The sequence below is a fragment of the Marmota flaviventris genome, chromosome 11 (genome assembly GCF_047511675.1).
Source record: "Marmota flaviventris isolate mMarFla1 chromosome 11, mMarFla1.hap1, whole genome shotgun sequence".
Lineage (NCBI taxonomy): Eukaryota > Metazoa > Chordata > Mammalia > Rodentia > Sciuridae > Marmota > Marmota flaviventris.
In genome coordinates, this window is record NC_092508.1 from 73597237 (window position 1) to 73669325 (window position 72089).

At 36.7% G+C, this 72089-nt stretch overlaps 2 protein-coding genes across 3 annotated transcripts in view; one reads left to right on the plus strand and one right to left on the minus strand.

Annotated features, from left to right (window-relative positions):
* Ermn (ermin) overlaps window positions 1-1898 on the plus strand; it is a 4327-nt gene extending 2429 nt beyond the window's left edge. For both annotated transcript variants that reach the window (XM_027937917.3, XM_027937918.3), the window contains exon 3: window positions 1378-1898. In XM_027937917.3, coding sequence (XP_027793718.3) covers window positions 1378-1898 — 521 coding nt within the window. The remainder of the gene's footprint in view (window positions 1-1377) is intronic.
* Window positions 1899-10060: 8162 nt separating this feature from the next.
* Galnt5 (polypeptide N-acetylgalactosaminyltransferase 5) lies at window positions 10061-52577 on the minus strand. The gene is made up of 10 exons (XM_027938025.3): window positions 51133-52577; window positions 36296-36462; window positions 34716-34835; window positions 25046-25181; window positions 23850-23969; window positions 22346-22463; window positions 21005-21328; window positions 16310-16390; window positions 13309-13470; window positions 10061-10201 (listed from the first exon to the last, which is right to left on the minus strand). Exons 1-10 carry the CDS (start codon window positions 52575-52577, stop codon window positions 10061-10063), a joined length of 2814 nt encoding a protein of 937 aa, XP_027793826.3.
* Window positions 52578-72089: the final 19512 nt, after the last annotated feature.

Here is a 72089-nt window from a genome sequence, read left to right on the forward strand (position 1 = left end):
TCCATGCCTGAGTCCTGAATATGAATAAAAATGTCAGTTTCTTTGGTTCTTCTGGAAAAAACAAAACAAAGCTTGATATTAGAGCAAACATTCTAATGTATACTTATATGCAATGAAAAGAATATTGACTGGATGCCAATGAACTGATTGCAGCTGTATATTTAATGTGGAGTGACAATCCCCCCCTTTTTTTGTAAGATTATAGTCTTAATTCCTACAGTAAAAAAAATAAAATAAAAATAAAAAAAATGAAAGGAAAGGAAACTAAAAACTTTGGATGAAATGGACTTATGAACAACTTTCAGGGAGAATTGTAAAGGGAAAGAACAAAGAGAACAAAATTGCCTCTCACCTTACTTAGATATAGGATCTAATGGTGTTAGAAGGTGATGGTGGGCCCAGGCCCAGCAAGGGACCCAACTCAGACCTTTCTGATTCTTGTACATTACAGACTGAAGCTTCCCACAGAAGCTGTTCAGGGACAAAAGCTAAGAAAAGAACCTCTGCTTTCTTATAATTAATTCTTATCATGTTCCATAAATATCATTGAAGGTATACTGACATGATCTAGGTGTTTGAAAAATGACAATTTCAGTGCATTTAAGCCTTTTAAATGTTACTACACAATAACAAATAACTTGTGTCAATTGCTTGTCGTTTGGGACATGCCTAAAATACAGGCTAATGTGGCATTATGTAACAATGACCTCTGCATGATTTCAAAATCTGGGCAGGTCTCAGACTGTTTTTTGTGGCTTTGGTGGGCTTGGTGCCTAAATTGCCAGCCTTGTGTGCTGACCACATGAGGGTCTTTGCTCTTCCTTCCATACCTGACTACCTTAGGGCAACTCTGAGAAAGAAAGCATCAAATGCCAAGTTTGCTACTGTGAGCGTGACCATAAGCAGTCATTATTTTTTTAAATTTTCCTTTAGGGCTGTGTTTGTGTATGTGTGAAATAGGTCCAAACATTCTATTGTATATATTATATTTCCAGTTTGACAAGTTAGAGTATAGTTAAGTGTTTCTCAGGGGATATCAGTCTCACTAAATATAGTGGTACACAAAATAGAATTCCATAGTCAAACGAGGTTGAGTTGCAGCCTTTCCTGGAGATTTACAATGTTCATTAACATTTTAAAGGCTCGTATAAATTCCAAAGAAGCTTATTTAACTGTATTTAATGCAGTTATTTTCCAAACTAATTTGACCATGAAGCATGTTTGATTGTGTAGAACATATAAGTAGCCCAGAGTCATATCCCATAAATCACACATTGGAAATTGATTGTCCAGAAAAATAATTTAGAGAATAACAAAGTAACACCTCAGTATGTTGGAACCTCTGAACATCTCAACTACCCATTGATTTTGCTACAGGGCATCAGTGGGAGAAGATTCCTCTGAGCCGCAGTAACCAGGAAATAAATAGTCCAAAAGAAAGAATTGCCAAACAACCTCTAGAAGAGAGAGAAAACGAGGATAGGAAGAACAAAGCTCACCAGGCAGCACAAATTGAATGGTTGGGATTTCGCAAACCTAGCGAAGTTGACATGCTGCATTCTCAACATGGTGAGCAGGAAGAGGTTTGGAATGAAGAAGCTCCTGAGGATAATGATGATGATTACAATGATGATGAAGATGAAGTTCGAGTGATAGAATTCAAGAAAAAATATGAAGAAGGTTCTCAATTTAAAGAAGAAACCGATGCAAGTGAGGACTCCCCACTGAGCAGCCCCAGCTCCCAACCTGTGACACCCGATGAGCAGCCAACATTAGGAAAGAAGGGAGATATCTCCAGAAATGCTTATTCAAGATACAATACAATATCCTATCGGAAAATAAGGAAGGGAAACACCAAGCAAAGAATTGATGAATTCGAGTCTATGATGCATTTATGAACTAACTGGAACTGAGAATTTCTCACACCCACTAAAGAAAAAGCTAATTCCATTTGTCCTGAGTGGAATGTTTCTATGCCTTGAGTTACTGCCCCCCCCCTTGAAACACAGGCAAGCTTATTGTCTTTTTTTGCTGTAGAATGATATGGAAATAACCTTAGACAAAACTCAGTCTGGTAACCTCAAATCAAAAAGCTTTAGATTCATTCTTGAGCACTTGCTATTTAAAACTTTACTAATATAGCATTATGTGACAAGCATTAAAAGCCAGACCCACTGGGGACTCTTGCATGATTTGGCTTTAAAAGTAGCAAAGCTGGAAAAAGTAGCCATCAAATCAAAGAGATAACTATTTGAAATGACTCCTGTATTTCTTCTGGTGTCTTTCTTTCTCTGAGTCCTCCTCCTTTTAAGCATGTTTTTTATAGACTCTGGTAATAAACTTTCAAAAATTATTTGCCTTATTACCATAAAAGAAAACATCTTGAGTGGTTTTCCTTGGCATCTAGTGAGTGAAAATTCTATGGACCACCTTCCTAGTGTCACCATTCACTGAATTTTCTCACTAAGAGGCAGAGCTATTGCAGAATTCTGTTTGCTAAATGTTGGCTTTATGCTTTCAAACTGAATTAAACCCATTGTGAGGTTGATAAAGGGAGGGGCTAGAAGATTGTGGGCAATAGACTAAGGAGTTATATTGGATAGTTGTATTTTTGTGACTGAAAACAAAATCTTGTCTAGCACAATTAAAGTCATAAAAAAGAAAAATGATGATTTTAGCACAGTTTTCGGAGAATGTCCCTCTCTATTATCATGCTTTCTCTTATTAACAGGATCTCAGAATAATTTTATTTCCTTAGAAACCTGAGACAATGCTAGTCACAACTGTACTAGTTACTATGAAAATGGAAATAATTATCTTAGAATATTTTTAAAGTAGGGTGTGAGCATATATTTTTAGTGAGAAAGTTCTGATAGTTGTTGGGAATATGTAATTCACTGAACCTCAGCCCAAATAAAAAAAAACTTAAAATTATACTTGTGGAGCTTCACTCAAATCAATGCATCAAATAATGTATTGAATATTTATGAAAAGAGAGTCTATATTTATATTCTTACTTAGTTTGTTCCACAATGTTTCTTTTCATGTTTCCATATATATTACCCTGAACTTTCTGTTGCCACAGTTAAAAATATCTTTTGGCTCCACAAATAAAAAGACAATTCCTTATTGTCTGAGTGTAATACAGTCTTCATTGTACTATTCAGCCCTTTGTTTATTTCTTTTTCATTTTGTGAAAAAGCCTGAGTTATTCCTTCTAGATTATTCCTTATTTATGTGTAACAAATCCCACATGTCTTAATGGCAGCTTCTTTAATTCTTCCTGGTTATATAATATTTTTCCACTAAATACTGCCATTTAGTGTTTGCAAGACTCAATGTTATTCAGGATCAAGGTGCTCCTTTTATTCTATTTCACAGTTACTACAGAACCTGCAGATTTCATTTGAGACAACATGAGGGAAGTCAGATCTTTATTGATAATGTTAGGTAGGAGATGGGTGCACTAGGACAATTTTCTATTTAATTTAGAGCCTTTAAATTGTTCCACCTAGAAACTATTTTCTTTCCCCTATGATTTTCTACTTAACTTCAAAGTACAGTATTGTGTTTTCCATCATGGAACAGGACCATATTGTTAGTCCACTTTACCCTGCATTTTGAGTTATTCTAAACGAGGTGATGAATTCCTGTGAAACTTGAAGGAGATGGGTGGTCTATGGGTAGGTGACAAGGCAAAGCAACTGGCTCTTATGGGCTGCAGTATATAGTGTTTTGGTCTTTTTAGCTGTGTATTCTTACCAGACAATTAACCAATTGTGAAATATTTTGTCAACAGAGACTATGTTAGGGTATGTTCAATTGGTAAATGCTTCAAGTTCATGGATGGGGAAAAGTGGTTACAAGAGAGCACTGACACTCGTCTTCAGCATTGGCACGTGTTGCCCTTACTGCTGTCACAGAGTTAAGCTACCTGGAGAAATAGGGCAGGGATTTAAGTCTTTGTAGCTTGGCAAAGACAAGGTCCTGTTTCAGATTATGTGAGGGATACTCAACATATCTGAAAGGCACATGGGACGTGATTAAGGACACACATTGGTAACTACACATGAGGTTTACCTGAGTCATTGTGATTCCAGGTTCAGTTAGAACTCTGGTATCTGAGAGAAAAGAAAATTGGTTTATTGTGCAAATGCTGATATTTCTTGCATGACCTTTTATTTTCTTTTGTTGTCATCTGATTAAAAATTAATAATAGCTTTATTTGTCTGTAAATATAATGTTATGATGAAGACACAGAATTTGTAGAACTTATCTCTGTATATTAACATTTAAATAAAGAACTGCTGTGTCTGGCTTGCTGTGAATAAAAGTTTGTGTCTTTGCTTCTGGTTTCTAGACTTTGTTTTGCCACCTTTTAAATTTTAGTAAGAAACTTCCATATTAGCAGCTACTAAGAATATCAATAATTGCCTTTTCAAAAATCAAGAGAACACCTCATTTCAATTCGTTTGCATTGTTTATTTCAAAAAGGATTTTTAAATGATTACATATGAAATTATAAAAACTTTCTGGGAGATATATAATATACAGGAAAAAAATTTCTATTACTTTGAAAGAAACTGAGATATTGTTTTAGTTGCATATTAACACCAACAATTTGAAAAAATACATATTTATCTTTGTAATTGTCAAGGTAATACATTTAAACTATGCTGGAACTTTTATAGTAATTGTTTCCACATATTTACATGGGGTAGTACTTTTGGCACATTTTCAAATGGAGAACAGACATTTAAGTTTTTCGAAGTGATAGGGAAAACATTTAAAATAAGTAATAATAGAGAATTATGGAAAAGGATGAAACACCGGGGTATCATAAAGAAGAAATATGTTTGACCATATGAGAAAGGCAACCACTTCTCTTAAAGTCTGAACTTTCATTGCTCTATAAAAACAAGAGGGCTATAAAAGGTAATGTCAAAGTTATATTTGCCAATATTAAAATATCAAACTGTAGCATAACACCATAAATATGAGGACCAAAATCTTTACAGAGCTCATGAAGAACACGAGATGACTGGGCCATACTGTCTACACAGACATAATGACACGGGGCGGGGGGTGGGGGGTGGGGGGGCTGGTAGTGGGCAACAGAAATCATCTAGAGACATGGCAAAGTACAAAAGACACTGGTGACATCTAGGAACTACCTGCCAGGTCAGGGAAATTTTAGACATAAATTTAGAAAGCTACTTGTACTTTTTCCTAGAAATTAAAAATTATCTATCCAACTCCTTCTTTATAATGACTTTGGTTGATCATAGGCAAAAATGTGGTACATAAAGATGTCCAAATTGACTCCAAACTCCTTTATGCTCTATAACTTCAATCTTGTTCTCTCACTAAGGAATGTTTTCAGGGAATCAATAACAAAATTATTCAATACTCTTCTTTGTCTTGTTTTAAGCTCACTTCCTATGGACTAATATGTATAAAACTAGTGAAATTTGAGCAGTGTTTGAAGGAGAAGAATGAGATCATTGTGCACAATCATGAACAGAAGAACAAGCACGCCGATAATTTTGATTACTCCTTCAAGTCTGCAAAACAGTATCTAGAGTGAAAGTTCACTTGTTATTGAAACTGTTATATAGAAAGTTAGATTAGACAAAGCCATGTAACTAAGAGAATTAAAATTATTCAGTGACATTTAATTTCCTTCATGTTGCAGGTGGAAATTCTGGGTTTTACTTTCTCCCAATCTATAGCATCAAATACACACATACACATGCACATGCCTTTACAAAAATTGATGTTTTTGAATGGTCAGGAAAAAATTAAAATCTTAATTCATGTTATCAAAGCTTTTAATTTCAATATGTAATTTAAAGGCTTTTATTTATGTAGAGATCTGTGACTAACAACTTTAAACTCACAATTATCAATTAACAATAAAATAGAAAACCTTTATTTAAAAAATATTTATTACTTATTTGATGGCAGTTGTCATTACTAGGATCTCAGCATATTCTAAATTATTCTAAATTGCCCTATATGATTTAAAATGAGAATTTTCACTAGTGTTTTGTTTGTGTGTTTTATAAAGCAAAGGCTTACATAAATTGGCAAAGGGATCTGAATTAAAATGCTGACTATAAGTTGACTTACTGCTTTGAAAATGGAAGCATTAAGTTCATTGTATCTGATGGTATTCCCTCTGCTCTTTCTCTTAGATACAGGCACCAGCAACTCTAATATCATCCATTAAGCTTCATGGCAGAATATAATACTTTATATGGCTTATTCAAACCTGAATGGAACAGGTATTTATAAAAAAGATAAATATTTTTACAACAGCCTTGGTGAGGATTTCTTTTTTCATTTCAAAGCATTTGGACTTGTAGCAATCATTGAACAACCTATGTTAACACTGGTTGCAAAAGCACTTTAGTGACAATCTACACAATGAATGGAAGTTAAGAATCATGATTTCTATTTTAAATTGAAAGTCTTCAATTTTTTATTTTCTACTTCTATTCAAATTGAGCAACTTGTTAGCTTTGCTTAAAGATTTGGGGAAGAAAGATTTAGGGTTTACAGGGAAGCAAACCTGTACATATCTATCACTCGTATTTGATACAGAAAGTAGAAAAGAACAGGTCTTGCATGAAATCATGTATATAGATCATTGCAAGACATAAGGGAGTTGACACACTTATACTTAATGCACAGAGAGATACACAGCTTCTATTTCCTCTCTATCCAAACATAATAGAGATCACAGAGGTTTGACTCCATCTTATTTCACTATCTGTGATACCAATAACTGCAACCCAACTGCAGTGCCTAGTGTGTAGGAAGTGCTCAACAATAATAGCTCCTCACTTTTCCTGTCCCCTCTTATAACATCTTCATTTTTTATCCAAGATATTTGGATCTTTGTCTGAGCTATCAATTATTTCCTGCATTCTGAATGCAGAAGTTAAATTAGAAATGTTTGAACCAAAAACAATGGTACTATCTAATATGTCTCAACTTCATTCTCTTGCATAAGTGCTCCTCGAAAATCATTCTAAGGCATTCATGACATGAGAGTTGGCTGGAAATACTGAATTCCTGTGACTGGTATCCTTCTTCCTCTATAGTCCCTAAGACAATGACAGAAGCAAGGTGTTTGAGTACCTAAAAGAGTGTTTCCAAATTAGTGTGGTGAGGCTACAGATACATTGTGATCATGGCCCATTGGAGTCTGCAGCCCTGTGGATGACAGCCAATTAAATGTCAGCAAGCAGAACTGAGCAAATTTGGTACTGGTCATAAAACATTGTTATGACAACTGACAGGAACAAAAGCACTTTGAGGGTTTGGTAAATTAGCTTTTTGGTCACATAAATTCTGCCAAATATTATCAAGGCTATCCTGTGTTCAAGTTAACAAGATAACAAGATACATAGACTTTTTTTCTGTTGAAAAGGCAATAACCTAAGCCAATCCAAGTAAAACTGAAGCCCCCAATAACACAACTTCATGTTGAAGAATTCAGGGCTGATTTGGACCCCAAAGTGCCCCTTCCCAGGGTTTAGCACGAGAAGTACCAGAAGACGTGGTAGCATTCATACACTTATTCCACTGTTTTTGTTTTTAAATTTAGAAGGCAATACTTAAAAATTGTTAGAATAGATTTGACAATTAGTCAATTGTCTCACTATTAGGCCTACACAGATTCTTAAATAGTGATTAGTTCTTTGCCTATTAGAGTAATTGAGGAAATATACAGTGAAACAGTTTTTTTTTAAAGAACAAACATGTGAAGTTTGAAAATAATTTTGTTCTATTGAAAATATGGATTCAAATATAGCTTTCTATAAGAAGTGTGTCAGGTAAGGTCAGGAAGAGGCTGCACTGAGCAGAAAGGAGAAGGGACTTTTGAGAAAGACACAGACCTTTCTTCAGCAAAGGTGGGTGGCGCCATATGATGACTTACCCTTTTTCTGAAAAGACTTGACTTTTCTTTGTAAAAACCGGATAGAATGGAGACTCTAGAGACTGGGGACCTTTCAGCATTTTTCAGTTACACAAAGAATCACAGGAGGTACCTAAGTATAATTGGCTTGGTCAGCAATTCAATTAATCCTTTGCCTAATTGAACTGACTTGTGTTTCTCATTCATATGGCTGTTTTTGAAAAGACTATCTCATTTTCTATTTATTCTCTTATCTGCAATCATCAGTTATTTGAATAAAACATCTTACATTGTTATAAATGTGCAAAAAATATTTCCCCTTCCCATCCTTATAATTCTGCTTTTGCATACTCAGTTGGATGTTGAAGTTGTATTACATAGAAAGTCAGAACTAAAATTGTCCAGTTTTACCATTAACTCAACTGAAAAAAAATATTTCAAATATTTTTAAAGTCTTTTTTTAAAAAAAAATATTAACAAGAATAAGCATGGCTATCCTGGGACCCAACAAAGAGGTTGCATATCACTTTCTAAGGTCTGTCATAGGAGAAATGTGTTCAGGTCTGTGGCCTGAAATGAAAGAATGGTCCCTGAATCTGAAGAGCTGAATTCTCATCTTGATTCTCCAATTAATTGGCCTGTGATTTTTATTTTTATTTGTTTTACTTTGTTGGTACTGAGGATGGCCTCAGTAACCAGGGGGCCTCTACAATTAAGCTACATTCCCAGACCTTTTTATTTATTTATTTTTTTATTTTGAGATAGAGTCTTGTTAAATTGCCCAGGCTAGCCTTGAACTTGTAATCTTCCTGTCTCAGCTTCCCATGTAGTTGAGATTATAGACATGCAACACTATGCCCCGCTTGGCCTGTGAGTTTTAGACAAGTGAATTATCTTCAGGTATTAATTTTCTTACCAAAATTGTTGAAAATAATGTGATTTTTAAGATTTGTTTTAGTATGCGTAAGTACTGGTATATTTATGATGAGAATTTTATTTTGATCAAAAAATAGTTAATTTCCCCCCAAATTTGCAATTGTTATCATTGGGTCCACATTGAGAGCTTTGCTGTTTTGCTCAGGGAGGAAAACTCCAGGGCATTTTTTTTCTTAATTCTCTTCCTAAGAGTTGTTTACCTCATTTCCTTCCTTTTCCATTATGTTTTCTTAACTTTATTTCTACTTTGAAGTCTTTTAGAGTATATTTTTTTAAACATACTTCATCCCACTAATGCTGTTAAATCTAAAATAGCATTTTATTATTTTCATATAAAATTAATATTTTTTTCAGTACACTGTTTCTGCTTTGTTTCAGCTCTCTCACTTTGCCCTAAATTAGAGTATCTTCAGCAACCAAATATATTTTTGGTTACTACTGTTTTTCCTTGCTTTTAAAAAATTAATATCCACACAAATCCAGGAAGTTACTGGTATGACCAGTTATTTAAAAGTGCAGTTTTAAAAGCACAAAATGAGCTGAAACAATTTCTACATTTAGAATTAAATGTGTTTATAAAGACCCCTTCTTTCTTACTTAAAAGTTTTTCTATGACTCAGACTGAGAATAAAACACTATGCAATATTCTAGATCAAAAATCAGCTATTAGGTGGGGTCACCAATAGTTGATCAGTACTGTTTTAAATTGCTAGGTAAAAATGCATGTATAGAAATTTCAACAGAATTGTAACCCTATGTGCATCTGATATTTTTCTAGCCATAAGAACTCATGCAGTTTATGTTTGATGAAAAAAATGACAAATAAAGGACCAGGTTCTCTGTGGGTTTAAAGACAGTCATTGTGAATATCATTGTGCTCCCCTGTGTCTGTTATCATTTCTGGTTACCTGTGAGATTACACCAGGGAAACCTGCAGAATGAGTTCCCGCACAGGGCAGGAAGTAGGCGATACCAAAGGCCACCCTGGGCTGAAGGACTCCAGTCCACCAGGACTCCAGTCCACCCAAATGGTGGACCGTTTCCCTGAGTTATCTTTTGGTATTCTAAATATCGTGATTTTAAAAAATCTTCCATTCCATTGAAAATTTAAACTACCACTGAAAAATAGAGTCACTGAGTTCACTGTTACTTTCACAGTTATCTAATGTGTTGACTAGGCAAAACCTCAGTTCCTCTTCATTCTTCATAGTACTTTTCAAATTTCCACTTTTGATGTGGTTTGGTTGGGTCACAAGCAGCTACTTTAAGCATCTTCTGTGGAAAATTTCCTTCCAAGCACAACAACTGATGATAGTTTTCAAAAACAATGTGATTTACCTGGAAAGAAAGAAGATCTGGGAATGAGCCACAGACTTAACTTGACAATAAAGATTTATTTATATATGTATATATGATCCTAACATGTCTCCAAAAAGATGAGCAACTACATTTTTGATTTCTAAGGAATTCTCCTAAACTAAATTAATAACATAAACATGGGTTTGGAAGTATTAGTTTGTTTTGTCTCAAACTAAGTTTCATTTTCTCCAAGCTGTGAGATTATTAATTTGGGGGTAGCAAAAGATGAATTTTCTAATGATATGGCTAATAACTGTAGGATGTAAAGCATAAAAAAATCCAGATGTCACTAGGCACAGTGGTGCACCCCTGTAATCCCAGTGGCTCAGGAAGCTGAGGCAGGAAAACAGTGAGTTGAAAGCCAGCCTCAGCAAAAGCAAGGCACTAAGCAACTCAGTGAGACCCTGTCTCTAAATAAAATACAGAAATAGGGCTGGGGATGTAGCTCAGTAGTCGAGTGCCTCTGAGTTCAATCCCCGGTACCCACCCTCCCAATCCAGATGTCATTTAATGTATTTGACAGATGATGAATACCTCATTGGTGTTGGTAATAAAAAAAAAAAAAAAAAAAACATGCCATGACAGAGAATGAGTTCATTAATTTCTTAATTAAATTCATGTTTAGAATATATATATTCTCAATTATATATATATATATATATATATATATATATATATATATATATTATATATAATACATATATATTATAATCTGTATTACAGAATGCCAGAAATGATGTATTTTATTTATGATCTCCTAACCATAATTTCTGATAGTACATAGTGCCTGATGTCTAGAATCCACTGCAGTATTTTAAAAGTATGAAGCTTGAAAATGCCCAAGGTTTATAAAACAGTTGGCCTTGAAGAAAATCATTATGGATTGTTTACAGCATTCACCCAGTAATTAAGTCACTTGTTCCCAGCTTAAAGTCACTCAATAGAAACCAGTGGTGGAAAAGCACTCCATGGCCAAGTCTTCCACTTATGACACTAATTCTTTTAGGATGGTTGAAATCCAGAGCACTTGAGGAGGGCTGACCTGGGAAGCACCTTTTAAATGTAGATTCAGACATATCTAATTTTAATAATCCATTGTTGTCTGGGATCAAACTCACTACTCCACTTCCTTCCTCCATTAGGAGGTGCTGGAACCTTTGAGAGGTGGGGCTCAGTGGAGCTCCATAAATCATTCTGGGCATGTCCTCCAAGAAAACTGTGGGATCCTGGCCTCTTCCTTTTTTTTTTTTTGCTTCACCACACACTCCTGCTACTGTGTGTAGCTCTGCCACACTGGCCCACAGCAACAACAAGGCTGACTGATCATGGACTATTATCTCCCAAAATGTGAGCAAAATAAACCTTTCTCTTTATAATTTGATTATCTAAGTAATTTTGCTATACTGGTGGACAGCTGGCTAATACAGGGACTTAGGAGGTATAATATGAAAACTACCAAAAAAACTGAAAAGAGAAGAAAGACTATGACCAGATATTGGTCTCCATGAACATCTAGTAACATCAAAAGGGACACAAGACAGCAAGCAGCTATGTAGAATGAAACAAAGTCACAGGTACAAACAAGTTTGGGGGGCAGTTTTCTAGGCGTTTTTGTTTGTTTGTACCAGGAATTGAACCCTGGGGGGATTTTACCACTATGCTACATTCCCCAACCTTTTTAAAAATATATATATTTACTTTGAGACAGTGTCTCACTAAGTTGGTTAGAGTCTTGCTAAATTGCAAAGGCTGACTTTGAACTTGTGATCCTCTGGCCTCAGAGTTACTGGGATTATGAGCTTTCTAGTTTTTGGTATCTTAATTAAATTATCTTCTTTACCAAATCAACTGTTTAGAAAACTCTACCACTAAATACCTTCTTACAGAAATCTATTCCAACATTCAATTCTGGAGATGAAATATGTATTGTGCTTCTTATTGTCTTACTCTTTCCTTCTCTTTCTCTACCTTCCTTATTTTCTTCCTCCCTCCTTTAGCACAGGGTTAAAGAAGGAGAAGGTAAAGTATAATTTATTCACTAGATATTTATGGATTTCTTAAACTGTATGCAAGACAAAATTAGCAGCTTATACACTAGCAATTCTTATTTTTTCTGAACAAATTGATAATAATAATTATCAATAAAGAGAAAAATGTTCAGGAGGGATTAATATATAGTAGAGAACACTTTGGGGGCAGCTCTGGGAAGAATAATAGTTTTCATGTAACCAATGCGTACAGTGGATTTGGTGACTATCTGCAAGTGAAATGGTAGAAAATTTGAGAAGGCAGTCCTGAGATTATTCCTGCTATTTCAAGGTCCTACATGACTTTGTATCGTGTTAAAATACAACTGGGAAAAACTGGGCAGACTTTGGGAATGAATACAGTAGAACAGGCACATTTTGATACATATTAACCATTAGACCTCTTGAAAAATATTCCCTGATCCAGTAGCATCTATCTGCTAATTTCTATGGTGTAAAGACGCTCTTCACGGCTGTTTTCAAGCTATCAGTGTGATATCACTGAGCACATAGTTGGTAAAAGATGCACACAATGGGCTTCTATAGCAGAGTGAGAGCTGGTTCCAGCACTCCTCTGAGGGCCCAGGTCTCTGGGAACCACAGAGGCTGAGAAAACATCTCCTTGTATGGAAAGAGGGCAGGACAAGTAACTAGAATCATTCTGAAGAGCAGGGTATACAGTAAGCACATAGCTTCTTGCTTTTTCCTTATACTCTCCCTATATGCTTTTCTGACAACCAATTTTTGGGTTATAACCCTTGCTTTTGGCATTGTTGACTGAATGAAGCAAATTAATTTTAGAAAGATGTAGCAATATAACCAAGAACCCAGTGACTTTTATTGAAAAATTATTCATTTAAAATAAATTTTGAAAAAGAAAAAAAAGACAATAATTTACAAAATGTTTCTTTCTCTGAGTAGAATGGAGATCAATATCTGCCTCCATTGACACAAACACATTTAAAGCTTCCAAATGAGGATACTGACAATGAGGGTTTTATGACCCATGGATTGAAAGTTAAATTTCTGGCAAAGAAGAGGTACATATATTTTGCTTACCAGTTCTGGATGAAAGACAGAGGTGGATTTATGCAGCCATTTTAGCCCTTTGTTTTTGTTATCACAGGGGTGCAGCATCAGGGATCCCTCATCAGGGATGGGGGCCAAACACCATCCTTTATGTTTAATTAGTCTTAACCAGGTGTAATTAAATTGTTGAAACTGGAGAGGAAATTAATATAGAGAAGGTCACTTCAGGCAGCAAACATAGATAGTGGTTTTGTCAAACATTTTTGTTAGTAATAGCTAAGAATATAGGCAATATGATCTGATGATTTACATTCAAATCCCAGTGCTACCACTTTCAATTCTGATAGTATGGGCACATTATTTACCCAGTCTAATCTCATTTTTGTAACTTTTTAACTTGGATAGCAAATGCATCTATGCCAGAGGGTTAGAGTAATGACCATTGAGTTTCTAGCATACAATATGTCTGCAATAAATGTTAATTATAACTTAAAAACTGATGAGTACAATTAGTACCTATCCACATATGAATGTTGTTTCAGGTGTTCTGAATCCCAGACAACACTAGGGCTTGAAGAGTGATTAAGTTTCCAAGCCATAAGTAGTTTGAGGGAGATCCTAGTCACAGCCTTCAGTTTCTTTGGTGGAAATTATTATGCTTTCTTGATTCAGACTATCTAGACAATTGGACTCCTAAAGGCTTCATTCTGCTATAGGAAAGGTTTAGATCTTTCTCAGCTGATAGTACAAGGAAACATCAGGTTGCTGTTATGTTAGCATGCCCCAGTTCATAGAAACTGCTCTCAGAGAAATCTAGTTTTGGAGAGTTGACATTGTCTAAAATAAATTCTGATTCAGGCAATGGAACCATGTTTGTTTTCAGTCCTTAAAAACATTTTCTACAGTTGTTTAAAATCTAATATTATCTGCCTGGTCGTTTTACTCTAAGAGTAAAAATATTTGGAAAAAAATAAAACTTCTGGTAAAATCTATCTAATTGCTTTTACCTAATAAATCATTTTCAGTCTAACTAAGATTTAATTCAGATTATCAGGTTAAATTAAAGCCAATGTGTTGAATCTTATGACTCAATTTGTATTCCCTAGACAAACATTAGCATCATTTGGAGTTAGTTGGAAATGATGAATCTCAGCCCCACCATGGACCCACTGAATCCAGATCTGCATGAATAAACTCCCCTCATAATTTATGTGGACATTAAAATTGGGAAGAGTATGGAAAAACCACATCACCAAAGGAGGTTATATGAATACAAAGATAAGTATATTACCTAAAAAAGGAACATCTTAACTGGTTTAGAAGTTAAAACTAAGGAGACTTTTTTGGTAAGGTAAAGGACAGGTTTAAATACTCCCATCTGAGGAATTTATTCCTTTTGAGCTCTTTTGGATGACTTCTATAGTCATGGGCTTGGTATTAAGCTTTAGTTTTTTCTGATAAATTATAACTTGCTCTATGTTCCTGTCCCTTTTATTACTTTAGCAAACCATAAGAGGGAAAAGCTAAAAATGAACAACCAGATGAAAAGGAAGTTGGGGTTTATGGAAGGTGACATAATTAATACTTTGATCTCCTACTTTGCCTTGTAGAGACTCAATGTTTTCAAGAACAGAAGCTGGTAGTGGTAGAACACTTGCATAGCATGCACAGGGCCTGGTTTCAATTCCCAGTAACCACAAAAGAACAGAAATTGGGGTTTCAGATGAAATAATGGTTACTCAAGCACAATAAATACAATAAGTACCTACAATGATGAGTCTTGAAGAAGTGCATTATTCAATATTCTTATATGATGTAGACTAATTGTGGGGTTTTTTTGTTTTATAATTTATGATTTTGTTTTTCCTCCTCTAATTTTTAATAAGCAAAATTTATTTCTTTCAATTGATTCTTTTTGACACTTTCCACTTCCCTCTGTCTTCTCTTTCCTAATTAAGAAACACTTCTCTTGGTTTTGTGTCTACAGATTATAAGTGAATTAAAGCATAGATACATTTTCTTCTATTAACAGCTTTGAATTAAGAGGTAGAGATGGGATGTGCTTGAAAATGTAAGCAATGTCTCAAAGTCAAAGTAAAGAAGCAAGATTTAGTAAACCTAGACTATCACTGCAAAATATTTTTTTTTCAGCAAAGAGTGATTTGCAAATTGGGGGGCTGATTTCTACTCATGAATCTGTTCCTGTGAGTCCTATTTGGCATCCAAACCAGATAACTACTCCCACAGAAGGTAGAACTGTGAGGGAACATATGTTGGAGAGGGAGGTGTGATCTCTCAGATCACCTCCAACACGGCAGGAGCCATCCCTGTTCTATTTCCCCTGGTCCTGCTCCCTCTCCTAAGCATTCTGCTCTGAGTTTGTGGGAGTTTGTGGGAGTTTGGCTGCAGGGTTTCCATCATGGATTGTAGATTGTGTGAAATCCATGATTCCCTTAAAATGCTGGAATGATTACTTAAAATTATGTACTCTATTTTCTCTATTATTTTATCCTCATATGCTTAAAAATATTTTTTGCTTTTATTATTGTTGAAGAATTAACAGAGCACTAGCATTAGTTACTGCATGTTTCCTGTGTGTTACCTAATTCCAGTCTCACCCCCAGAAGCAAGGACTGTTTTCCCAAAGGTTAAAGAACATGTGCAGGTGAACCCATTCTTGCAAGGGAAGGGCCCAGGAGCCAGTCCGTGGACTTCAGTACCCACTCCTTCACTTCCTCAGTCACTGACTTTGCATTTAGGGGTGGACTATCTTACAAAGGCCTTAGGATTATAGAGAAATTTAGAGACTGGAGCCAGTCCTTGGACTTCAGTACCCACTCCTTTACTTCCTCAGTCATTGACTTTGCATTTAGGGGTGGACTATCTTACAAAGGCCTTAGGATTATAGAGAAATTTAGAGACTGGTTCTGGACTTCTATTGGTTGAAGTTACATTTCTCAAGTTTGCAATGAGTGTGTCAAACATGGTACCTATCCACTATCATGAGATAGAAACCCCCAGCTAGGCATACCTGGCTGCTCCCATCACAGTCTTCCAGGATGGCTGTGGTGTTTTCAATGGAAACACATTTACCCAAGGCCACATTAATAAGCTAGGAAGGAAAATATAAAATATGAATTAAGGAAAAATATTTCAAAGTAGAACACAGCATTCAGGCATGTTTAGAAGACACGGAATATAAAACTATAATAAGGTTAAAAGATAGTTAAATTAATAGCTTAGTATTACTTAGCACTATATGATTTTATTGGTGGCTAGCTCTAACAGAGACATAATGTAATCTTGCTTCAATCTGTCAATTTAGGCCCGTAATTCAGTCACAGAGCCAGCAAACAGAAGCTTTTAATTAACCCTTTCTTGGAATGCCAAATGCCAAATGAAGAAAAGGTGGCATGGAAAATAGTTATTTTCTTGTCTCGAGTTTATCTGATGCATATATTAAAAGTCAATGCACATACTTGCAATTTAATCAAATCAAGAGTCGTGGGCTATGTTCCTTGGCTGACCCTCTGAGCTATCTGGCTGCTTAGGCACTGAATCATAGATAAATTGAGCCCTTCAAAGAACAGCAGATTCCAGCTGATTCCCTGTCAGAATCTGTCTAATGACTCAAGCAAGCTACAATTCATTATAGGAAAAGTCACGAAAGCTAATATAGAGCCAAGCATAAAGGCACTTTCTGGCAGACCCCCAGGTTTTTAATGGATTTGCAGGGTCAAATATGGAGGTAGCTTTCTATCAGTCACTATTTAATGCAGAAAAATGTTGATTCCCTTACCCTCTTTGACATCCTGGGCAAAGCTAACGAGAAGGTAGGTTAATAATGCAATTTAGGCCTTTCAGATTTCTGAAAGAGCAGCATAGAGCTGAATCTATATTATACGAAACAGGAAAGCCTCCTGAGCTGGGAGGTGGTAAGGGCTTTGTTGCTGATGACACTGTTTTTGCACCTTCCTGTTTTATGGAACTCCAACTCTGGTGCTGCGTTGAAGCAGGTGGCATAGCTCGTCCGGTTGCCAGACTTCCTAACTAGGGGCCCCTGGGGGGTTGGTCCCACTTTTGCATGCATAGATTAGCTTGCAGAAAAGAGTCAGCCTCAGGAAATGAGGAGTAAAATAGAAGCAGGAGAGAACTGCAACCTTGGTGTGCCAGGAACATGCCCCCTCAAAAAGATATGAGAAAAACTTGGGCATGCATAAGCCCAGATTGGAATGAGGTCTTCCAGAGAAAGTTGGAAAAGGAAGGACCCTCAGTGAGATGGTGTACTAGGAAAAACAATTTACCCATTGGTACTGAAATCTAAGTTCTCCCTGGAAATCTGAAACCATACACTGACCTTTGTTTTGTTTTGGAAGAGAATTTGTACCATTTTCATTGGATAGGAAACCTTACATACTTTCAAGGCATAGAAACAAACAATAAAAAACAGTAACAGGTTGGTTACTTCTGAGGTGTCTGGCAAATAAAAACACAAATCAACTCCAGAGGATGAGTCTCCATCAAATATCCTCAAGGAAAGTTCTATCCACAATTTACAATGACCAGAATGGGAATAGAAAATCCACCATTAGCAAATGAGAGCAGCCATAGCACACAGAAAGATCCAACTAACTTCTGGAGGATGGTCAGTAGAAGTATGTGAACGAAGAATAATCCTGGAGTTTAAAGAGGGCCAATCATGCCCAGGATCTGGGCAGAGATGTAAGAGCCTATATTTGTGGATCAGGAAGCAAATATTCCAAATTCCAACAGTTTTGGGAATCTGGTTCCAGCACAGCTGAACCTTCTCCAGAACTTCTCAGAACCTTCTAGGTGTTGGTGCTCAGCTTGCTGCTCCGAATGTAATGAGTGCTCCTCAGATTTACTGGACTGGGGAGCCTGTTCCAGCACAGCTGTCACTTCTGGAAATGCTGTTTGAGAACCCCTGGCTTAACTGAGTCCTTTGTGTTTATTTCATACAATTCCTTCCTTCCGGCACAGAAAGGCAATGGAGGGAAAGGGAAATCTGCTCTGTGCCTTATGTCTTGCTTCTTTTCTTTATCTGAATTTCTCTTTCTTTCCCTTCTAATCAGAAATTCCTGGGGAAACAATTTTTCTTCTTAAAGAAATGACCTATGAAGTGCTAAGGAATGGTTATTCTTCACTTCATTATGAAAGGTTTTAATGTTTTTTTTAAATTTTAAAGCAGTTTATCCAAAATCAGGTCGTGCATAGATTTTAAACTTTCCGTGTAGAATAATTTTATTTTCTAGTTCAGGAGGTGGGAAATCCCCAGTTTATTACAGAATTGTTAAACTTTAGGCTATAGGCAGTTTGCCACAATGTAATCCTGTGGAAAAACATAATGCTGGTGAGGTTCTTATATTAGTCTCAGATATTTTTAGTTCAAAAAGAAATTATTTGTTTTTATTTTTTTTAAATCCAAAAGAAATTTCACTGGATTTAAATTCCCAAGTGTGTAGGTTAAAAGACAGGAAAACATGGAGTAAGTAACAAAAACATGTGGTGGAGTTGACTTTTTTTTAATTTAAGTTGTTAAGATTGTTTATCCCAAATAAAGGTCAAGTTGATCTTATTTTGAATTTCCCGGAAAAAAAGGTCCTAATTTTTTTGTGGATAATGATAGTACTCCCTCCTGGTTTCTTCAGAAGGTAGCAAATATTGTCTTTACTAAAATTTATCTAAGAAAAACAACAAACAAATAAGGAAATAGCAGGAAGAGCTCTGTTAAAATATTTTTTAGAATACTGCAGCATTTTTATGGAGTACATTCATCAGCAGAGGCAATTTCTTTACGGGAGATTTTCAAAAATTTGGTAGGAATGCTTAAGTTAGTGTCACAGCTGAGCCAAAAGGTAGTTTTATAGCCCCCTCTGGTGGCTAAAGTTGAGTAATGATATTGCAGAGATTCTGTTAGGAAAAGAAAAATTCTCTATGGTGAGAATTCTAATTTTTTCCCCCTGTTTTAGGTATTAAATTTAAAAATATAAATTTTATTGTATGGATATGTTTGACATGTTATATTTTTTAGTTACCTAGGGTATAATATCAGGTTGAGACACCTGAGGTAGCTGCTATTCTGATCTAAAAAAGGGAGACTTTAGAGTACAATATGTTATATATAAACCGGTCATATATATTTATTTATTAGTTGAATTTATAAATCAGAATGAATTTGCAAGCTAGTTTCTGTCTTTAACATTCTTCCCGAAGTTTCCTAATATGGTTAATGGAATGTCTTAAGTTCTTGTTATCAGATTTGCCAGGTGGGGAGAGTGGTTGGTTTGTAATGATCTACTTTCTGGCAAGAAATGAAAAAAATGGCCTGAAAGAGTAGGCTTACTCATGATTTAGTTTGAGAACTTCTTGGATGGAAAAAAAAGACACTCTGAAAGAACACTAAAAAATGCTGGAAATATTTATAAGTAAATAAGAAATAAAACAAAAGTGATTACAAATAAACCTGACACAGGAAGAGCTCTATCTAGGTGGCAGCTTGACCAACCATCCTTATGCCCATTCTATGTTAGATGGCCCTATGTCCTACCATTCCCAGAACAGGTTTGGAATGGCTTCCTCCCAGGCTCTCCCCCTACTTGACCCTCTTAGTTTTGCACTCTGTTCAACCTATATGATTTTCTTTCCTTTTTGTACCTCTCCTTATGTCCTGAAATTTTGTTATTTTCTGATAGTTCTGTTATTTTAAATCCCTTTTTGAAACTTAAAAAAATCCCAATTAAATTTTATCTCTTTGTTTAACTCTGCTCAACAAATTCCTGTTATATTTTTGGAGAGATAGAAATAGAGAAATAGGGATAGAGAGGAAGATAGGGAGGGAAGGAAAGGAAATCCTAACTCTCCCTGCAAGGACCTGTGTGATCTAATCTCTCTGCACCTTCCTCTGGTACCATTCCCTCCTTCACACCCTGACAACAACAGTCTTTTTCCCAGTTCTCAAGTGCCCTCAGTTTTCACCTGCCTTAGAGTTCTGCATGAGCAGCACCCTCTTCCTAGCCCTCTTTTTTAGATCTTGGTTGATGCTTTGTGTTTCAGGCCTTGGTTTCAAAGTCTTTTCCTCAGAAAGGATTTCTTGGCCACAGTAACTTAGAATTCATCACCTATACCCTAAATGAGAGTTATGTTTTGTTTTGAACTTACTGTTTATTATCTTTTTTTCCTATTCAACATTTCAACTTAAAGGGTTTTATTTGAGGTGGGGAGTACTGGAAATAGAATTCAGGGCACTCACCCACTGATTCTCATCACCAGCCCTGTTTTGTATTTTATTTAGAGACAGGGTCTCACTGAGTTGCTTAGCACCTCTCTTTTGCTGAGGCTGGCTTTGAACTCGAGATCCTCCTGCCTCAGCTTCCAGAGCCACTGGGATTAGAGGTGTGTGCCACCACGCCCGGCTCAACTTTAAGTTTTAAAGGAAGGAATGGAGTCTACTTTGTTTATCATCCAGTTCTAAAATGCAGCCTTGTCTCCTGACACACAACAGGAATCTGTTGAATCAATTAATGCATATGGCTTCCTTCCTCAAGTTTAGCCACGTTTAATTCTCGGCTATGCCTTGTCTTATGGCAATTCATAGTGTGTGTTTATTTATGGTGTAACACGATAAATCATTCTTTCCCACGCATTTTTGAAGCATTTTTGTACCACTTTTGCACAGTTAAGAATTTAAATCGTCATGTGAACTTACCACACCACTAGCTCTCACAATGGGAGCCTTCAAATCTGGAAAGACATTCTCCAAGTACCATTTGAAACTTTTACATTTCAGTTTCTTTCGAAGCTCCCTCTGCTGGGTGAGGTTGCCCACCTCAAGCTCTTGGTCTATAAGGTGATCCCCGTGGCCATAGAACAACTCCTTGTACTCATCAAGCCAGACCTCAGCCACCCGTACCAAGTTCCGCTCCACGGTCTTCATGCGGTCTTTGGGGAAGGAATATGGATTGTCATTTCTGAATATGTGGCCCACTCGGGAGCAAGGAATGATCTCAATTTCTCCACCACACATCCATACCTGGAATAATTTAAAGATAGGCTTCAATTATGAAAAGATTGTTTAAAATCATGGGCAATTAATGACAAGGAGCCACCTGGAGGTTTTGTTTCTACCAGCTTGAAGTCAAGAAAACACTCTGGTGTTTTCTGAAACTAAGCAGGGTTTATTTAGTTTTATATATTGCGATGTGGACCATTTGATGATTACTAAGATAAAATTTTTTTTCTTAACTTGCAATGTAAACTTCTTTTCCTAAAAAAAAAAAAAATGCTTCACAGAATGCCAATGTATAAAACATGAACAATGTGACTATAAATATCAAATGTATAAAATGTGAGTTCCTGTTTTGGTTGAATCATGGAGATGTAAATGGATGTCCATTTATTCACCTTCCCCTTGTTTTTTCTTTTTTAAATTTTTATCTTTTCTCTACATTTTTTATTGGTGCATTATAGTTGTACATAATGGTGTGATTGTTGTTACCTATTAGTATGTGCACCCAATATAATAATAGAATTTGGTCAACATCCCTCCCTAGCATTCCCCACCCCTCCACCCACCCTCTAGTCCCTTTCTCCTATTCTATTGATCTCCCTTTGCTTTTTGCCATCACTCCCACCTTTCTCTTCCTTTTTCATCTCTAGCTTTAACATACTCTCCTTCTCTTATCCTATGGAGATCCTGGGTCACAATTAAACACTATTCTTGATCAGGAGCTCCAAAGTCCCACCCCTTTTATAATAAATCACCAACCCAACAGAAAAGCAGCTGCCTTTTCGACACTTTATAATTGCTGTTGCTAAGGCTTTCTTGGGTGTTAATTTTGCAACAGTGATTGATTTTTTCCAAATTCAATCTGAGATATGAGAAAATTAATCCAATGACCCTAAAATTCCTGTGAAATTTCCTCCTAGTGTGTTACATATTTGATCATATTAATAAAATGAAAACATGTAAAATGATAAGCTCTTAATTGTAAAGAAAATTTAATTAACAAATTTGATAATAAACTTTAATAAATAAATTTGATAATACCTTAAATGAGAGCTCCATATTTTCTCCACCCCAAACATCAAGTCCAGGGTCATAGGTTCCAAGTTCAAAAAAGTAATTTTTATCAATAGAAAATAATCCACCTGCCATGACAGGGCACCTATAAAAATGAAAATATTGCTTTTCAGAGTTGGTCCTTTGTATGTTTGCATTAGAGTTAGAGATGTTTCTGAGTAGTCACAAAGTATAGGGCGGTCTCAGGATGGAGTCACAAATAGTGCTTGGGAGATGAGTTCTCTGGTTCATGGTGCAAGGCTTGATTAGTTCAGCAAAGATGTGGCCTGGAAGTAGGATTATTCTTTGTTATTTAAACTGTGACATAAACTCTCCAGGGATATAATTTTTAATATTTACTTAGGGTTAACTAGTACCAGGCACTATTGTATTATCTGTGTATTAACTTAAAATTCCCCCAAATCCTGCAAGTTTGTACCATTATTAAGAAACCACAATGCAGAGAAGGTAAGAAACTTTTCCAAGGATGACAGACAAGTATGATGTACATCTCAGGTGCACACTAAGGCAATATGGCTGGCTGCTGTGCTCTGTGACTGTACGGTACTGCCTCTCAACCACGTGTGAGGCTGATTGACAGCTTGTTCTGTGGCAATCACTGCTTAATGCAGTTTATATATACACACATATGTATATAATCAGATTAATTTTCAAAATGATATAAGCAGTAGGCACTTCTATTAATCTTCACATAGAAACAAGGAAACAGATTCAAAGTGGTTAAGTGAGCTATAAAAAGCTCATACTACTGTAAGTGGTAGAGATGAAATTCAAACCCAAACAGTCAGACTCCAGAGCCCTCAGTCAGACTCCAGAGCCTTGGGGGACAGAAGTGATATTTTAGTCAGCAGGTAGACAAGGCAGTTACCACATCCCATGGTGGTTTCCACTGAGCAAGCTGAAAGTGGGAGAAGACACAGGAAGCCTTCATTTGGCTTCAGGTCTAAGCTCTGTTTTCAATCCAGCTTCTTAGTAATAAAGTCCAAATTTCAATTCATATTGAGCTTCTGTGTCTATTTCTTAATTTATTAACAGAATTTGGTGACTGTTTCATGGAGGAAGTAGGATTACACTATGAAAGAAATCTTACTATAGCTACTACAGTGATATCTCTATGACTATTATTTTTTTTTAAATTTTTACTCACACTTACTTTAATATTATGTGTGTTATGTAGCATATTCCATGAGTTTGTGTTTCTCACATCATAATCCAAGGAAACAGGAATAGTATCAAATGGACTTCTCTAGGCTTATGGCTGGATAGGGTACGATTAAACATGTAAAAAGGAGTATTAATACTCGGAAACTAATTTCTCAGGAAAATCTGTGTGCTTTGGTAATGTATTGTAAAGACCCGAAGTTCTTGAGTTTTATAGAAAAATAGATTACAGTTATTTTGTAAAATTTTTTTACATACCTTTACAAAAAGACATATGTCTGCTTCTTTGTCTTAAATTTCACACACTTACCTTATTATATCAGTTTCTTTGATTTTGTTTTTTGCAACGACATCTGGAGGAATTGTTTTCCAACCAAAGTTCATGGGCCATACAAAGATACCTCTTTGAAAGTTGTCCACTGTCATATAACTAATCCAGGAAAACAAAAACAAAACCAAAAATGTGTGACCTGAGATTAGATGCAGCCTATATAATTCATCAACTTGGCTCCAAGACTTATTCAGGTATGTAACAGGTGCTTTTACAGGTCATTTTAGATCTTTATCTTTTAGTAGCAATTCAAGAAAATTTATAATTTGTACTGATGATAAACTAACCAGATTGCTTGCATTTAAATTTTATTTTACTTTTAATAATCCCCTAGCCATTTTGGAGGAAGAAACAATAACTTATATACACATATATATTTCCTGGAAAAGGAAGGATTAAACTTGAGGAAAATATTTTGGAGTTCAGCTGGATTTAAAGGGGAATCTATTAAATAATGAGTAGTAGGATTTATTGGTATTTAGGGTGTTATGATATAAGGTTTAGATATGAGGTGTCCCCCAAAATGACTCATGTGTGAGACAATGCAAGAAGGTTTAGAGGTGAAATGTTTGGTTATGAGAGACTTAACCCAATCGGTGCATTAATTCCTTGATAGGGATTACCTGAGTGGTAACTGAAGGTGGGTAGGGTGTGACTGGAGGAGTTGGGTCATTGGGGGTATGCCTTTGGGATATATATTTTGTATCTGTTAAGTGCAGACTCTCTCTCTCTCTGTGTCTCTTCTGCGCTCTCTCCCCGCCCCCTGATTGTCATATCCAGAGCTGCTTCTCTCTGCCACACTCTTCTGCCTTGGAGTTCTGTCTCATCTCTAGACCTGAGGAATGGAGCTCACCAACTATGAACAGAGACCTCTGAAACTATGAGCTCCCAAGTAAAGTTTTCCTCCGAAAAATTATTCTTGTTTTGTCTTTTAGTCACAGCAGCAAAAAAAAAAAAAAAAAAAAGGTAACTAAAACAGGGTTAACTTAAACTTGTTAGGTTTACCAAAGAGATTATTGGACTGACTGGTTCTGATCCTAAGATACTATCATATATTCTCATTTATTTGAATAGATAAACTGTGTGTTTCTTAGATTTTCAAAAATGCATATTTAGGAGCAGAACTTTCTGCTGTGTGGCAAAGATGCACTTGGACATATGTATGGCAAAATTACCTCATATCCTTGTCATTGATGACTTCAATTACTGGACAGGCCACTTTCTTTCTACTTAAATAAACCCTTTCCAGGAGAGGTTCCAACCAACCAACATTACATTCCACATGAGAATCTAGGAACGTCAACACATCACCTAGAGAATAAAAATATAAAATTTAATACATATATATATATATATATGTTCATATATATGTAATTTGAAAATATGATCTACTAAGTGCATATAGGTCAGAGGTGCTGAGGACTTTTCCAGAAATGTAGATGTGAGATGTAGTCTTTTATTCTCCCTGAATGCCTTGTCCCTGTAACTTCTTTTCATAACCATATGAAAGAACTTGGTTCATAAGAGTTTTGTGGGCCAAGCATTAACTGCCTTTGGAAAAAAATTGAAAGCCACTTAAAATGAGCAGCAAGTCTCCAAAGAGAACACTCAGCATTAAGGATAGCTGCTAAAGTACCTTCTACGAAAGTTTGGTACCATTACTTCTTGGGGTGGTGGTTGTGAGAGTTTGCTTTTCAGAAGACTAGAAAGATTTTGACATGATGGGTTTGGCCATAGGAATGATGGAGAAAAAACATCTCATCTCTAGACCTGAGGAATGGAGCTCACCAACTATGAACAGAGACCTCTGAAACTATGAGCTCCCAAATAAAGTTTTCCTCCAAAAAATTATTCTTGTTTTGTCTTTTAGTCACAACAGCAAAAAAAAAAAAAAAAAAAAAGGTAACTAAAACAGGGTTAACTTAAACTTGTTAGGTTTACCAAAGAGATTATTTCTTTTCACATAATAGAGGTAAAAAGAAACTAAAGTGGAGGATCCAGCAAGACTGGGAAGTACTTTTAAATGAATTGCTGGAAAGGGGAGCAGGGAGTAGGGAGTTGTTGTTTAAGGGTATGGAGTTTTGCTTTTGCACCATGAAAAGAGCTCATGTTCATGCAGATGAGTGAATATACATAAACTACTGAACTAAACACTGAAAAATGGTTAAGATGACATATTTTATATTATGTATATTTTATCACAAGTAAAAAAAAGAGTTTTCAGAGAAAAAAAAAGAAAGAAAAAACTTGAAAGATGAAAGTATTTGTAAGAATTCTTTATTTTCCTACTGTTGGTTGTATGAAGTGACACTCTCCCTCCAACAATATCTGAGTAGCATATACAATGCTTTAAATGATTTTATGTAAGTTTGCTATATACATGTGTGTGAATGTAGGGTCGACCAGAATATGAGGCCCCAATCTCTTATGTAATCTCCCAGGCCCAATCACAGATAATTAATGAAAACTTTACCTGGCAGGCATTGGGAGGGAAAGTCGCCTTCCCATCTAGACATGGCACCCATCCAATGCACTGCAGTCTCTAACTGGAATTGGGCTTCCCTACCTCCAGCTGGACTTGCTCTTACGTGTATTTGTATCACTAACCCGGGTTCTTGCATCCAGAGGTCTTTCTCATGCCAAAGCCCCTATGAAGAGAGCCTTATGGGAGGTGGATTGGGTCTTGAATACATTTTTCTCTACCCTCACTCAGATTTTGGTGCTCCCTGGTTTCTTGCCATTCCTATCTCTCACCGTGGCCCCAAAAGCTTTGGAACAGGAGGAGCATTTTGTTTTGGGCTCTGCTCTGATCCAACATCCAGCACCATCCCTAGAGAAAAAAATGCAGGATTGCAGAAACCAACTCTTTCTCCTGTTTGGCATTTAACTGATACTGTTGTAGTAAATGATTAAGGCTTGACTGTTCTTTTCATTTTGGCTTATTATTTTCATGGACCACTCTAATAATCAGCTGCTCAGCTAACATTGATTACCATCTATAAGTGCTTATTCTCTGTCAGACTCTGTTCTAAGCATATGGGTTTGATTTTTATTCCCATTTAAAAGAAAAAGAAATTAAGGAACCAAGGACTTAGGTAACTTTTCCAAGGTTGCATAGCCAATTAATGCTAATCTGATATTAGAAAATTGGTAGCTCATTTCATAGCCTGTGTTCCTTAAAAAACAAACAAACAAACAAAGCCAGAAAGAGGCAGAACTTTGAATGAATATGGGAAACCTTAATAAATAAAGTAAGAATAGTTACTTCAATGATAGATTATTATTATTAATCTACAAACTATCTATCAATGACATTCAGTATCATATTGTGATGGTTTAGATATAAAATGTCCCCCAAAACTCATTTGTAAGACAATATAAAAAAGTTTACAGGTGAGATGATCGAGTTGTAAGAGCTTTAATCCAAACAGTGCATTAATCCATGATAGGAATTAAATGGGTGGTAACTGAAGGCAGGTAGATTGTAGCAGGAGGAGACAGGTCACTGGGTTGTGCCTTTGGAGTTTATATTTTACCCCTAGTGAACAGAGCTCTCTCTCTGCTTCCATGTCCTGAGTGCTTTCTATTCTGTCATGTATGAAGTGACACCCTCCCTCCAACAATATCTGAGTAGCATATACAATGCTTTAAATGATTTTAAAGTTTTTGTCTTACCTCAAACCCAGAGCAACAGAATCAGTCATCTAAAGACTAAGGCCTCTGAAACCATGAGCACCAAACAAACTTTTCCTCTTTTAAAATTGTTCTTATCGGGTCTTTTGGTCACAGCAAGAAAAAAAAATCTGACCAAACACATATTAATCACTTGGTCACCAACAGATTTTTGCATGAGGGTAAAGTGATCAATTTTATCCCACTATTATAGGCAGAAGCCTCCCTGATATCTGCCTGCTCCTGAATATGGCAGTTACATTTCCCAATCATGCTCTATGAGTCTTATTTTAGGGCATTTCAGCTTATTTGATAATGGAAGATTATTGCTCCTGCTCTGGCCTGCATGTATTTGCACTACCAAATTCATATGTTAAAATCAACTTTAATTCCAAGGTCTGGCATTTAAGGGGGGGGGGCTTAGAAAGTCATGATGGGACCCTCTGGAATGGGATTTTATAAGTGCCCTTATAAAAGTTGTCCATGGGAGTTAGTCTCCTTTGCCTTTCCAGCATGTAAGGACACAGCAACTTTGAAGCAGAGAATGAGACTCTCTAGACACTGAATCTGTTGGCAACTTGATCTTGGACTTTTCAGCCTCTGGACCTAAAAGGAATAAATGTGTGCTGCTTACAAAATTACACTGTTCAAGGTATTCTGCTATTCCAGTTGGAATACATCCCCTAACCATGTCATCTTGTACAGCCTTCTCCCCTGTGGGGAAAGGCTCACAGTGTTTTCTAGATGCACAGGGCACGCATGCATAGCTTGTGAAGACCCACTTGGCTAATGGTGTAAAATCTGATAACCATAGTCTCCTTTCTCTCTCCCCCTATTCATGATCAGTTCAGAACCAGAGTTTAAAGAACATCGCTAGTACACCATCTGTCCGCATCCCCATCACAGGCTTATAGGGTCAAACGAGCTTAGATTGACTTTTTTAGTGCCCAGGGGCAGCAGGATGGGTCCCAAAATCTTCATTCACTTCCCACCTGGCCCAGCTCATCACAAAGATTCTCATTTACCTGTTACTAGAATCTGAGGGAAGCACAAAATAGTCTGGAATTTTATATTCTTTTATTTGGGGAAAGAGGAGAATCCTCCTATGCAGGAATGCCTTTGCTCCACTTTCAGACATTTCATTTTAAAATAACATCTCAGGTTTGTGTTAGATAAGAAAATAAAGATCTCTCTGTGCAGGATTTTTAATTTTGGTGGATAGTGGGTGTGGACATTGTGCACAGTGTTACTGACCCTAAAGGACATAAAACCGAAGTTTTTAATTGCTTTTATCTCCATTTCTACTCTTCCCAACCACACTGGATAAATAATCACTTAATTTCTTTGAGCTTTCATTATGGGAATGTTTTCTAGGATCTACCAAACACCAAAATTCTTAATAACTGTCTAGTATTCTTCTTTTTTTTTTTCAATGAATGTTCAAACTCAGGCTTAGAATAACTCTTCTAATCTTGATTATAACCTGGCAGGATTTTCTGTTTCCTAAGACTAGGTCTGAGTAATGCTAAATTGTTTGCAGAAGAGTTTCATTGTAACTTAAAAAGGAATTTTCCTTTTCCTATCTAAAGTTGCTCAATGTGCCAAACAGTTTTGGCTCCTTGTTGAGCACAGACCCCACTACTCTCCCTGAACTTATATTTAGTCGACCAGCATGGCAAGTTGCTGCCAGCACTAATTAGTGCTAGAGTGTTATGTTTAGGGTTTCTTAAGAGATATTGGCTTGGCTTACCATTTCATTTTACATAATGACCTAAAAGTGATACTGAGAAAACCACCTGTTTAACCTGTATCAGAAACAGGTTTGTAGAAGGAGGTCCACTGGTGCCTTTCTGGAAATCATGGAGTTGCCAGGAGTTAGATGTCACTTGTGCAGTCACTGAAAGTTAGTAACTGTCATTGGAATGTTCACAGCAATGTCAAGAATTTTGCTAAATTAATTGTCATGAAGGAAATGAGAATCCAATCTTTACTTTGACTCTCACTGGTAAGCTCCCCCACTGCACTCCTTCACATGGTGAAGGATTCTTAGAGATCATTGCTGGCTAGGCCAGTCACATTTTGAAATCCTGCTTGGGCCTTTGACCTCCTCATTTGCCGCATGCTAGTGATTGGACCTATTTTTTTTTTTTTTTTTTTTGACTGAGTTAGACTCAAATAAAGAGCCCAACAGACCTTGAAGCCTGAATATATAGTGAAGCCTGAATACATTGTAAGAGAGATTACTGTTAGTTCACTGATTATTTCCCAGATGACCCTTTCAGACTTTCAGAGGGACAGGTAATACCCTTACGCCAAAACAGGCTGCTTGCCTTCTGTTTCAGCCAGCATCCCCTTGGATTTCTGATCTCAGCCTTCCTGTTGCTTCCCTTGTCTTTGAATCTTAACAGGTCAATTTAATTTTTTTTTTTTTAGTTGTAGATTGTCACAATGTCTTTTATATGGTGCTGAGGATCAAACCTCATGCATTTGAGGCAAGTGCTCTACCTCTGAACTACAACCCCAGCCCTTAACAGGTAAATTTTTAGGGAAGAACGGCTATCAAGGCCTTTCAGATTCTTGACTCTTCCTATGCAGGAATGCCTTTGCTCCACTTTCACACATTTCATTTTAAAATAAGACTCAGTTAATTATATTTTCTCTCTGTTTGGCTAAGGTATTCCAGAGAGTATTTCTGCCTGGTATCTTAGCTGATCTCTGGTTTGCATGGATTCTTCAGGCCCTGAGCAGTCTCTGGGTCATCTCTTGGTCATTTCTACCTATGAGGGCTGGGAAGCACTCAGGGAGCTTGAGAGGTCTCCATAGGCCAGCCAGCCCTGTTGAAAGCCTGTCCCTAAATTACATCTTCAGCTAAAGCTGGAACAGGATCCAGAAGCACCTTGAATCCCCATAGGGATCAGCGTACCTCAGGGAGGTTAGATGTGTCCTCAGGCAAGGCTGTTACTAACCCCATCACCCCTCACCTTTCCGCTTTTGTCCAAACTTTTAAGCATTACTCTCCACTAATGCTGCTCAAAGTGGGGGTCACAGACCCTGCTATCTACAGGAGATGGGAACAGAAATTGAGAACAAATGGTCTGCAACTTTAAGCAATGTGACAGAGGAATTTATTAATTTACTGTTACACATATATAAAATATATGTGTATATATATATATATATATATATATATATATATATATATATATATATATCTCAACATTTATGTATATAATTTAGTATCCACTGGAACTGGTTTCAGAATCCTCTGCAGATACCAAAATTCTCAGGTGCTCAACTTGCTTATATAAAATGACATAGCATTTGCATAAAATGTACACAAATCCTTGTACTTTTTAAAGATTATATCTAGATTACTTATGATACCTAACACAATATAAATTAATAAATAGCTGCTATTATTCTATTATTTAGGAATAATGACAAGAAAAAAGTCTGTACATGTTTTGTTCATATGAAATTTTTTTTAAAAAAGTTTTTGACCCATAGTTATTTGAATCCATGCACACAGAACCCATAAGTATGGAGGAATGGCTATATATGTATGTGTGTATATATATATATATATATGTATATATAGGTGTATATTTATATATGTTTATATTTGCAAACATATGTTGTATGTATGAAAAATGGTTTGTATACATCTATTTTTTTGTTCCTTTTAAGGTAATTTATTTTTACTATAATTTAGAAAGAGATATTTTGGTACGTATCTTTCCACTAGGTTGTGGCAAAGCAATTAAGATACAAATAGTTGTTTTTTTTTCTTTTCAGACAGAGATTAGTGACCCCTCATTAAATAAATTTAGTGTGATTGTCCAGAATCTAAAAAAACAAGTAATATTAAAAAGAAAATGTTAGAATCCATTGCCTATGTCATTTGATGAAACATCTATCATAGATATACATGTAATTATATCTATACAACACAAATCATTGTCAAAATAGTTTGAAAATTACTGCACTGAAATTGAGCTAATGCTTTCAATGAATGTATGAAAAACAAACTTATATTTTTACATTTGAGTTTGCTAAACTCAATGAAATTATTTTATGGATTATAATTGTAACCAACTATAATTTCTTTTCATCAGGCTCATCTCATCTGGAGAGTGCCTCTCATTGTCTGACATTTTGGACTATTCTGGAGGTCATCATTAGTGTACTTTGTGCTCCATGTAGGTAGAGAAAAATCCTCTGTATCAGCAGCACATTTTTGGCCCTATGTTTACCAACTTTTTCCATATGGATGTCTAATCTTCATTTTAAAACTTCATGGACAAAATCAGAATCCAACTACATTCACCAAGTTGTTCAAGGATTTTTTTGATTCCTCCCTTTCTCACTCTTTTCACTTTTTATCCAATGGTAAGTCCTACAGGCTCAATGTCTGTAATACATTATGACCTTTCCACAATCACAATGTATTATGAATCTGACTGCTTCCTCCAGCTTCCAAGGGACCTTTATGGTCCTATACAAGTGAAAGAGCATTCTAACCGATCTATTTCTTTTCTCATCTCTCTAATATCCATTCTGTACCTGGTGGCCTGAGTGAGCTTTTAAAATAAAATCAGAAAATTAAACTCTTATATTTAATATCCTTCATGGTTTCATTTAATTTTGAAACTAATGTCTATACTCCTTAACTGATGCACAAAAGTTTGCTTTTGCCTTGCAGTCCTGGTTAATCTTTTACCACTCTCTCCTAGTCAGCTCCTGTGAGGCCTAGTGGACTTCTCTCTTTTCCTTGAATATACTGAGCTTATTTCTACATTAGTACATTTGTACTTATTGTTCTATTATCCTGGGAATATTCTTCAGCTTCAAAGCTATATACTAAAACTATTTCTTTACTATTTTTTTTACCATTCATAGATAATTACATTCTGAAAGAAATTAAACATGGAATCCCATTTAATTTTTTCAAATGTAGGCTCTCATTAAGAATCTTAGTTGTCATTGCAATGCCAATTTTGGTGTGATGTATTTGTTGCTTGCTTAAATTTTCTACTGAAATGGGAAGAAGTTTGTTAGTAAATAAATGGGAGAAGAAAAGCTCTAAATTTAGGATCTAGTTGCAAGGAAGTAAAACTCCAGAAGGAGATCATTGACCATGAGAACACTCTTGACTTCAAGTTGGTAGAGGTTAGTAGAAGGTCCCAAGTGGTAGCTAGATGCTGGGAGGCAGCAGAGAGGGTAGATAAGAGCTCCAACTCTGGAGCCAGGGTGTTTGGTGCCCACACTGGCTTTACCATGATGAGCTGAGAGAACTTGGGTCAGTTGTAACTCTGCTATTCCTCCATTCCCATCTTTAAAGAGAGGAAATGATTGTGCCTCCCTTCCAGTTATTGGAAGGGTCAAATCAGTTAATATAGTAAGTATTTAGAATGGTACCTGGAATATAAGATCAGCTGTTATTACAAGGTGCAGATCCCTCCATAGAAAGATATAAAAATGAACCCAAGTGTTTGTTGTTATTTCTAGAATTCATTGACAGACAAAATTTACTCTGACATTAATTCCCCCAAATCCACACACCAAAAAGAGGACAAGAAAGGAGAATATATTGCATTTTGGGAAAACAGAAAGAGCTATAGAAAGAACAGAGATAGATCAGAGAAGACCTTTAATTTAAGAATTAAAGATTCTGGCTGGCTGGCATGCAGTAATCCCAGCGTCTTGGCAGGATGAGGCAGGAAGATCTAAAGTTGAAAGCCAGCCTCAGCAATTTAGCAAGACCCTAAGCAACTTAGTAAGACAATGTCTTATAATAAAATACTAAAAAAAGGGCTGGGGGTGTAGCTCAGTGGTAAAGTGCCTCTGGGTTAAATGACTAGAAACCCCTGGCCCAAAATAAAGATACTGAAGTCTTCAAATACTGATGAGATCAGGTCAAAAAGGCTCGGCTCAGGTTTATAGGGGCTCAAATCTAAGTCAAGCTGAGCAAAAAAAAAAAAAAAGAAAAGAAAAGAAAGAAAAAGAAAAAAAAAGGAATAAGGTGCGATATATACATTGAATTTTTAAAAGCCACAAATTCATAGTGTAGTGATGGAGGATATATTAGGAGGAGAGAAGATAGGAGAGAGGGTAGAAGACAAAGAAGGAGGAAGAGATAAAAAGGGAGGGACAGGGAGAGGGCCAGGACAGAGACATAATTCTTTATTACAAATACTGTCAGGTAAAATAAGAGGAAGAAATTATAGAAAATGATGTTGCAGCTCAGTATAATTGGTTCAAGCAAGGATCATCAGTGTATCCTGAACCATTGTGTGAAACCTCAAAGAAATCAGCACATTCTCACGGATCAAAGTATTAACCCCCAAGCAACTTTTTACCCCCAAGGGAAATATCAAGCTGTCAACTTCTTAACTGTTTTCAAAATTAGTATCAGTGACAGTGGGACAATCTGACATTATGTGCCTTTTTATATGAAGCAGTAAGAAGTACACAATTCTTATCACTTAATAGTAGAATTCTATATATTACTCATACAAAAACATTTAGCCTGTAACATTTAACCTTCTGCACTCTGTAGGTACTATGAGGAAATAGAAAATTTCAGAACACAGAAAATAGTATAAACAAATACCCTGGACTATTTTTTAAAAAATACTATTTTTAGTACAAAAGATGGCACTGAGTATTCTAGATTGATAGACTAAGGAGACCAAGTAATACAGTGTATGAAACTTAATTAGATCCTGAATTAAAAAAAAATGTTTGAGAGCAATGAGAAAATTCAAAAAGGGCATTTACAAGTATTAGGCATTATTTAGGTATAAAAGTTATACTTATTTAAGAGAATATTCCTATTCTTCAGCAATGCCCATTGAAATACTTAGTGGTACAGTATCATGTTGTCTGTAAATTTCTTTATAAAGTTTCAAAAAGTTGTGTGTGTGTATGTATGTGTTGTGTGTGTGTGTGTGTTCATGCTTGTGTGCATATGTGCTCATCTTTCTGGGTCTTTGTCTGTTTAGTGCATAATGCACATATTCCAAAAGGTTAAACATTGGTAGAATTGAGTGATGGATATGTGAATGTTCAATGTATTATTCTTCTGAATTTCCTGTATGCTTGAAAATATTTTAAATTAAAGCAAAAATATAATGAAAACCAAATAAATAAATAAATAGAGTAGCTTCTTACCTGTTGCATTCTGTGCTCCTGCCAGCCTGGCTCGTATTAAGCCATGTCTCTCCTTGAGGTGAAGAATACGAACTTTTGGAAACTGAGACATGTATTTATCCAAATTATCTTTTAGGTAGTCTACATAAGAGTAAGGACATACAAGGAGAAACATTAACTTTGTAACTGGGTCTGCACCCAGATTGCCTCTGTAATGTCAAATTCCAAAAACTGAGATTATTATGGTCACTAAATTTTACTGTTTGGGTTAAAGTTTTATTTTCTGACATAATTTTCTTGCAAAGTTTTATTTTCTGATATCATTTTCTTGCAAAGTTTTATTTTCTGATATCATTTTCTTGTTCAATATTATAAGCCTCTGGATTTCTCCATCAGCAGGAGAGAATTTAAGCAATGTGTGCAAACTGGAAATTTTGCAAAAGAAGCTGGTGGGGCTACCATCATTTGCCACCACTGTCCTTCTCTGCACAGATATTCCCTCAGTCAGGCATTTTTTTCTCTTTTTAGATATTCATTGGGGGATCCAGCTAAAGGAACATTTTTGGATATTTTAAAGATACGTGGTTTGCAGTCACTTCTGGGTACAATGAAGCTATTGACAGCTGTACCAAGCAAGAATGCCTTCCAGGAATATTTTGCAGATCATTTTCCTAAGAATTTTGTATTATTTTTTCTGAAGGAGGACCCTGAGAACTGTGTAAATTCCAGGTACCACAAAATCTGGACCTACCTTTAAGAAAGGAACTTTTTACTGCTTAGTATCTAGATACCATATTCTGTTTATGTTTCAAGGCCACTTCTTAAAGTTTCAACCAGTTTTCCTGGGGCATCACATTGCTTCTTGAGCTTGGTGCGATTAAGGCTAAACTGTTCTAGAAACACTGTCATCTCTTTGCTATTTTCTAAAATTTAATGAAATGGGCTGTGTTTTTGGAATTTATAATGTGGCAATAATTGAACCTGTGAGACCACTCATATACACAAATTGTTTGAAAACCCCAAGAGTGAAATTCTTCATTATAATAAACAACAACAAATGTAAAGACGGCAGTGGACTCTGTTTTTGAACTCTGTTGAAACCACATCTCTCTGGTCCCACTGGAAATGAATTTTTGGCACCATTAACTTGACACATAATCTGCCCTGAGGAAGAAGAACAGGATCTCCATTTCTTTGCTTTCCATAGAACTTAATTCTAGTTAACACCAATAGGAAAGTTATTCTATTAACATGGGACTTTTGCTTATTAGATTCTGTGAAGAAAGTCTTGTACAATTGTAGGGAATATTTCTGGACTCTGATATTCAAAGTGTGCATCTTCAGAGAGCTGTAGTTGTAAAATCACTTCTATGTGTGTAGGGGAGTCATAGGTGAGAAGAGCCTGAAGTAGGTAGCTGAACAAAGTTCCAGATGAGTTCAGGTCCTACAGATGCTTAAACTCATGCCTCTAAGTCTCCACATGAAACAACGATTTAGAATTTTATGAATTTTATCAAATTAACAGTAATTTTGCTATCCAACCTACTATAGCCTCCCACCAAATGTCGACATTTCAGAAGAAAACTTGAATAGTTTAGTACCTTTGGTGCTAAAGTCATCAACCAGCACAATCTCCTTGATGAGGTGTGGAGGAGAGCGGTTGAGGACACTGTGAACGGATCTCAGGAGAGTGGACCACACCTCATCCACGAAGCACATTATCACACTGGTAGTTGGGAGGTTATCGTGAACTAGTTGTTCTGCACACCTGGGTCAGAATAGAAGCAAAGTATAGAGATGAGATCCATAAGATGGTTTGAGAATATCACCACAACACACACATGCACACACACACACAATTTATACACATATATATTTACATATAAACAAACAATCATTTTAGCAAGTGTCTTTTCTTGGGGAAGGGGTACATGCAAAATAAAAGAGAAGCAACAAAATAACCAGTAACCAGTAGCAGTAGTTGCTGTAAAGAACTAGTAATGCAAGCCGGTAGCGCTTCCTGTGAAGGCAAGAGGCAGAGAACACAGAGGCCATTCATATCTTCCTTAAGCTTTTGTGCCTCCATTTCCTCATCTGCAAAGTGAGATAATGGTCATTCAAAGTTTCATAAATTGGTGATGATGGTTCAGAGCTAGCATAGTTCCTGGTACAGGAATTCACTAAATCTAGTGTTGTGATCATTATTAAATTATATACCAGAATAGAGCATTTCAAGGTTTTTGATGTTGCTAAGTAGTTTATGATTACCCTTGTAACTGGCCATCTGCCAAATGCCAAAAGGAATGTTCTTTCTTCCACTCGGCATGTAAATGCGTTTATGGTATGATATTTATGTACCAAACAATTATGATGTTCCAGCTTCCCTCTGTATCTGGAGAGTCCTTGCTCATACTTTGCTACAGAGTAGACATAGTTGAAGTTACATTGTTGGCATAGAAATGAGAGCAGGCTGGATGGGAAATGGTGGTTTGCCACTGGTCTCGGGTCTTTTCCATGCTCTGCAGTTTATCCTGCTCCATTGCTGGCACTGTTCTAGGTCCAACCTGTTACTCCTTACAAGAAGGCACCCAGTGGAGCCTCACAAAGAGCATTTGCCATCCCACCAACACAATTCCTCTTAGTAATAATTAATGATGATCATAGATAAATAGTATAAACACTGTGCCTCATTTTGATTTAAACCTCTACTGTCATCTCTTCCCATTTTACACATGAATGACTGAAATCATGGAGAAACTAGTTTATGATGACACCAGTCAGTAAATGGCAGAGCTGGGACTGAAACTCTGGTCCAGTCTGGCTCCAGAAGCAACCACTCAGAAAGTCTTAAGTCTACAATAAAAGCAGCTGCTTATAGATGTGACATTCTTGAGAACTGATGCCTCTATTGAATAACATAATTATACTTTGTTTATTTGATAAATGACAAATAGATAAGAGTAAAAATCATAATAGAACAAACCACATTGGCATGATACTTAGATAGCTAAGAAAATACTATTATGTGCATGTAAATTATTAGTTAATTATGTGTGACAGTTGCTTGAGATAAATATTATTCGATACTTCCTCAAATAGAAAAAAATGAAGAGTGAGAAGTTAAATGACTCACCTGGTATCATTCATCTAGAATGCATATGGCAATGTGAACAAATGGTTCTCATTCTACTGCTCTATGCTGGTTTTTCTGTAGTAAGTGTATGGGTTTGGGAATTAGATGAATATGTACTTAAATACCAGTTCTCCCTAATTATTGGCTTTATGAAGTCACATAATTTCTTTAAACCTTAGTTTGCCAACTATGAAGCATAGAATTAAAATCCGCTTGCTGTAAGATTAAATACATGTATTATGTAAAACTCCTCTGGTATATATCTGACTCACAGCATGTGTTCAAGAGATGGGTGGCAAATCCAGCTATGCCCTGTAATATCAATGGCTGGGTATCATAATAACCAACAAAGCCTTAGGAAAATGTACCTATCCAGTCCACAACCACAGAAAACCAATTCAGAATGTTTGCATAGTGTCTGACAATCTGTGTCTTAAAAAACAATAAACAAAACTACATGAAAAATAACAAGGAACAGAATAAGAACTCAAAAGGCATTGATAGGCCAGTTGGGGCACTTATGTTCTAATCTAAAAATTGATTTATTCTCTGTATTGTTTATGACTGATCTTAAAGTTAAATGGAGGGTTTAACACTGGTGCTAAATTTTCAAGTGGTGTAAAATCAAAATAACATTTTAATCAGGTATCTTGACCTCATAATCAGGTATCTAGTGTTAACATAAAACAGCAGACTGTCTAAACTAATTTTAACCTTATTCTATACAAAATATCTATGAATTGGCAATCTGAATAATATAAGATATCCCTGACCTCACTTAAGTGCCATATTAGTTTCTTGTGGCTGCTGTATATAGCAAATTAATAAGAATTCTGCTCAACACTTCCTTCCTCAATTCATCTCTTTCCTCCCTCATTTTACTATGGACAGAAAAAAAGACACAGGTCATACCTTGAACACTTTGCTTGGTACTCTCCTTAGCTAAAATATTTATCACTTGCAAGTTCTGCTAATTTTCACAGGATAGGCACAATTTATTCAGGCTTGCTGTCACTACTTAACACACCTTGTCTTTCCTCCAGTTCCCAATAATTTGTTCCATATTTCTTTTTGAGCCATAGCAAGAAGCACTTACAATGCTCATAGTTCATATTCACAGAGATAATAGAAACTTCCTTATTTCCTTCTGAGCCCACACGAGTAGCATATTTAGCATCCATTTTCCTACCAACAATATCTTCAGGATAATCTATACTTTTTCTTACATGATACTAAAATTCTTCTAGTTTCTGTTTATCTAATACTCAATTATATTTCTTTGGCACAAATGATCATATCCAGTCTTTTGCTACATCAGGTAATATTAACAGGTCCTGGAAATAAGAAGTAAATATATCTTTTTTTTTGGGGGGGGGCATTTTTATCAGTCTGCCGCAAGGATTTAATACAGTATAGAATATGGAATTTTTGAAGGCAGATGTATCTGTTATTTCTTTTAATATGTGGGTGCCCCCCCTTATCCCTCAAACAAAGGTAAGTTTACATAGGTTTTACAGAATTGTTAAAGTCCTCCTCCTCCTCCTCCTCCTTCTACTACTACTACTGGAAAAAATTACCTTTGGAGCTTCTGTGAAATTTATGAATTTATAAAATGAAACCCACGAAAGGGTTAATTGACAAATGCCAAATTATGAATCATAATATTAATACTTAATTTTATAAAAGAACAAAAATTTTAAAAGAAAAGAATATGAATTAAAAGATTGCAAGTTTTTTAAATAAAAAAAATGTGCTTGGTTGCATAATTAACAACAAATGGGGGGCAATTTTGGAACTAGAAAAGCTTTAGATTCTGAAAATTCTTTTACAATTAAAAAAAAAAAAATCTCTAATGTAAGAGATCTCTCTGGCAGTGACCATCAAAGGCCAGAGCCATGAGACTGCAGTTTCACAGGTAGGGAAGGGACAGGGCTATAGCACAACGAAAAAGAGCCAACAGTGTATGTAGGAATGGAGAATATTCTGAAAACTATTTTCCGGGAAACCTAGAAAGGAAAGAAGTTGGAGGGTGGGATTCAGGGCAAATCTTTCACCTGTGTTCCTTTCCCTCTCCTCAATGGTGAGGAACAGAATCCTACTTATGGGCTCCAGGGAAGGGGCGGATACAGTTGAGAGCTGACACCCCCCCACCACCAAAAAAAAAAAAAAAAAGAAATAAGTAATTGGTAAGATTATTAGTGAAGTAAGGTTACTTTACCTTTCTCAAATTTACTGCAGCAGTTTATGAAATTAACCAGCCTAATCTCCCTCATTCACTCTTCCCACCACCACCCTGCTTTTTATTTTCTGTTCCCAAGAGACAAGACATGACACTTTCTGAATTTTCACCCATTACTGGCTTTTCCTTTTCAATTCCTTACTTTTTTATCTCTTCATAATTTTTTTTGCATTTTATTTTATTTTTATTTTTTATAATTATTATTTTTTATTGGTTGTTCAAAACATTACAAAGCTCTTGACATATCATATTTCATACATTAGATTCAAGTTGGTTATGAACTCCCAATTTTACCCCAAATACAGATTGCAGAATCACATCGGTTACACATCCACATTTTTACATAATGCCCTATTAGTAACTGTTGTATTCTGCTACCTTTCCTATCCTCTATTATCCCCCCTCCCCTCCCCTCCCATCTTCTCTCTCTACCCCATCTACTGTAATTCATTTCTCTCCTTGTTTATTTTCCATAGAAGATTCTCAGAGCTGGGTCCTGGGCTGTTTTCTTCTGTGTATGATGTCACTGGATGATCCCCTCTGGGCCCACAGTTTTCAGTATGATAATGTCTCAAATTTATATATTTAGATGAGATTTCACCTCTGACTCCAGACTCATGTGTTCAACAAACTGCTTAACATCTTCTCTGCGTGTCTCCCAGGCATCATACACACAAAGTATCTTTAACAGGAATTTTGATTTCTCCCCTCCCAGAGTAGCAGGTTATCTACGCTTTCCCCTCTCACTACCCACCATGCTGTTGTCATATAGATGCCATTCTAGACATCACACTCCTCCCGGATGCAAACAAAAGGCATCTATCAACTCTGTCCCTAGTTTTGCCAGAATACATCTCAATTCCAACTTCTTTAAACTTCCATATCTCCCCCATCCCATTCTTGAGTTTTCTCCATCTTTCTCTAGGATTCTGCTAAAGTCTCCTGATAGTACTATATTTTCTCTCCTTGCCATATCCTTGCCACTTTCCATCTTAAATCCTTCAGTCAATCCCTATTGGACAAAGCAAAAAAAAAAAAAAATATATATATATATATATATTCCCCCCCTCCTCAAATCCTTCATTATAGCTTGAGATTGCTCTGTTCAACTGGCTGTCATTCTACTTCCTGTCATATACTTTACCTAGCTATCTTGGTCCTCTTTAAGGTCTTTCATGATGTTAAATTTCTAACTCTTGTTATTTTCTTAACTTGGGGCCATTTTCCTAGCCTCTTCATGCCTTCATGGCTGACTTCGTCTCTTTATTTAGCATTAGCTTGAATATAACCCCCACGGAGAAGCTTTCTCTTGCTGCCCTATCGAAAGTGCATTCTTCTGTTATTCTCTTTTTTTAATATTTATTTTTTAGTTGTAATTGGACACAATCTTTATTTTATTTTTATGTGGTGCTGAAAATTGAACCCAGGGCCTCACCCATGCTAGGCGAGTGCTCTACCACTGAGCCACAATCCCAGCCCCTCTTCTATTATTCTCTGTTATAGTCACTTTTGCTTCTGCCATATTATTGACTTATCAATTTTCTTTCCATTTCTTCTACATCCAGATTTTAGTGAGTAGAGGTCAAATCTGCCTTCTTTTCACATTACCACAAGCTTCTAGCATGGTTGCCCATAACAAATATTTGATAAACATGTACTGAATGGATGAGATGGAATGAAACTTAAATTTAAAGCTTAAATAGTGGAAGATTAGATATTTCTCTTTGAGATAAAAAAAAAAAAAAACGGTGGTAATGTAAGCAGATAAACTCATGTGCAAAGGATGAGAAGCTAAAATGCTTTCCAGCTCATATTGGAAGGAGGTTCTTTGCTAATGAAATAGGGTAGCGGTTGAGGAGAATGGAGACTATTGGGACAGTCAATGTGAACAATGGGAAAAGTGCTAGCCAGAGATTTTTGAGGGCCATTGGGCACTTTCGAAAACATTGAGGATGCAATTTTTTTTGTCAGAATACCTGACAGCCTGAGTATACGATGAGATGAACGAAACTGTTGGATTAATCCAAGTGTAGATGTTATCATAGCAGTGAGGCAGAAAGGTTGGCAGAGGATTTTGAGGGGACTAGTACATGGTGGTTAAATATTCCACTGTGGCTCTGGGTGAAGAAAGAGGATGTAAAGCTAAGAGGAGTTAAACAGCCGAGTGAAGCGAGTGAAGGGAGGGAACAGAAGAGAGCAGTGTCTTCCTATGACTGCACATCTCTGATTTTATAATGTAATTAATAACGCACATTTCACACGTACATGTTTTTTGAACATTTGTCTCTGAAAAAGAAAATCAGTTCTAAAAAGCAAAGCAGCCCAGCTGCACAAATTCTGTGTGAATCAACAAGACTAGCCATGAAGTTTTGAGTGTTGCTTTATGGTTAAATTTTGGTTGGTTTAGAAATATCCAGGGACAAATCAAAATACATTAAGAATTAAACAAGTAGATCTCCAATTACCAAATGTCTAAACTTTCTTTATTCCCACTGTCTCAATTTCATCATTAGAAATCCATATGGGGAGATCATGGAGGATTCCATTAGATGATACTATCCCAACAAAGAGACTTTTGCCAATGATGACAAACAAGTATTTTGGATGTATTTAAGGAATCATGTTGCCAAAGGCCTTGGGGGAGATGATGTGGTACAGATCATGCTGTTGGCTGGTAAGAGGCAGTATTAAAGGATGGTGAGGAGGGATGTGAAGGAAATGCTGGAGGTTTCATCTATAAAAGTTCATCTTGTACCTCAGTTTGGGTGACTGAGATAAGAGCCTGATTTCCTACATTCCAAGCACATTAATCATGTTTTAAGGTGTCTTGGGAAAAAAAACAGTGTGTTTTTTCTTTTCCTTTTTGTAAACAGGTATAATGGGTCAGACCAGAAAGTTCAGATTATTAACTGTTGTATCAGGCATCAAGTTTCATCTAGTTTCCATAGGTTGTAAAAACCATTTCAAGTTCTCCTGCATTGACCCAAATGAAGTAAACTGTCTCTGTGCCTATTTTCCCATTGTAAACTTTGACTTCTGTTACATTATGGTAAAGAAATTGCAGCTCAAGTGAAATCTAATTTAAATGCAAGGTATTTCTAGATGTGTAAACTTTGTTGAGATTAAAAAATCATATTTTTATTTCAAATGCACACTTATTACACAAATTAGGCATGTAGAGTCTATGGGTGCTGTGCTCTATTTAAAAAAAATTAACCCAAACTGCTTTGTTAGGAGGAAGTCCAGGTTTTAATTACTATAGCCAATCCAATTACTCCAAACAAATGGGGACTCTAATGTGGAGAATTTCACCATCCCAAACACAGCAGATATATGATTATGATAGGACAGAAAGATTTTGGACTTGAGGAAGAAGGCAAGGGACTGAACTTTGAGTCCTTTTTGACACTAGCCAGATGGTCATGGTCAAGTCACTCACTAGCCTCCCCAGTAGTACACTTCCCTCACTTTTAAAATGAAGATTATAATGCTGATATCACAGAATGAGATGAAAATTTGAAGAGATAATGGATAAAAAATATCTTGTAAGCTTCAGGGTAAAAAGCCCACGCGAGACTCATGATTCCCCACAGTGTGAATATGCATATTTTGACTGGGCACCAGGCTCTTTTCCACTGTAGTTCTTTAATCTGAATCTATCAAGTACTCAATAATTTATGAGGAAACTCAGAAAGGATGTGCTTTACCCTTTCAGCTTCTGTGTGCTAAATGTTCAGCTACTAACCTGATTTGAATGCACCCTATCCAATAAAGAAGGATTCAAATCAGAAGATTGAGGGAGCAATAGCATTCTCTTATTTCTATAAATTTTTCATTTTATTCCAACAGAGCCAGAAGATATAACAGGGGTCAAGTCTCAGTTTCCTCGGGTATGAACCAGAAGGCTGGGAGAATAATTCCTTAACTTCAATTGGCAATTCAAATGCAACCTTGATGGGTGTGTTCAGGGCCTTCACTTCTCAAGCTTTGGCATCTTCTGGAGCATCAGGAGAATCAAGCCCCCAGCTCTACCTAGAATTATATATATGTATATTTTCTTCAAAACTTTAGAGTTACTGGGGCTTCTTTGCGTCTCACTGATAAGAGGGTATAGTGATATAAAAATGTTGCTTTAGTGTTTTGTTCTTTCTGGTGGAGACTGTCCCCTGACGCTCAGTCAAAATCCCCTGGCTCCTGAAAACATTCAACACTCAACACCCAACTCCAAAGGCTTTGGCCACTGATATCAAGGTTGCTGAGGTAAGGGTGTATCCATCAGAGGGACTGAACTCAGGCTTAGAAATATAAATCACCATCATCAACATTCAACACTTTAACAATAGTCTATTTTGAGAAGGCAGCTGTTAGGGTGAAACTGGAATGGGAGGGAGAAGGTCAGGAGGTGGTGTCATATGATGGAAATAGTCCTGGGTGGAAGTGAAGGCACTTTGAGGGTGGTGCTCTCTCTCCTGCTGTGTATGACCTAGGGCAAGTCACTTTCCTCCACATACCTTCTCTGTAACACAAGGGACTACAGAGATCACTTCTGAGTCTTTATGTAATGTTAATAGTGGATGACTTTCTGTGCCACATTAGCTGTGTTTACCTTTACACACCCCTGACTTAGGTATAAGGAAGAGATCTGTCTTAATTTCTTCCAGCGTCATATGATTATAAGTAAACAAAGAAAGGAGGCTTTGTAGCCTGTGGAGAGAGCACTAGAATTAGAAGTTGAGAAATTTTCTTTTGAATCTCAAATCTGCTCTTAGGTTTCTGGGACAGCAGATATATCATTTGCTTTTTTACAGTCTCAGTTTTCTACCAGTAAAACACATGAGACTAAGAGAATTTCTTTCATGGAATTGCTGTAAGGATTGGTAGAATAAAGGCACACTCACTCACGTGTAAAAGTCCACACACACACACACACACACACACACACACACATCACTTCCTGGAACATAAATACATATTTCTTTTGTGTGAGCATTATGATGCAGCAGTTGTAGACAAGCGTACCATACTTATTGGCCAAGGGAGGTGCAGGTGATGATAATAGCCAGGTAGGAGCGAAACGGGTTATTACTGAGTGAAGAATCCGAAGACTGCTGGTTGGGGTTCAGCCCTGCCACTGTGTGCTGTGAGATCTAGGTCAAGTTACTTTGCCTTTCCGCATGTATTTCCCCTCATCTGTGAGTTTGGCATACTACACATTTTTTTTTCAAAGTACTCTGAAAAGCTCCTTTCATTTTTAAAAGCAAACAACAAGACAGAGCAACTAAACATTGCTATTTTCTCTGTGCATTTTGACCCATGTGCAAAAAAATGTAATTTTCCTCCCAAGAGTTCGGTTCTGAATGGGTCAGCCAGAAGAGCCTGACAGGAAGTAGTTTTCTAGGACAAGAGGATCCAGGGCAATATTACATCAAGAATTTGATAAAATTAGGCTGATGGTTAAATTGGGCCCTGGGTTAGATGTGTGAAAAAAGCAGTGTGAATAGGTTGAGAGTCTTACATTTACTAATTACTCTCTCCCAGGAGTATTTCTAGGTCTTTGACAGTATTTAGGTAATTGAGCAATTTGAGTTGCTTTAGCATTTCTCAGTTTTACATTAATTAGGTGCTGTTTAACTGTTTTCTTCATTAGTAACAGATTTTTTTTTTCTTTTTTACATCTCTCCTCTGGTTATCTTTCTGTTGTTCCTCTAGTTGTGGGAAGAATGTAATAAATAAAAGTATCCAAAGGCTTAGTAATAAACTCTTGGCTATATTTAACCTTTGCTATGTTATGGTTTAACTTTCACCTTTAAACAAAATTTTACTTTTATTTCCTGCTCTCCTATGTGACTTTTCAGTGAAACAGAGCACTGAGTTGCCCCAACATACACACACATACTCAGAATTGCATGTGTGTGCGTGTGCACCCCCTCATCATCACACACACACCACTGCATTGCTTTCACCCAAAGGGTGAATGCAGGAAAGAATACTTTTAAATCTATATTGTGAGATTTTTTTTCCTACTACTCTGATGGATTCTAAGAGAGATGTCACAGCTTCTCTTGTTAATTTTAGAAAATGTTCTCGAATCACTATCAATCACAAAAGCAGTCTCATTTCATCAATTAACATTTTCATCCCATGTAAAAATAAAAAAAAAATGAATTTCATTTAACTTTTTCTTTCTCCTATTCTGATGGGCTTTTAGAAGCCTGAAGTCTGTTCGCATACATGATCTGTTTATCTTCTTTCTTCCAGCTTCTCCACCTCCTCTAGCAACTCATTAGTTATGTTTTTTGACCCTGGTAGAGTCCAAATTAAGGTTCCGGAAAGTTTTCCTTTCTCCTCAGTAATTTATACTGGTCTGTGGCAAAGGCACAGTGCTATCTTTTGCTTTTCATACATGCTGAAAGAAAACTCTCCTTAGCTGTGTAGGAAGGAATCAAATTATTGGTTGACAGTCCCAGCTTGGACTAAGAGAATAAAGGCCCACTTTAATTGCTTCATTGAGGAGCTTGCCAGAGTTCTGTAGGGAATGTGGAGCATTAAGCTAGGCGATCAAGTAGCATTATGATGCAGCAGTTGTAGACCAGCGTACCATACTTATTGTACTTTAAATGTTGGCAGCAAACATTTTTTTTGTGTGTGTGTGCGTGTGTGTGTATCATTTTTCTCTAAATTCAGAAACAGGAAGTCCACTCTTAAAGTAAGTCCATTTGTGGAATTCCATCTTGACCACCTCTGCAGGCTAGGAGACAAGTTTTTCCAAGTAGAACTGCCCCATATTTTTGGATAGGACTATATTTCAGCAAAGTGTGTGTGTGTGTGTGTGTGTGTGTGTGTGTGTGTGTTGATTGTTGCTGATAGGAACAAACTTCAAAAATTAAGAGAAAGAACTTAAAGTCTTTTTATAAGAAAGAGTTTTAAATATGGGACTTACAAATGACTGTCAAAGAAGTATTTTAAGCATATCTTGAAATAAAATATTTTAGCTGGGCACAGTGACTCATGCTTGTAATCCCAGCGGCTCAGAAGGCAAGAGAACTGTGAGTTCAAAGCCAGCCTCAGCAACAAATGGAGGCCCTAAGCAACTCAGAGAGATCGTGTCTCTAAATAAAATACAAAAATGGGCTGGGGATGTGGCTCAGTGGTTAAGATCCCCTTGGTTCAAACCAAAATAAATAAATAAATAAACAAACAAATAAATATTCTAAGCTACGATGAAGTTGTGCTGTCCTTATTGACTTAAAACACTCTTATAAAATAGAAATAGATCTTTCTCCCTTGAAAATCAAACATTCAATTTAAAAACCAAAACAATAACAAAATATGAACTAATGAATAAACATGAATTAATAGATCATAGTGTTAAGCAGGATACATTTATCTTACATCAGATACTAATATACTCTACATATTCAAAAGGAAAATTGGAAAGTCCTTATTATATTATAAAACGACTGATTGCAAGCTTTACTTGAATTTCTACCTTTCATTTATTCTGTTAAAATAGTTATCAATTTTCGATAATTATTTCAGAAAAACATACCTTTTAAATCTGTATTGTACAAATCTGAATCTTTGGAGCACACAGCACCATGTTCAGGGAAAAGGGAGTAGTACAATATGAAGTTAAGTGTTGAAGTTTATAATTTTACTGAGAGGGAAATGCTCCAGCCTCTAGTTAGTGAAAGGAACCCAACCAAGTGTTTCAGTAACCAGGAGGGCTGCCTACTATGTTAAACCTCATTGGAATTTAGAGGTCACAGTCATGTCATGGTCAGGATGGAGGTAGGTCCCTATCGACTTTAGGATATTGGTGAATTAGCATGTATGGAGAGAAAAGGATGAGGGCCATGTAAGGAGCGAGAAGGAGGCTGTGGAAAGACACAAATTATAAAATTATCCGGGGTGGGGGGCAATGAGCATCATGTGTAGGAAAGGGTCAAGAGACTGACTTTCCTTGTGCTGAGGGCTCACATTGAAGAAAATAGCATATACCTCATGCAAGAGCCCCGCTACCAGGGAGAGTCAAGGGTAGCAGTGGAATGGATACTGCGCACAACACTGGCAGAAAGGAGTGCTTGTGCTGTGGAAAAGGCCATGAGAGTGCATCTCAACATATTAGGGCAGTTCTTTGGGACTCAGGAGGGAAAGGAGGAGACAGCAGGTTTGGAAGAGAGAGTCTGATTCTATAACTAAAAAGGGACATGGTCCTGGCAACCCTGCCTGTCTCCTCTACCTAAAGACAATCTTTGCTCTAATAATTTGGTTACTTCATTCTCAAAATGTTATTAATTTATAACTAGTTATTATCTTTACTTAGGGGAAGTGAGTTTAAATGAATATAGCAAACCTTTGGTTTTTATTCTTTTCCTTCAATCTATATTCAATGAACACTTATGGTATGCTAGTTACTGTGTTACTTAATCTATAATGGTGGATTTGGGGATAATATAAAAGTCAGCAAGGAAGATATTCCCCCCAAATTTTTGAATTTCAAGGTTGCAGTAGGCTGTTACTAGAGCTAATTTTAAGGTCCATGTTTTTATAGATTTCTCTCTCTCTCTCTCTCTCTCTCTCTCACACACACACACACACACACACACCACACACACACAAACACACACATTTTTGGACAATTTCCTCCTTATGGTGATGTTTAAAATCTATTATATTAAAAAATCATATTGTGTGTTCTGGTAAGACATCTCAAATACATTTTGAGCAAGGCTGAAAACAAATAAAATCAGTTAAAACATTTCACTCCAAATCTTACCTATACAATGAACCCAAAAGTTCTCATTTCCATTTTTCTCCAAAGTTTATCTCTATGAATATATAATATGCATATATTTATAGTCAGAGTGTTTGGGCAAAGGAAAAGAAAAAACAAAACAATAACAACAAGAAAATATCCATTTTAAAGTAGGAATGACACAAAAGGGCTATCAATCCTCCGAGGAGTCCCAGTTTAGTCTCCCTCCTGGTTGGCCTATCTCCTCCATCCTGTTGGAGTACAGCATCAGTCAGGTAGCTTGTCCAGAGCTCCAGTGTATTTAGCCAAGGTGGGTTGTGTGCTAAAAGGGAGGGGCCTGGCCATGTGCTCTCTGACTCATCCTCTTAAGCATACATGTTCATTTTTGCTATGGTTGGGCAACCTTCTGCAGAAGACAGAACCTGACTGTGACTTTCCTGGACTGCAATGCACCATTTCCAAATTAGAGAAACTAACAAGCACTGGCAGTCATTGAGCCTTCAATAAATCACATGGGTGATAACATCACTATTGCCAGCTTTTGGCCCACACACTGGCCCTTTCTCCAGTTTGGAGCTGGAACTTGGACTTCTATGCTGTCTGATTCTGCCCCAGGTTCCAGAGCAGTCGGTAAGGGCCACTGAGGGCATAATAAAATGAAGCTGCTTTAATGACTACTTCATTCCCTGGCATTCTATGTTCAAAACTAGCATATACAACCCTGTGGTATACAGGAATTCAGAGTCAAGTTGGACTAATATAATTTGTAGAATCCTTTTCCTGATGATTGTAGTCGGGAGGTCAGCAAAAGATGAGAAAGTACAGCATAATTTTGAGCGTGAATTGTAATAATTTCTGTTGAATTACTAGCTTTATCATCACTGACAATGCCACTTCCCAGGGCCTCAGTTTCCTCATCTGTAAATGCTTTTGTGTTCTCCTTAAGGCTGTGTGTATCAGCAAAGTAAGGAATATGAATGGCACAGTCCTTGGTCTTAGGCAGTTAGTATGTGGTTGATAGTTATTTGCCAATGCCTAGGATGTTGATAATGACCTCACTATAGCTGATATCACATCAAAGTACTCCTCGTCTTAGATGAACAAGGTTCACTATCTGTGCCTCCCTCCTAGTAAAGTGAATGAACTGTACCCCTATTACCTAGATTACAAAGAATATCTTTCTACAAAAGCCAAACAAGGTCACTGTTAACCCACTACAGGTGCCACATCTCAATCTTGACATTCCCTAATTCTAACTTCCTGGCAAATGTTGTTTAGCTCAGGGAATTGCATATCAAGGCATAGTCAGAGCTATGTTATCCATTAATGGTCATCATATGGCTACAACCTACCCCCACATGTAAGTGGGCTAGGAAGAGCCAGAAATGCAACTATTTGACTCAGATCAAATATTGGTGATTTGATGCTGCCAATGATGACAGAGTTTTAGGAATTTCTTTGAGGAACTGGTTCAGGCCAGTGCATTGGGCAGCAGTAGAGCTGGAAAAGTGGCATAATTTATGAGCATCCTCATCAGTTCATTTGAACTCTAAGACCTGCCCCTCCTTTCCAGGGCTTTTGTGAAGTTCACCCATGTATACATAGGCTCCTCCTATGTGGTAAAACTCTACCGATAAAAGTGATTGCTGTTATTATGTTCTTGTAGTTTTGCAGGTGCTTGCTAGTTATTGATGGACTTTTCCCAACACTATTACTCCTGTGTAACTGAACTCCTGAAATGTCTACCATCCTTACTGACAAAGGACATTAAATTTTAGGGAATAAAGTCAATTTTTTCCATTGCTGTTATGGATATCACTATTCATGAGTAGGCAGAATTCTGCTTGTTGAGATATGACTCTAAGATGTTTATGAAATTTCTTATCTGTGCTCATTTCCCAGATATATTCCAGACAAACTTTCCAATAGTTAAAATTTCCAAAATTGAGAACTTACTCCAATGTCAGTGTTTTAATGGAGTTACACTTCAAGCTCCACCACTCATGTATACTTTATTGTGAGTTGAATCCATCTAGTTATTTTAATAGATTGCCAAGACAGGGAAGGAAATGGATCCTGAGCTAATCGGGGTGAGGGCCAGAGAAGTAAGCTTAGAAACAGAACAAAATGCATGTACTGGTATCAGAAATTTTCACTTTGTGAACGGTAGAATATTTGGCTAGTATCTAATAATTGCTTTTTCTCTAGTTCTGAGTGACCATAATTCACACAAAATTATCTAGAAATAAATGTTTCTGTATACAAGCCCAAATACCTAGGATTGAAGAAAGAAGAGAATGAGCCTTACCCAGCAGGTCTTGTGTCTTCAATAGCTCTGTCCACTGGGATCAGATCACTAAGGTAGACATTGAAGTTTCCTTCCTTCCATCTTCGTTCTGCCTCTTTCTCCTTTCCAGGGGGAACAACCACAGGACGTCCAAACTGACCTGGAGCTTTAGGGTCTCTTGGAGAAAGTGTCACGTCTACTCGTAACACTTGGTGCATCCCATGGTGTTCAGTTAGAGGGGCTTTTGTGTGACTTTGGTTGCGTTCTGCATGCTGTGCCTTGGTAGTCGAGTTGATTCTTGCAGTCCCCAGTCCCCCTGCTAAGGCTTTTTTGGTTTGAGACACTGTTGCCCTCTGTGAAGCAAGTGAAGACAAATCTGCCTCGCTCCTGTTCCTGGAAATGTGTGTATCTTGGCTTCCCCCCAACACTTTAGGTAATATAGTTTTGGTTTTAAAGTTGGAAACCTCATTGGTGTTTGTCTTTAGTTCCTCCTCTTTAGTTATAATCACAACATGGCTTTCAGGGAAGTCGAGTCTCTTCCCCTGAGCCACTTTGACTCCATCATGCTTTGGCATGCCTCCCAACCATGTCTCATTCATAGATGGCTTCTTTAAGTGACTGGAACTGGCAATGAACTTGAAAAAAGGAAGACCCTTATTGACTTTGTGTCTATTTGCATTTAATTCTTTGCTCTGAGTCACAGTTTGTTTTAAGGCTATGGCTTCCCCAGATTTGGGCACTGATGAGCCACCAGGGTGTGTCCTCTCGTTTGCTACTGCTTGTGATTGCTGCTTTGCTCTAAGAGTGATGGTCATGTTCAGGGCCCTTTCACCTGCTGGTTTTGATGTGTCACTGCTGAGATTATGACTCCTCGGGGCCTCCTGTTTTACACTGACAGGTCCTGTGTGTACAGATATTTTGACTAATGGAGTTCCTTTTGCCACTACAAATGGGGTTTTCCAAGCCCTCTGGGCTGTTGTCTGATTTGATGTCACCCGATGGAAGAAAATTTCAGATTTGCTGTCTCTCCCCTCCATCTTCTGCTTGGTAAGGGTCTCTGTGAGGTTCTGTAGATGTGCAGGATACCACAAAGGTACCACTTTGTCCCTTCCCAGATTGTTTTTCATTTTTCTTTGCCTCTGTGTTGGGTCCAAGTGATCCTGAAACTTGTGCACACTGTCCTCAGTCTTTCTAAAATTGTCTTTGCCCCAAGCTCCCTTCCCATGTCCCCTCTGGGGAGGCCTCATCTCTTTGATGCTGCTGTAAAGGATCTTCATTTGGTCTGGCTGCACTCTGAATCCTATCTGTTCCCTCCTCACGATATCTTCCTTGAGGAGCCGAGTGTTGATCTCACTGAATGAGAGGCGGAGAGCTGCCATGTCAAAGAGCAGCCAGATGACAGAAGCCACAAATATAAATGCCAAGACTCGCCCACTTCCTCGGAAAAACTTTCGGATCTTGTTCATTGTACAAAGGCTTCCCTTGCAGCCTGCCCTCCCTTTGAGTCTGCTTACCTGGAGTGGAGAAAGAGATGAAGTAGCAGCAGCAGCAGCAGCAGCAGCAGCAGGAGTTGCCAGAAAGCACCCCCTCCCCTGAACACAGCAGGAAACAGCAGTCCAGGGGGAAAGCTCAGCTCCTACTGCCTGTCAGTCTCTGCCTGCGTGGCATTTCACAGCAGCGCATCTGTGCCTGCTCCGCTGGCCCTGGTTAAACCCTGGTAAACACTGACCTCAGGTCACTCCGGGAGCAGACAATTGCAGCCACAGAACAGTTCAACATATCACTTGTCTTGTCTCCGGGAGCCCATGTCCACCTTTCTACCAGCCCAAGAAAAGGAGGGGGCCGGGTTGGGGCTGCTGTTTCTCTCCTCCCAGTTCTCCACTGCTTGCTGTAACTCAACACCACTTCTCATAAGGAAAACATTTCAAGCCATTACCCAGAAAACTTCATTCAGCTTTCACCTTCCTTGTTACGTGAGTGTGTGTGTGTGTGTTTTAAGGGCAATTAAACAGAGAGCAAGCTATCTAACTTGGAGGGCATGTGTTCCTGGTTTGTAACCCCACCTACCCCACTCCTGCTCTTTAACCCTGTGGTACCCAGGTGCTCTAACTTTAATGTTTCATCTCAAAGAGGTTAATAACTTCAAGAAGGGGCCCATCAAATACTCACTATTGGAGGTGGATGTTTACTTATTCAGAAGGTTTCCTGGAGGGGCTATAAAAATATTTCTTTGTAAATCAAGCCATTCTTTTCTCACCAGTCCATCTGTTTTTATTACTGAACTTAATAGACACAAACTTAATTTGTCATATTGCTCTAAAAGTTTCTAGGCACTTTGCTATGGTCTGAATGTTTGTGAGCCCACCAAGTCCATATGTTGAAAACCTAATTACCAATGTGATGGTATTAGAATGTGAAGCCTCTGAGAATTGATCAGATTATGAGAAGCCCACCTGAATGGAAATAGGGTCCTTAGAGAAGAGACCCCAGAGAGCTGCTTTGCCCTTCTGCCAAATGAAGACGGCAAGAAGTCACCTTTTAGGACAAGGAAATGGGCCTCACTTGTCACCAATTTTTATGGTTCCTTCATCTTGAACTTCCCAGCCTCCAGAACTCTGAGAAATTAATTGATACTGATGAAAAGTCACTCAGGCTATGATATTTTGTTATAGAAGTTTGAATGGCATTATCTATTTCAATTATTATCTTGTTATGGACCAGTCACAGTTTGAGGATTGTATCAGGACTTGGACTAGACCCTGAGTGACCATGGTAAACTGATAGGACAGTGGTTACCACATAGACTTCACATTAGAATCACTTGGAAGGAATTCCTCCAATCTCTGATTAATAAGGAAGATATAGAAAGGAAGTCTAGTAGAGTAGAGGAAGAGGGAGCAGGGGATGGGAGGGAAAGAGGGGATCATGAACTGAAATCAATTTTCATGCATGTGTGTGTTTGTTGGGATGAACTCAACCTACTGTATGTAACCCTAAAGCTCTAAGTTTAAAAAAAAAAGTGATAGTTGATCTGTACATTTTTGGGGTGTTTTTATTTTTTTGGTACTTGTGATTGAACCCAGGGGTGCCTAACTACTGAGCAACATCCCCAGCCCTTATTTTATATTTTATTTAGAAACAAGGTATTGTTGAGTTGCTTAGGCCCTTGCTAAATTGCTGAGGCTGGCTTTGAACTCATGATCTTCCTGCCTCAGTCTCCAAGGTGCTGGGATTACAGGTGTGTGCCACTGTGTCTAGTTCATTTTTTACTTTGTTTTGGTTTTGAACAATGTCCAGGCAATGTTTAATTTTTCATGTCCCCTTGATCGCACTAAGAGCTACTCTGACAGCTGGTAGCGCCTTATTTCTTTACTGTGGGAGTGTTGCTGGATGAGATTGGTATTTGAACCTGTGAAGTAAGAAAGAAGAAACTTCTTCACCCAATGTGGGCAGGCCACAGAGCATCCAATTGGTTGAGGGCTCAGATAGAATTAAAAAAAATAAAAATAAAAAACAGAGGAAAGGCAAATCTGCTCTCTCTTTGAGATGGAATGTTCAGTTTTTCTTGCTTGAACATCAGAACTCCAAGTGCTCTGGCTTTTGGACTCTGGAATTTACACCAGTGGTCCCCTAGCTTCTCAGGCCTCTGGCTAGACTAAGAATTACACTGTTGGCTCTTTTTGTTTGGAGGCATTTGGATTTGGACTGAGCCATGTTACCAACTTCCCTGGTTCTGAAGCTTATAGACAGTATATTGTGGAACTTCTCAGCCTCCATAACTGTGTAAGCCAATTACCTTTATATATCTCCTCTTATCTATCTATCGATTCATCTTATTGTTTCTCTTTCTCTGGAGAATATTGACTAACAGCCCACAATATATATTACTCTCTCTGGTTTGTCCTTATATATCAAAACACAAATTACTTGCTACTGGAAAGAAACATGTTAAAAGAATTAAAGGGGAATCTTTCTGTCTATCTAGATAGGCTTAGTCTTCAGCCTCTTTGACATACAATTTAGAATGACATATGAAGACTATATAAGGGAAAAGAAAGATTGACCAAGTCCCAAGGGATGGAGGAGTGGACTGATAGACCTATTCTAAAGTAAGACTTGGCTCTGAGTAGCCATAAAACTGTGGATATGTCACACGTGAGAGAGTTCCTGTAAGAGTCTCTTCATAGTCTTTTCCCCTGCTGAGTCTATAGGAATCTGTGAGAATGGAAAATGTTATTTATAAGCAATATTACACACTCAACACTGTGGGTTTTCAGGGATCCAGTGGTAATTTCTGATGGTCCTGGCTGGTCATACATCTCTTCTTACTCATCTCTTTTCTGGACACATTTGATGTTTTATATTTCAGATCAAGGAAAGGTAATATAACTAAGAACCCAGAAAATTTAGGTATTCTACCTTTAACAGAAGTCCATATACTCATTGCCAAAGAGATGCTCTTCCATTGGATTAATTTCCATGTGAGTAGCAGAAATCTAAATAGGTAAGGCAATTGGTTATTTGAAGTACTCTGCAGTTGGAGAACCTGGCTTGTCCTCCCAAACCATGGAATGCAGGGAGACTTTCTGGTTAAATTCTCAAGAATAAGCATATACTTTGTTGGAGTGGATAACAGTATGAAAATCTGGAGGTATAGAATAATTCTGGAGAGGCTTTTGTCTGGATTGTTCCAATTACCAATCTGACTCCATATTCATAGTAAAAAATTAAAAATATATTTTTGTTTCTTCTGTAAAGTATAAAAATAGGAGGGCCTGTCCTCTATTCTACATGCTGGCTGTAAGGATAATAACATAAATAGCAACTATTTATTGAGAATTTACTGAGCACCTGCCACTAGACTAGTCACTTAACATTAATTATCTCATTTATCCTTGACATTTAATTTCCACAGACTAGATCATAAAGTTTCATGCATACCATCAGCACCATTAACTGTAGTCATCATGCTATACATTAGCTTTCCAGAATTTATTTATCTGGTGTAACTAAAACTTTGTACTCTGTTTGTGTCTCCATTGTTCTGATCCCCATCCTCTGGTAAACATCATTCTACTATCTATCTCTATGAGTTGACTTTTAGATGAAACCCATGAGACCATGTAGAATTTGTTTTCCTGGGTCTACCTTATTTCACTTAGCACAGCATCCTCCAAAGTTATCATATTGCTGCAAATGACATGGTTTCCTCATTTTCAAAGGCTGAATAATATTTCAGTACTGTATTTTCCTTATCTATTCATGTATTGATGAACTTAGGTTGATTCCATGTCATGCTATGGCGAATACTATTGTAGTGAACATGGAAGTGCAGACATCTTTTTTTCTGACGATTAGTGTGGTGGAAATTTTTTTAGACACCTGTTGGTCATCTAAAGATCTTCGTTTCATACCTATTCATGTCTTTTACCCCTTTTTCAATTGGGATATTTGTTTACTTGTTATTGAGTTTTTTCAGTTCTTTGTTAAATAGTAGAATCTCAATAAACATAGCCGTGTATTTTGGATAACTCCTTATCAGGTATGGTTTGCAAGTATTTTCTCCCATTCCACAGGTTGTCTTGTCAGTCTGTGGACTGCTTTCCTTTGCTGCTCATCAGCTTTTGTAATTGCTGCAATACTATTTGTTTATTTTTTCATTTTCTACCTGTGCTCCTGGAGTTAATGTCTGGAAAGTCATTGCCTAGATCAATGTCAAGAAGCTTTCCCCCATTTATTTTTTCTTCAGTAGTTTTAAAGTTTCAGGTATCATACTTAAGGCTTTAAACAATTTTGAGCTGATTTCATCCCCAAAATAAATTTAGCAAATAATCCTGTTAACAATAACATAAAAAATATTTCAGGAAAAAGTTAAACCTAGGAGGGATAAGATTTGTATACTGAAAAATATAAAATATTGATGAAAAAAACTGAAGACAAACAAATGGAAAGACATCCTGTGTGCATGGATTAGAAGAATTAATATTGTTAAGATGTCCATACTACTGAAAGTGATCTATAGATCTGATGCAATCCCTATCAAAATTCCAGTGGCATTTTTCATAGAAATAGAAAAAAGTCATCAAATTAATGTGTAAACCCAGGAGAATCTAAATAGCTAAAGCAATCATGAGAAAAAAAACAAAGATAGAGGCAATTTACTACCTGATGCAGTAGTGATAAAGCAAAGCTATCAAGACAGTGCAGTACTGTTGTAAAAACAGAGTATAGACCAATAGATTAGAATAGAGAATCCATAATTAAAGTCACATATTTACAGTCAACTGATGTTTGAGAAAGTTGCCAAGAACACACAAGGGGGAAAGGATAATCTCTTCTATATATGGTGTTCAGAAATCTGGACCTCCATACATAGAATAAATTTCAATTTAGATTTAAATTGGGAGACTATAGTCCAAGGCAATATATTCTATGAAGGTAATATTAATTTTGAAAATTTGGTAAAACCAAGTGCATATTAAAATATCTTTAGTTTTTCTTATTCAATCCCTATCAAAATTCTAGTGCCACTTTTTCATAGAAACAGAAAAAAAAATCATCAAATTAATGTGTAAACACAGAAGAACCTAAATAGCCAAAGCAATCATGAGAAAGAAAATGAAGATAGAAGCATCACACTACCTGATGTAGTAGGTACTTTTTTTTTTCATTCAACATTATCTCTCTTTTATAGAACAAGAGACAAATTGTCATCAGCAGGCTAGCACTGCTTTGTGAAACAACTGTACATGAAAAGGAGTAAAGCTTGAAAACTGTAATCCTAAGGCTAGAGTTATCTAAACTGTGGGTAGCATAAAGATACAAATGGAAAGAACATTTCATTTTAACCAGTTATTCCAAAGAAGGTGGGTGAATGGTACTTCTGTTAGCCATTTAAACACTGGTATGTGTCTGCTTTTTAGAAGATTTGGAAGTTAATAAAAAAATAAACTTACTTCCTAAGACCCAGAGAATGAGAACAGCTGTTATTCAATGACATTTGCTGTTTAGAAGGCTCCCCCCGACCCCATATGAGTGGTATGTCATATTCAGTGGAGACTAAGCTCAAAGAAAACAAGTCCGTTTACTTTGGAAAGACAATCTATTGTGCTAGACCTCAGTTTTCACTGATTTTGAGTGAGGCCAAGCCAATTTTTAAAATTTCATATATCCCTACCAAATTTTCATTTTTAATATTTTAGATTAATTAGAAGTAATATTATTAATTTAACAGAAAACATTGAGCGTCTTCTCGGATAAAGAAACGTGCCAATTATAGAATGAAGGTCGAGTACCTAGAGGGCAAGTTGTCAAGGAGCCCAAGACTAGGGACTGTGGGTTTTGGAATAAAAAGAAAATAGTTTAGAGTGACTCTGAAAACAAAGCAGCTGAAGCCCATAGGTTAATGTAGTTGTTCTCCCTCTCTCTCTCTCTTTCTCGCTCTCTCTTTGGTGCATCATAAATTTCATATGAAAGTCTATTAAAGTACAGATTCCTCTGTTGTACCCTGAGATGGTCTAAAGTTGGGTGCATGAAGGCCCAGGAATCTGGATTTTTAACTAGAGTATAGAACGATTCTGACAGACTTTGACCATGACTCACATGTTGAGGCTCACTGGTTCACTGGCAGTGATTAATACATTAATATCACCTTGGGAAAAGTGAAACTACTACTTTGGGGAGATGTTTGAGAAGGCCTTCGTTCGGTGTTGATGACCTTACAAATCACAAGCAGGAAGCTTAGGAAGAACAGTCCAGGCTAAGGAGAGGACAGTCACAGAGCACTGAGGTAGGAAGACATAGAAGTGTCAAGGGTAAGTTGCTGCTGTTTGCTTGATATGGCAGGATTTCACAGTGGGCTGGCAAGCAAAGAGGCACACAGATGGTTGGCTGGGCCTGGGTGGACAGGCCCATGGATCGAGATTTTACATTTTCATCCTTCAAAGATAGGAGCTTTGTAATCTGGGATACTCTCAGGTTTTTGGATAGAGAGCAGGTGGCTGAATATAGAGTAAGTTGATGGTAGGCATACTCCAGGGCAGGAGACCAGTCAGGACAAACGCTACCTACTCTCGATCAGTCTAATAACATGTGGAATGAACCTAAAATTTAATTGTAGGAGTCATTCCATTTAGGAGCCATTTTTCTAAATGAAAGGGGAAGACACTGGAAGCAGGACCATTTTCTACTTTTAAAAAAATGGGCATTTATTAAAGACAGTTTCTGAGAATACATATAAAACACAAATATAAATGCCTCTAACCCTCTTTATATTCCCCCAATGGTTTTCCACCTTTGGTATGTACCAGAATCACATGGAGTACTTCCGGGTTATACTCCCAAAAGATTCCGATTGAGAACATCTAAAATGAAGACCCCAAATTCTAATTTATAAGTTCCCTCACCAGGCTCATTCATAATTGCTAGTAATAGGAGCTCAGACACAAGTGGACCAACTGACACTCTCCCCTAGTCATAGGGGTGGCACCCCAGTGCTCTATTCAGTCAAGGTGGTGGTGTCTGTGTCACAGACCACTCATAGGGAGCCTGCGTTCACAGACCCACAGTTACAGATAGCCACCAAGCTCTATGCCACTTTAAAGAAATCCCTGTGGAGGGAAGTGGGCATACAGCAGCCCACAGCAGTCAGCTAAAGTACTGAGCCCCCCGACACCTAACAGAAATAGCCGGCAACATAAATCCTTCCATGCACTCAGACTCGGGCCTCTGGACTGACCAACAAGCACGAGATGGCAAGAAAACCGTAGCAACCAGGGGAGTATTTCCTGTGCTCCAGCACCTCTAAGAGGTTCCATAGCTGTGAGTCCTGGAGTTGCAGTTAACTCAATTCTCATTTTCATGCATGGAATCCCAGAAGGCATGTGGGTAACTCCAAGCAGCAATCAGAGAACCTTGCACATACACACTGGCAGTATACCCCACAAAGGGGCTTACAGAGGAGCACTCCATAGGTACCAGCTACCACGCAGTGTGATCAGATGCAAGCACCCTGACCTGCAACCTGTGTATTCCAGAGGAGACAGCAACCCTATACCCATATGAGCCATCTAGCACCACATCAAATTTACTTCAAATACCTCCACTATAGACCACCATACCCAGCACAGTCTGAAATACACATGGGGTAGCCCACACTAGATCTGACGGTACTAGACACACAGAGCTTTTCTTCAGAAGAAAATACAAGACTGTATACCCTGTCAGGGAATAACCTGGCTGTTAAGTCACAGATAATTAAGGACCAAATTCTCTGACCCAACAGAAAACTAGTAGGTACCTAGATACACCAAAAATTGTTGGGGGCCTCCTAGAATTTTATCAGAGGTGAGTTGATGTGATCACCACCTCCACACTCAGAGAAACTTAGCGGTAAAGCCAAGGAGAGGTGGGCATCTTCTAAAGGTCCCCAAACCTGATGAAATACAAATCAGGAAGACTCAGTAAGAAATCCCCTCACCTTGGCATAGATTATCATAAATAGTTCTAATGTCAATATTGACCTTACAGATACTATTTTTCACATTGAATCAATAGATGTTCTTCTATTATTCACTATTAGAACCTCAACTCATTCTATTGTTTTAAAACATTAACTGGAATCATTCTTTCTTTGTTTTCATATCTCAGGTTTTCAAGTGCTTCTGTTTGTATCTCCTTTCTCTCTTGCATTCTCTGCTCCTGCCTCAAATCTCCTCCATCCATTTTCTTCTTCTTTTTATCTTGGTATATATTATTCTTTTCTATTTTTTCATTTTTTTTATTTCTTTGCCTAATTTTTCTCTCTTTCCTTTTTCAACCCTTATATAGTGCAATGATAATTTTATTATATTTAATAAATAATTTATTAAGCTATTCCAGAACATTACTATAGTTTATAACTGCATTAGAGGAACTGTGGAGAATATTTTTTAATTATTTCCTCCCCTGGGGTTTATTTATTAGTACATGGTTTTTCTCTGAATAGATTGCAGTAATAAGCTTTAGTATCTTCTCTCAAAGTGATATCAATACTGGGAACAACAGAGAATACACATTGAATGGGAGTATCAATACCTGGATATTTTCCCAGCCTGGGGCACTTAAAAGAAGGAAGCTCACTAAACTGTCTCTTGCATAAAAGTGGAATCAATAATCATCACAGGAGATGGGTAGACATACAAACAATATGAACAAAGCAAGGGGACAAATCACCTTAAATAGCCCACGAAACTTCAACAATATTGTAACCACAGTGGAGGAAATATAGGAGAAAGAATTTACCAAATTCATGTTAAAATGTTGGATGAGAAGACATAAGTAATGAACAGCAAGTGGAAGATCATTTCAATAAAGAAATTTCTCAGATAGAGATTCTGAGAAAGAAACAAATAGAAATCCGGAACTGGAAGATTTAATAAATCAAACTAAATATTTAGTTTGAAGCATCATTAGATTAGGCCACATAGAGGACAGATTCTTGATCCCTGAAGACAAAGTATACAATGTTGAAAATAAAGGTGACAATAAAAAAAGAATGTTCAAAGACCATAACAATAATATACAAGAAATCTGGGTTGGGTGTAGTAGTGCTTGCCATAATCTCAGCAAGTCTGGAGACTGAAGTAGAAGGATTCCAAGTTCAAGGTCAGCTCCACAACTTAGTAAGACCCTATCTCAAAATTAAAAAAAAATAAAAATAAAATTAAAAAGTGCTGTGAATGTGGCTCAATGGTTAAGCATTCCTGGGTTCAATCTCCACTTCCAAAATAAATAAATAAATAAATGAATTTGAGGTCACATTAAGGAACCAAATCACTGTCTTAGAAGAATGTATTGTAATACAAGCTAAAGGAATATAAAACTTTTTCAAAGAAGTAATATCAGAAAATTTCCAAACCTTAGGAATGTGATGGAAATCCCAAATCCAAATACAAGAGTCATTTAAACCCACAAATAGTCATGATAAAAAGATCTTCTCAAAGGCACATTATAATTAAAATGGTTAATATACAGAACAAGGATAGAATTTTTAAAATTGCAAGAGAAAAAATGGTAGGTCACATTTAGAAGGAAACCAACTTGTATTTCAACTGATTTCTTAACTGAAACCCTAAAATCTAAGAGAGCTTGAAGTAATACATGCCTCACCCTGAAAGATAGTGGGTGCCAACCAAGATTACTATAGCTATCAAAACAGCAAAACTATACTTAATAATTGAAGATGTAATAAAAATATTTCACAATAAGCAGAAACTAAAATAATGCATGACCACTAAGACAGTACTACAAATCATACTCAGTGAAACATTTTATGCAAAGGAAATGAAAAAAGAATATCACAGTCAATGTATGGATAAATCTTACTAGAAAAAAATAGTTAAAGGAGAATCAAGTCTGAATGAGGCATTAAAAAAATAAAAATGGCAGAAAATAAAAAGCATCTTTCTATGATAACACTCAATATTAATGGTCTAATATCTCCAATCAAAAGACATAGATTGGCAGAATGAATTAAAGAACAAGATAAACAATGATGTGTTGCTTGAAAAAGACTCATACTACAGACAGACATTCACAGGATGAAGGTGAAATGATGGAAAAAGATATATCATGCAAATGGGTACTAAAAACAAACAGAAATAGTGCTCTCATATACTAAGTAGACTTCAGGCCAAAATGAATTTTAAAAAAGACAAAAAAGTCATCTCATATTGGTGAAGAAAATCATATAATAACAAGTTATAATGTTTGTATATAATTATGCCCCAAACATTGGTGCACTTACATACATACAACAAACTCCACTCAATATGAAGAATCAAGTAGACCATATTACAATAATACCGGGTGAGTTCAACACAGCTCTTTCACAAATAGACAGGTCATTCAGACATAAACTAAGTAAATACTCATTAGATTTAAAAAATACTATTAAACAAATGTAACTAACAGACATCTAGAAAAAATTCCATTCACCAATAACTAGATTCACTTTCTTCTCAGTGGCACATGAAACCTTCTCTAAAATAGATCATATTTTAAATTGGAGCTCAATAGGAAGAAAAAAACAGAATCACTTTAATGCCTGGAGTTTAAAGAATTCAATTTTAAATGAGGGACAGATCATAGATTATGTCAGGGGAAAAACAAAATATTCTTAGAAACAAATGATAACAGAGATAGAACATATGAAATCTTTGGGACAGTATAAAGGCAGTTCTAAGAGGAAAGCTTATAGTATCAAGTGCCAAAGTACACAAATAAATAACCTAATATTATATCTCAAAGCTCTAGAAAACGTAGAAAAATAATGCCCAACTCAATAGAAGATAGAAAATAAATCAAAGTCAAAATTAACAAAATTAAGAATAAAAAATAAGAGTTAGGATTAATGCAACAATGATTTGGTTCTTTGAAAAGATAAAAAAAAAAAATATTGACAAACCCTTAGCCAAACTAACCAAAAGAAATAGAGAGAAGACTCAAATCAACAAAATTAGAAGTGAAAAAGAAAATATCACTACAGACATTTCTTAAATCTAGAAGATCTTTAGAAACTGTTCTGAAAATTTATACTCTAATAAACTGAAAAACAAATTTACAAATTTCTAGACACATAAGTCCTATCCACGTTTAACCATGACAACATAGAAAATCTAAACAGAACAATATTAAGCAATGAGATTGAAGCAGCAATTACAAGCCTTAAACAAAGAAAAACCCTCGACCAGATGGCATCTCAGTCAAATTTTACCAGATCTTTAAAGAATTAATGATAATCTTTCTCAAATCTTTCCAAGAAATAGAAAGAAAAGGAACACTCCCTAATTCATTCTATGAAGCCAGTATTACCTTGATACCAAAATCAGATAAATGCATAAAAGGAAAGAAAACTACAGACCAATATCCCCTATGAACATAGATGCAAAGATATCATCAAATCACATTTAAAAAAAACAAAACACTCAAGACAGTACACCATGATCAAATGGATTTCATCCAAGGCACGCAAGGTTTGTTCAACATACCAAATCAATAAGTGTAATTCATCATATAAATAGAATTAAGAAAAGAAATAACAGGATCATCTCAAAAGATGCAGAAAAATAATTTAATAAAATCCAGGACCCATTTATGTTAAAAATGCTGGAGAAACTAGGGATAGAAGGAACTTACCTTAACATTATAAAGGCTGTATATTACAAACTCAAGGTCCACATTATAGGGAACAGAGAAAAGCTGAAAGTGCTTCCTCTAAAGTCAGGAACAAGACAACGATGTCCACTCTTACCATTCCTATTAACCATGATTCTGAACTAGCCAGAGAAAGCAGAGAAAAGAAGGAAATAAAGGAATACACATAAGGAAAAAAGAAATTGAGTTTTTTTACTGCTGTTGTAATCTTATATTTACAGATATTAGAAATCTTCACCAGAAGACTTCTAGTGTAGATAAACAAATTCTGCAAAGAATCAGGGTATAAGATCAGCATTCATAAATCAACAGCTTTTCTATACTCAAAAAATAAATCTACTGAGAATGAAATCAGGATAACTATCCCATTTCCTATAACCTCAAAAATAAAATCAAATATTTAGAATAAATCTAACCCAGAGGTGAAATCTGTAGAATACTGAAAAAAGAAATTGAAGACCTTTGAAGATGGAAAGATGCCCCATGTTTTTGGATAGGCAGAATTAATATTGGCAGAATGGCCATGTTATAATAAGCACTATACAGATGCATTAGAATACCAATGGCATTCTTTACATACTAGAAAAAAGTCTTAAAATTCATTTGGAAGAATAAAGACCTGAAATAGATTAAGCAGTACTAAGCAAGAAAAGTGAAGTACGAGACATCAAATTAGCTGATCTGAAATTATCCAATAGAGCAATAAAAACAGCATGGCACAGACATCAAAACTGACAAGAAGATCAATGGAATAGAATACAAGGCACAGAAAAACCCACATAGACACAGTCATCTGATACTAGACAAAGGTGTCAAAAACATATATTGGAGAAAAGATTGTTTTTTACACAAACAGTTTTAGGAAAACTGGAAATCCATATGTGGGAGAATGATACTGGATCCCTATCTTTCACCCTGCACTAAAGCCAAGTCAAAATGGATCAAAAACAGAAATGAAACCACAAAGTTTGCAACTGCTATAAGAAAACAGGCTCAACACTCCAACATACTGGTGTAGGTACCAACTTCCTTAAGAAGACCCCATCTCTCAAGAAGTAAACCCAAGAATTAATAAGTGGGAAAGCATCAAATTTAAAGGCTTCTGCACAATGAAAGAAATGGTTAAGAGTGTGAAGAGACAGCCTACAAATTGGGAGAAAATCTTTGCCAACTACTCCCCTTACAGGGGATTATTATCTAGAATATATAAAGAACTTAAAAAAAAAAAAAACTGATACCAAAAAATCAAACAACCCTATCAATACTGGGCAAAAGAATGAAAGACAAACAGACAGACAGGCAGACACACAAATTATAGTGATAAACCATGAGGGAAAGGTGAGCAAGTTGGGAGTATAAAAATTAGAAGGAGGTCTTTGAAGAAGTAATGTGAGCAGAAACCTGAATTGAGTGAGTGTGAGCCATGGGGAATTTGGGGGGAAGAGATTCCAGACGTGAAGAGAGAGTCAAGACCCTGAACTGGAAATAGGTGTGGTGTTTGGGGAATTGTAGAATCGTAAGCATAGCTAGAGGGAAGCACTTGACAGTGTAGAGGGACAGACCTGTGCCAGGTTTTACAGCTAATTCATTCTGTGTACGATTTTAGTGGTTCTAGGAGTTGGCTAACATTTATAGCATTACATATATGACCTCATGAAGTCTTTTTAAAACATCAACTTCGTGAAATAAGTGCTATTATCTCATTTTTTACAGGTAAGGAAACTGAGGCACAGTGAGGTTAATTACTTGCCCAAGAATACAGTCATATCCCAGCAGAACTTGATATGAATTCAAGTATTCTGTCTCTACTACACCAACTGTTTCTAAGACTCTACTATTGGACCCAATGCTTCTGAGGAAAAGTAAATTAATTAAAAGTATTTTTAAAGAATGAGGGAGCAGCTCAATTCACAATAACTAAATTGTGGAACCAATCAAGGTGCCCTTCAGCAGATGAATGGATAAAGAAACTATGGTACATATACATAATGGAATATTACTAAGCATTAAAAGATAATAAGATCATGGCATTTTCAGGTAAATGGATAGAGCTGGAGAATATGGTGCTAAACAAATTAAGCCAATCCCAATAAACCAAAGGATGAATGTTTTCTCTGATAAGTGGATGTTAATCCATAATGGGGGATGGGCATGGGAAGAATGGAAGAACTTTGATGGGGCAAAGGGGAGGGAAGGAGGGAAAAAGGAATGGGACAGGATGGATGGTGGAACGAGATGGATATCATTACCCTAGGTACAAGTATGACTGCAAATATGGTGTGATGCTACATGTGTACAACCAGATAAATGAAAAGTTGTGCATCAATTGTGTACAGTGAATCAAAATGCATTCTGCTGTCATATATACCTAATTAGAATAAATAAATAAATTTTAAAAAGAGCAAGGGACTAAATACTAAGAAGTATTATGTTGTTGAACAGTGCTAATCTTTGGAGGGACACAAACCATTGTATGTTTAACACATTCTTTCCCATCAAACACGGATTTTTGTTGCCTTATGGGTGTCATCACCTTACTGAGAAAACCATGTGTATTACACCATAATGTCTTTCATCCATTCAGAATTTTATGGTAAAATGCCCCTATAAATAAATCTTTTTTCCATAAATTAATAATTTTTGTTATAATTAAATAAAATGTCTAACATAAAGATTTTTATTACAAAATTTTCTTAGGGATAAATCAGTAGCTGAATGAGATTGCCTTATATTTGAGGATGGAGAAGACCTGAATGTTTTTTGAAGAATAAGGCACAGATTGAAGGTAAAAGTAGATAAGGCCATATCTGATATCTATGGAAGACTAGACACCTTATATTCTGAAATTGTATCTCCTTCAGGGCAAATAAAGATGAACAGAGATGGAAGGACAGGAGGTTCAGGGTTGTTCCTGGTGGCTTACAGCTTTTTAGAGATGTAAAACATGGACCAATGACACATAGTGTGTAATTTTGGGTGGGTTAGTAGTGTCAACAGACAAATGATATCAAATTTAATTAAACAAATAGGATTTTATAAGTGATTCACCAACTGGTGCATCTGTTTCTCTGAAAATGTAGAAAAGGTTGTCTGCTGAAAATGCCAGAAGTCTATTAAAAGGTAAACTGCATCAGACACAGTGGGTGGAGTACTCAGAGGTGAGTGGAACACTTGGAGGCTGGAGCAGAATTACAAGTTCAAGGCCAGTCTTGGCAACTTAGTGAGACCCTTTCTCAAAATAAAAACAAAAATAAAAAGGCTAGGGGAAAAAAAAAAAAGCTTGAGTAGACGCAAAGAAACAACATAACAATAAAAGCAGGTGGGTTACCATCTTCCGGATGCTATTCTTGTAGTGTTAAAACAAAGGGGATTCTGTGTCATGCCAGCTAAAACTGACATGTTTAAGGATTTGGCTATTCTCCCTCACCCCTAGTCTCTCAGAGGTCAGTTAAAGGACTCAGCTTTGGCTTGGTGGAAACAGGGCAAGTCGTGGAGTGCTTCCTATAGAAGTCAAATGCCTGCTAGGTCTTCATTAGCAGAGATTCTTCCCTGTCTCCCATCACCTCAATTCCTGCCCTGGTGAGAAAGTTCAAAATAACTTTGTGATGACAGAATGACAATAGATGCTAGAGTTTTTGTTGCTTGTTTTATTGGTGGAAATAGACATGTTTTAATGATCTCAGGCATGCTAAGTCTTGGCCCTTTGAAAATCTATTGGAAATGATATAAAAAACCCTTCCTCTGCCTTTTTTTGGCAGAACTGGATCAATTTCCATCAACTCCGATATCACTCACTTAAGTCTCAAAGCTGCACATACATAGGAGGCTCAAGTTAAGAGAACTCAGACCAGGGTGAGTCTGTTTAGGACTTGGCCTGAGCAAGCTTGTCATGTAGACTGAAATAAGTGCTTGGTCCCCACAGCCTTTGGCCTCGACCCAAGGAGCTCTGCCTGCTTACTTTACTGTCCCTTCTGTGTAGCATCCCGGGGGCTGTTCCCTGAATGTCCTCAGGACAGGCTCTGCTGCCCAGTCCTGATTCTTCTTCCTTTTCTCATCTGTCATTCCCTGGAACCCTAATATTTTCTTATGACCTCATTTTTTTTTTTTTTTTTTTTTAGCAAAGCCAAGAAAAGGAACATAAGAGAATGAGTAGAAAAAGAAGTGTGGTTGGTGGAGCCGCCAGCAGATTCTATGCAGGGCATTTGAGGGCACCTTTCTTGTGCTGTGAAGTAGGATGAAATGAAAGCCTTTCAAAGAGAGCTGGATCCTGTGATGCTCTTTCCTGTCTCCCCTCTGCCCTGTCTCCCACCACCTCAATTCCTGCCCTGGGGAGAAAGTTCAAAATAACTTTGTGATGACAGAATGACAATGACTTTGGATCCAATTATGTGATCATAACCTGGAAACAACCCTTCCATTTGAGGCTTGCCAAAATACTGAACTGTGAAACTCAGATTTCAATGAGAGATATGAAAGAGACTTGAACTCAGGGCCCTTTGGACATTTCCTTCAATATCAAAGAAAGATTTTTTTTTCCTCCTCTCTGAAAATAGGATAAGAAATGGCAACTGATTAACTCAGTGAGAGACAGTAGAAACAATAATCATGAAACTAAGAGAGGGGGAAAAAAACGGATGCAGGTTAATGTGAAGCTTGCAGTTATCACAGGCTCTGATTTTTGTTTACATTTTACATATTTTAAGAGTCATTCCACTCTTCTGCTGTAGAGTCCTGAGTGCTGAAGATTAAATACTCAGGGCTTGGCACACAGGAAACGGAAGCATGCAAATATCTACTTTGGTTGAACTAACAACTATAAACACAGCCCTAAAGCACCACATTATTTCTAGGAGGATGAAATAACTTGGAGGTAGGTGAACTCTTGCCATGTGTGGTGCTGGAAGGAAAGAACACTTGTGAGAGAAAGAAGGATAAGCAACATTCATCTTTCATGTGTGTGTCTATATTTACACACAAATACACAAAATCTGTGCAGGGGTTATGGTTGTATGTACATATTCATATTTATACACATATGTACATGTACAGTTCATAGAGCACACTCACATGAATACATACCAGACATGACTTTGAGCTTACTGAAAAAAATACTACTGAGGAGGAAATGAAATGGGGCTTTTGAGGACATTGGCCATACCACATACCACCAAGCACATTGCTTTTTGTAGGGCAGATCATATGTTTTGCATATGTTTATTTTGGGTAAGAGAAGACTCAGGGGTAATATAACTGCTTCAAAATTTTGGAGGGAAACCACATGGGGGAAGAATTTAACTCATTCCATATGGTTCCAGAGGGTAGAACTGAGACTGAGATGTAGCATATTTCTGTTCTAAATGAGAACGCCTTTCTAACAATTCGTACAAAACAAAAGAGATGTAGATTTTTTTTTCTAAAAGTAGTTAATGATTTGCCTGCTCTGGGAAATGACATGTGGCAGGGTATAAATGGCCATCTGTCACCATAGTAGTAGAGGGTATTCTGAAATTCTGTAGGGATTTGGACTAGTCCACAAAATATATGGAAGAACACCTCCACTTCCATTCTGAAATTCAACAATTCTGTAAGATACATAAACAGGATTTGAGGCAAGACATGCCAGATAGTGACTTTAGTTTTCTGATTACCTTTCCAAAAAAATCAATGAATTATAAACAGCTAACTCCCATCTAAGTCCAATAGATGAGTATTTTATCTGTCTTCTATTTAATTTAGGTTTTCTTCTTCCTCACCTCAATTTTTTTGTGTGTTTTATGTTTTCTTTTCTTCATCATGCCAGTTTACTCTGTATTTAAAGAATGCCATGTAAGTAATGTGTGTCAAGAAAACTATAAGAAGAAAAAGGGGGAAGAAAATGTTCACCTCTCAGCTTTCCTGAATATGTGAATGTTCACTATTTACATACACAGGTTTGTGTGTGTATGTGCATATGGGTAGACCATCAGCCGTGGTGGTGCCTAGAGAAGAGCAACTTGAGTATTTTTAGCTAGGACAATTCTACTCTCAAGCAGATGTTTGCAAATTGCGGTGGTTGGGAACCACTTTTGGTTGTCTGAGTGCCTGGGAGCTGCTACTGGCATTAGGTGGGAGGCGGGAAGGAATGCTCAGTGTCCTGCAGTATCCTGGCCAGTACCATCCCATATTGTATCATGCCACCCCAGTATTCCTAACCTATAGGAAAGATGAAAGATGAAAGCTATGGAGATAGACTATCTGGGTTTGAATCCTGGTTTGGCCATTTCTTGATCTGTGATGTTGAATAAGTACTTTAAACATTTTGGGGTTTTTGTTTCCTCATCTATAATAGAGAGGGTGATGAGTATCCAGCTTACAACATTACAAAGATAAGTGTCTTCATATTAGTCAAGTGTTCAGAAGAGTATAGTCATAAAACATTTAACAAACATAAGCTACAAGTTTGATTTTTCTGAATTGACTGAGAATGGACTATTTGGATTCATCTTATGATGCAAGTATATGAGACTTTCTGTATGCTTTAATTGGTGTCTAGGAAACTAGAACACAATGAACCGTACTTGCAAAAATGTGGCTGATGAATACTTGAAGTTGTAAAGTTACTATGGTATCACCATGGACACAAATGTACACTGAGCATTGATAAGATTAAATTTAATTGTCTTTCATCTCTCACATGCAAATATATAGTCAACCATCTTCTTAATCCCCCAACTCCTGACAAAAACGCACACATAGATACACACAGAGAGATGCAGTTGTAATTAATAAAATTTATGTTTAAGGAATTTTGCCACTGTGTAGTTACTTAAAAAGTATATACAACAAATGCATCTAAAACGTGGGGAATATGGGATTTCAAAAAAGGTTTTTAAAATTTCTTATGCTTGAGAAAGTTGAGATTAATGTTAACAGACACTTAATCCTACACTGATGGGGACTGTTATTTTATCTTTTTACAGATTGACTCAGAAGATATTTCAAGATTTTGCTACATCCCAAAGTCATAATCACAGACTTTGATGATCATTCTGTCCTAAGTCAATTCTAGAAAGTGCATTTGATTAAGTGTAATCTGTTAAAATGTTGTAAGGCCATTGAAATTGTTTCTAGAGAAAAATTTCCCAACATTAGCTTGTGTACTTTTCATTTTTAATTTATTTTATGAAAACAGAGTCAAGCTTCTTCATAATAATGTGTGTTTTGGTATGATGAACAGTATTTCCAATTGGTTTTGTCCCATCTGTTTAAATAATTTCCCTTTCCCATTTGACCAGCTCATTTGGAAGGAAACACAAGTACATATGCAATATGTGGACTGAACCATATGATTTCCCCAGGATGATTATTATATTTTTCTATGAATATATATTCTATGAATATGTTATATAAACACATAATCTTTTCCTATCTTTCATGGGTGTGTTTTTGATCAGTCACTGGCACATGTAACTTGCATAAGCTGGATGTCAAGAATTCCATAGATAACAAGGATAAATCTTCTAATTTATTAAAATATGTTTTCCTAGTTGTTCTGAGCACTAAATGACTTCATACAAGTCAAGTGCTTTGAAAAATATAGACATGCAAAACATTCAGGAGATATCAGCTGTGATTTTGATCTTTCTGAAGTGACTGGCAATGGGCTGCTTGGATTCATCTAGATTGTTGAGTACATGAGAGTTTCTATATGCTTTAAGTAATGTTTAGGAAGCTGGGATTTAGCTTCAGGAGAAGATGGAGACATTTTGTAATTTATTAAAATATGAATACTAGATATACAACTC

Bases quoted from the DNA above. Each gene is read 5' to 3' on its own strand.
- Galnt5 (XM_027938025.3), bottom strand. From the start codon at position 52,577: ATGAACAAGATCCGAAAGTTTTTCCGAGGAAGTGGGCGAGTCTTGGCA. The intron at 25,182-34,715 runs GTAAGAAGCTAC...TTTATTCTCTAG, and splicing joins AGGAGCACAGAATGCAACAG to GTGATGTGTTGACGTTCCTA. The intron at 10,202-13,308 runs GTAAGCAAAATA...CTTTCTTTCCAG, and splicing joins CTGTCTTTCATCCAGAACTG to GTAAATCACATTGTTTTTGA.